Genomic DNA, 60808 nt, shown 5'->3' with positions numbered 1-60808 from the left:
CAAAGTTTCTTCACAATCTGATTAAGAATTTAGCGACGCGCAAAGACATACGCAAATTTGGATTTTTTTTTAAATAAAGTCTTGTATTCTTCCTTATCACATAATAAAATAGCGGGATTTGATAAGGGCGTGATAATCTTAAGTCCCATTAATTGACCCAGGCGCCGTGGGACCGCTCAATAAAAAGTTTACTCTCAGTTTTCAAGAGATTCAACTCTATCTATTTCACGATTAATTCCACAAATCTAGTTCACGATTAATATAAGCGATGATTGATTTCTATCGATAGAAAAAACTTAATAATAGCGTAAGCCTATGTGTCCTGCCAGACTATTATCTACATCTATGCCAAAATTTCACCGAGTTCCATTAAGATGTTCTGTACATACCTTGTAACAAACATAAGATTACTTACTGGTACAATAATTTATTTAATATTTTTTTTGCAACAATGTTACAACTACTAACGATTGGCACTGTATCTTATCAAAGAGCGGTTCTGTTGATTGTTAAAATGATATTGCTTTATTAAATATCACTTTCATTGTCATTGGTAGGAATAATTTAAATAAATATAATGCGCTTGTCGATAAATAGAACAGGCAAAGTCCGATTGACTATACGGACTTCCACGTCAAAATTGTTTTACCCGTTTAGAATACATGTAATCACACCTGAAAAAAAGTTCATATTAAACTACATAAACATGGAAACATTTTGCATTACCGCTAGTATCATTACCATAATGTTAGTAGGCAAAGGTGGGCATTAACTCGTTAATCCGTTAATCGTTAATTAACGAAGTTAACATTTTCCTTAACGGATTAACTTTTAAGTTAAATTCAAAAAGTGTTAACGCTCTTGTTAACTTCCGTTAAATTCTACTTCCGTTAATTTAGTCCGTTAATTGTTACAATAGACACTTATTGACGTGTTGTCATTTTATTTAAGTTATGCATCAGGCTACATTCGTAAGTTCGGCTATGTTCGGTGACCGTTGGCGAGTCGAATGGTGAACGAGAACGAGAACGAGCGAGTGTGATGCATGTTATACAATATACCGAGCGGCCGGGATAGACGTGATCAAAAGAGTACCACAGAATCCTTGTTAGAAAATAGTGACGATTTAAACAAACTTACCTCTATCAAATATTGCGAAGTTTAGGCGCTAGAAACCTTCAAAGTTTATTAATTATTTCACATTTATCACACAAATATCTCGAAAAGTCTTTATTACATTTTTTTCACATTAAAACTGGTTTTCATTTATTTAACATCACTTTTTTTAGAACAAGACTTTGTAATAAAATCAACATAAGGTTCGAAAACACTTTACTCTTAATACAATAATTGTTATACGTGAGACGCAAAATCTATTAAAAAAGATAAACTCTGCGTTGAATTGCAATCAAAATAATCGAGTGTGCATTACTCTTCAACGTCGTACCTAAAATACAACTAAACTTTGTTGCAGACAAAAATGTTTATTTTAATGTTGGAGTTTAAAGACAACAAAAAAAAAAAATAGTTTATGGTTCATTTGAAAAAGCGTACAAATAGGATTTTTTGTCATTGCGTAGATAAGAAACAAACAATGAAAAATAAATTTAAAAATACGAAAGACGAAATGTGCACGCAATAAACATTCCTCAAAAACAAAAGGGATTTAGGTGTTTATTACCATCGTTTGTTTTTTTGGGGCTTCTTCATAGTCAACGAAAAATAATTTTAACAACAACTAAAATATGAACAAAGGATCAAATGGACAGCCCGCACACAGAATGCGATAACGAAGTCGATGGATTTATGGCCCCAACCCTTCTAATGGTCGGGGATGCACGTGCGCTGCACAAAGACAATAGCGAAGATAATTTGTTTGTTTACAAAAAAGTATACGACAAAACGAGAAAGAATGAGGAAAAAGATAAAATAATTATGTTAGTGAAATAATGTTAAACTGTGTTATACTAAATTTAATATATGAAATGTCGCCACAAGTGACCTTTACAAAAAGACATCGATTTTTTTTACGTATATCGAAAGTTTATTTTAAAATTAATCGAATGTCGTTGAAAATAATTCAAAACATATTCTTACTAATTAACTACATATAACGATTTTATAGGTGATAAGAAAGAGAGAAGACATCACCCGCGATCGGTTGTTTTCGTTATGTCGTGTAACTTAAGCCGCATTCACATTTGCCTGACGTGTCGTGTCGTGATGCTTTCTGTCGTGATGGCTACTGTTCACATCTATGTGACGCGTTATGACGCATTTTTAATCAGTTCTGTTATAGCTCTCGGAGAGTTTACACATTCGCAATGTTTTTTCATGAATCATCCGATTCGGATTCAGATTATGAAGAAGATATGCAGTTATTGGCACTGGCAACACTTCTAATAAAACAAAAAAAGAGAAGAAGATATTGAATACATCCAGTAAATACAAAAAGATAATTTAGTTTTAATAGATTGATCCTTATATTGTTTACATTTTGTATCATAAATCGCTTTATATTGTCGTACGTACTCGATCAGCTCGTCGTCCATACCTTCTGACGCGTCACAACACGACACGTGCGCGTGCACACTAGTCCGACCCGCTGTGTCGTGTCGCTGCACCGTCCCCCGCACCTCACCCAACTGACGCGGACCGGGATCGCTACTGACGCGACACGACACAAGCCATCACGACACACTGCGTCAGAGAAGTGTGCACGCAACCATATTAATTGTATGAGACCGATACCTTTCTGACGCATCACGACACAACACGTCAGGCAAATGTGAACGCGGCTTTATGCTCTATACACTAAGAGTAATTTAACATATAACAATAGATCGGACGATAGATCATTAGATGATAGAAGTTATCGAAGGCATCTCAGTTGTATAGTTTGATGCGTTGAGATGTATCACTGGATTGGTTATGTACTTTATTTATCGATGTTATAATAAGTTTTCTCTGATGTTAGAAGTTTTATTAATAAATCTATATTAATAAATAAAAAGTACGTAAAAAATGATAAGTCTGTTCGTGGGTCCTTAGGTAAAATAAAATAAAAAATATTACCAAATTATACATAAAACGAAATGTTCAGTTGTTGGAGTATGAGCAAATGAATATCCGGGAGCAAATAGTAACAGATAAATGTAAATACTGCACAAAAGTTTTGATTGTTTTCTTTTGAATATTATCACATGTCTTACTGTTTAATAGAAAATTTGTGTTGTATAAATTTAGTTAGCTCTCTAAATTCGTGACGTCGGATTGTCGATAAAAAAATTGACTGAAAAAGTCAATTGTCCATCATTGTCAGTGTAGTATATAAGTGTGTGTAACTAGTGCATGCTATGTAATTATTATGGTACAGGCATTAGTACATCGCTCCTATTGTCTAAATTATATTTTAGTATATTATATAACTAAACTATAGATAGGATTAGCGATCGCCCGAGATTTCGTAAGCGCAGTAAAAAAATAGCCTAAGTTCTATTGAAAGTCTCGACAAAATCGGTCCATATGATTCGGAGAATATTCATATGGCCATTTCCCGCTTGCGCCTTATACTCGTAATATAAACAAAAATTAACTTTAACTGTTAACTTTAACTTGCGTTAAATTTTCCTAAATTAAACTTTTTAACGATTAACGAAGTTAAATTTTTATTTAACGAATTAACGATTAACGAAGTTAACTTTTTGATTAACTGTGCCCACCTATGTTAGTAGGTTAAAAATATATTACGAACTCATGTTTATTATTTTTGTATGTGCTGCCATCTATGTAATTACAATGATGTCAGGAAAAAAGTTGCGTTATTTTTTGTCCAATACGTTAAGAGATGGCGCTAAAGGAAATGTAAATTCCCTCAAACTATATATAATTTCTCGCTTAGAGTTCAAATTACGCACTTCATATTTTTATATATTTTACATGTACTAAGTAACAAACTACTATGGTACGCTTGGACGTATTGGAATATATGTTTTTTTATTTTATTACAGTTGAAATAAAAGAGCTTTATTCGTTCAATTTACATAGAAATCAAAAATTGAGAAATTTCCGTACATTATACACAAAATAACTTTTATATGTAAGCCTTTCATAAGTATAGATGTATGGCACATATAAACGTATGGTAAGTAAAAGCTTTCTTACAAACTTATCCTTACAAATATTGTGTTGCCAGTAGCCCCTTGAACCATTCAAAAATACCTGGTAGTGTGGTAGTGGACAGCACCCTACAAAAAATAACATAATATTGGACCTCTGATTTAGAAGCCTTTAAGGGACATTTCGAATAACTTTAGACCGACAAGGCTATTTTAACCGGCGGTCATAAGTCAAATTAAATTATGACAGCTAGCTAGCGCCCCCCGTCCTCGTCAGTGTCAAAAAGATTTTCTTTATACTGTAGCTATCACATATTTTTATCTTTTATGTAATTTTCTATGTCTAAGTTGGTTTTGTGTTTATTTGACAGAACCAAAACGCGATAGCAGCGCCTCTCTGACTGGTGCAGATATTTTTGTTTGACTAAAATTACATTTCTCTCCTGAACACAACAATAGATTACTATACATTAACAGAGTCATGGTCCATATATTTAATTCACCACATTTATTTACCTTAAAATATCATGGATTGTTTTGTTAGACGATTATAGAAGAAAGAAAAATATTGCGGCAACCATGACATGAAGATAACGCCACGGTCGGTAAAGCAGTACACGGCTACGCTTGGTGGGGGATTGTTGCCTGTTTTAGCTAGAAATTGAAGTGTCAAAAACATTAAAATCTCAATTTTGTCATAGTTTTAAAGATTTATTTAATTTTTTGAAAATAGGACTTAGATACGGCAAAGAATTATGAAACTGGTTTAAGAGTGTTTATAAAAGAGTGTGTTATTCGTCAATGTGATTGTTTATTTTAAACAAACAGGTAAGTTCGTTTTAGATTTATTTAAATTTAAATATATCCGTGTACAAAATAACTTTAACTATGTGATATTTTAATAGATATGTTACACAAATTTATAATTAATTTATTTTTTTCAATATAGTCGATTAATGTACAAAATATATAAACATTTAAAATTACTTGAAATTAATCTGCAATGTTTTTATTATTATTATTAGCATAAAAAATGCAGTTCTGGGTTTCCGCTGCAGGTGGTACACTATTTTTTTAAATAACATATTTTGTTATTATTGTTTTATAAAATGTGTGATATAGAGAATAAGAAAATAAATGAATAAATATGAATTTAATATTATAATAAAAAAATTTGAATTTCATTCAATAGCCTAATAATATATGTGTACATGACCTAAATATTTTTCTTTATTTTTATCGTAAAAAGATAGTTAATTTTCTGTATTGTCCTTTTGAGAGAAATATTAATACTCATTTGCAAATTGTTTTCATTGTTTCCTTGGTAAATTAGTCACTTGCGAAAAGTTACGAGTGGTAGAAAATACTTCGTTCGATAGTGACGCTTTCCATTTCTAAGTTTATTGTATTTTGTACTAGGAATCGAATTTGATTATGTGTATACATAGATATCTATACTTACGTATTTTATGAATCTTTTAGCCTTTTAGTGTATATTTTATTTAGGATTAGTCTGTTTTTGTTTAGTTACTCTGGATTAATATAATAAACATTATGTAATGTTCAAAATAGCAAAACGATACATCGTTTATATAAAGAGAGAAAATTGAAATATTTTAGGAATATCGAGAAAAATTAAATTTTCAACGTTTTAATGAATCGTTTAATTATACGTATCAATTTGTTTAGTTTTCACGACTCACAAAAATCATTTTTTCTTTTATAATAGATGACAATCGTTGGACTGTTTTAAGATAACTGTAATCACGACCGTATTTATTAATATAGAAAATATTAACACGCACATATACAAATGATTGTGTTAGTTATATCATAATGATAATCTGATGATAATAGTATTGTATATGTTTTATATTATATATGTATTTACAACAAGCAAGGAATAATCATAACGAGTGGTTCACACATATGTGGGTTATCGAGGTACATATTTACACGTTGCATTTTTGCAATATACTTGCATTGCTTCAATTTTGTATTAAAATTTTATGAACTTTTTTATTTTATAAAAGAAAATGTTACTTCATCCCGCACTCGACCAACGTGGTTGATTAAGGCCTAGTCACCCCTAAGTTAAGGTCGGCTCGAGCCCCTCTGTGGAGACGAAAGTGAGCTGACGAGATCTGTTCATGATAAGCAGTGTCCCAAAAATTAGTCGAGTTTTTGGTTTTGCTTTATATTTTTACTAGGCGTCAGCCGTTCAATTCACTGAGTGTTGTGTAAAACTACAGAACAAGAAACATTAAAAGAAAAGTATAAATGATAAATAAGATAAGTAAGGATGAACTGAATTCAAAAAATATTAGCCTACAATTTACGGAAGATTTTCTTTTTACGTTACGTTTTCATGTTGAGTTATTACTTTTCTTACGAGTTGTCAAAAACAAAAAATATTACATAGACTTGGAAACATAACGCGCGTCTCAAAAATTTTTAAACAGTTTTGCTTAAAATGAGGGAAAGAGTAATTTGTCTTCTCAATTTGCATGTGAAAAAATCTCCTATTTTGTTGTAAAAATGGCCAATTTTGATAACAATTTTGCTAAAACTGGTTTATAGAGTAATTTAGTGCAATAACTCTATCTATAATCTATATAAAAATACATAAATACTCTAAGTTTTTACGTAATCGGTGTAGCTGTTTACAGAACAATTCAAGTTGGCAACCGCTAAGGTAACGTGACATGAGTTACATTTCCGAAAGATTTGTAAAAAATGTTATCTTTCTTTCCTAAAATAGGAAATAATATATATGTATTAATACATATTATAGTGTATAGTGTATGTTTTATAAAAGAAGTAATGGTCGCCCGCGGCTTCGTCAGCGCAGCTACATTCCCTTTAATATCCTGTCCAAATCGAACAAGCTGTTTTTTTCCTGTTTTTATAATACAAACTCGTGTTTGACAACAAACCCATCTGGTACAAAATCCGATGGATATTCGGAGATTATTTGGAACAAAATACACTATATACGAAATATGAGTTTTTTTATTACAGTATAATTAATTTAAGAAATTAAACACATTTCTCGAATATAATCCCTTTTGATGTATTCGAAAAATATATTTTAATAACAAAGAAATTGAAGATGCGATATGTTTCTAAATGTGGGATAGTGGAATAAAGATAGTGGTATTAAATTATGCACATTTCTGACGTGAGAACGCCCTTGTAATGGCGAGTACAGTAACCGTGAAAAAATAACGTTATCCAGGAGTTTAACGCCTCGACTCATAGTTAATATATTCTGATAGCACAATAATCTCAACCCTAAAACGTTGTTAAAATAGATTTTGCTGTGGTCACCCCTCCGTCCACGCTAAAGCCCGGGGCGCGTTTCAATATTTATATCGTGGACATTGAATCCAAGGCCTTTCATTATAAAATTATTAAAGCTTTGATTGGCGTTCGATTCGATTTTCGTTCGGACAGTTGCGATATTGCGAGTTAGCTTTACAAATGTAGTTTATATTCTTTTCATCGTTGTATTATAAAAGAACAAAGCTTCTTCATAATACTTTGGAATATCCTATAAATATGTTACCCTACTTTATTGACAGTCAGGAAAATAATTTTAATTGGTTAAACATTATTGTATGCAATCAGGAGGAGAGATAAATTCCATTTAACTTATAATCGGTAACTTACTTTAACAGATGCACTCTGGTCAATTCGAACTCCTCCTGTTTCTAATAATCTAGTTTCAGTTTTAACTGTACGGGGAATTTTACATTTTTATTTAAAAGCTAGATTATGTTTGATTACTAATTTAATGTCGATGATAATAATGTTAGTGAGACAAAGCTAAATGCTACAATTAAATAAAGAATGTACATATAGTTCACGCAAATGTTAAAGACGACGAATAAAATAAATTTCATTTATCACTTTTAGCTTTTGTTATTCTTGATACAATTTTTAGTTCAATAAACCTTTTTTTTATTTACCTGCTGTCGCCCGCGACTCCGTCCGCGCTGAATTAAAAAAAATCTTTTTATCTCACTTCCCACGGATACGGGATTATGCGTCTTTATCTACCTTTTTACCAATTTTCTGCTAAATTGGTTAATCCTTTAGTGAGTTAGAAATAGTGTATCCACGACTTTCTTTAAAATATATAGATTACTAGTTGTCGCCCGCGACTCCGCGCGGAATTAAAAAAAAACGTATTAAGTAGCCTATTTGTTCTTCTAGACTGTTCTATACATCTGTGCCAAATTTCATCAAGATCCGTTCAGCCGTTCCGGAGATACCTTCAAACAAACATACATGCATCCAATCCATACACATAAACTATCGCATAATATTAGACTAAGAAGAGTAAGATTGAGACGTGATATAATAAATGTAATATTCTAGGTATTCTCAAGAGTTAGTTCTCAATTGGGTTTCGAACATTTTATTTCCCGCGAGATTTGTAAAGTAAACTCGAAAGGTTAGTTATTTACCTTTGATTTTTAGCTGTTTCGAAAATGAATGTTATTAACTAGCCGTTTTCCACGACTTCGTCCGCATAGAATTTTAAATTTCGAAATAAATTTTTTACCTCCCTTTTATTTCTTATTTTTACTAAAAAGTGTTTGTGTCATTCAAATTTCAGTTATTCTGTTTAAGAGATAACGTTGCTCCATACAAAATTTACCCACCCTTTAGGATACTTTTCCACTTTAGACCTTTAGGGTGAATTTCATCAAAACCTTTTATAGTGCTCACCTGCTAGGAACACAAACCTATATGCTAAATTTTAAGTCTCTAGGCCTCCTATCTACGTTGTGAAAAACTATTATATTCCAACTTTGTCGTCCCTCTTTTTAGCGTGAGGCTAACATGAAAAAAGCGTGAAACACGTAGATAATTATTTTAATGAAAATTGTTTAAGCCATTTTTTAATTAATTCTATTGAAGAATAAAGTCATAAAGTCTTTCATAAAGTCATTTCTTATTGCTCGCCTGGGTAGAAATAAAAACTCCTATGCAAAATTTTGTAGTGCAATAGTTTCGGCTGTGCGTTGATATATGTACATAAATAATTGCTCAAAAGCATCAACATAAGGTTGTCCGATAAGTTCGTTGCGATTTTAATAGGTAGCTTAGAATGTACTCATATATTTGACGATGTGAACGCTCCGATGCATTTGCGCAGAGTGCATGTTTCAATTAACTTGACGACTTTGATTGTACTTATATAATTGATCACTTTAGGAGTTCCTATTATATTTGGATATCTTGTCTGTCACTATATGCAGCTGACTGTACAACAGTAACAATCGACGATCATAAAAAAATAAGCACTGATATTAATTTGCCAGCGTAATGAAAGTTATAAAATCTGTACTCACCTCAGTTATTTTTCCATGAACTTTACACTTTATTTGGGAGTACATCGAGAACTACTTAGTGTTATTAAAGGTGGGAGGGTCCATCTCGTCGTTACCCCTGGATACCATTGCAACGGCAGCCATTGTACCGTTGCTGACGCGGGCACATCCCACACAACCTTCCCCCTACCCCAGGGTATATTGCGCAGGTTCCGTTCAGGACCTAACGGGAAGCAGCCTTTGTATCACTCAGAAGCAGTTTGGATCTAGTGTTGACAACACGTCATAAATAACTCTTCCATCCTTCATTTAGTGCGAATAATTTTAAAAATTTTGAGGTAAGAAGTTTTCCATATGTGTTTTAGTTAATAAATAAATAAAAAATAAATTTGTGATAATAAGTACCTCAGTGTTTTTAACATAAAATATTTGTAAAAATAATTTATAATTCAAAATAATTTAATTCGTGAATTGAAATTAACGACACTATTTTTTAATCAAATAAATTTATGTCTTTATTGCAAATAATACATTTTTTAAATGTCTATTTTAGCGGAAACAAATATGCCGCAAATTGTTTAATCGACGTTGAATTCTAATTGGGGAGAATAGAAGAGCTACTTAGACGATTAATCTCTGTGTTAATAATGCTTTGAAAAGTTTTTCCCAAGTCTTACACAAGTAAGTGGATATTTATAAATTACAATTTTTTATAGTTACTGTTCTTTAACCAATAGTTCGAAAAGTACTAGTTCTTAGTATCTATAACGTTTTATTTTATAATTTGTATAGAATCATTCTTAATTCTACATTTTTATTTATATTTATTGCCTTTTTTATGTTGCCTATATCATTATTACTCTGATTTTAAATTTAAAATAAAGATGGAAACTTTTTATTATCATTATAAAAGTGAGGAAAAAAATATACCTATGTTTTCTACGTATTTGTATCATCTCCAACGCGGCTGTTGTAATGAAAATAATAATAATTATTGTAGGCAATTAGGCATGCACATTGAGCTGGTAACTTTAAACGTTATTCGTTATTTTCTTCAGTAGTCTAACTTACGATAGAGGTTGCTACTGTTTGCTCCACGGGTGTTTTTCATAGTTCTTAAGATCTTCAATGGCTGTTTTACAATCATGGAATATACTCGTATTATATTTAGATACAGAAAGATGTTCTCTATCGCGTATGTAATTAAGTAGGCAATAATTAGGAGTTACTAAATGTAATATTTAGCACGTCCCCCTTACGCGCTATTATTTATAAGGTTTTTAAATAAATAAGTATTCAATCAATAGCAGCCGAATGTTTTGTTTAGATAAATGTTGCGAAATATTTTCTGGGGACTTAAGTTTTGCGAACGATATCTTAGGGAAAGATGAAGCCTTTTCTACAATAAACTTGGTCATCGTGTACTGATTTATCTACTAAATATGTGAATATTGGCTCAGATGTTTTTATACTATTGTGTACTTAACAAACAATAGAAGTAATTATGAAAGACAACTATGAAGGTTAAAGGATGGTTAGGAAAACAGTGTTGCCAATAATTATCAACTGTGTCGACATGACATGCCGATGGCGAATCGATTCTCTATCGACATTCTTTATTTTATGTTTTATTTCATATCATTGTTTCAAATTCAAATCCTTAAGAAAAATATGTTTATAATAAGACCTGTGGCACACTTCGCGAAAGATATGAAAAACGAAAATGGAACGCAAAATTTGCTTTGATTCGGTTTTTCACTGGGACCTATTGGTTTGCTGTAACAAATTACATCCTATTAAAATAAGGTTAGCAAGTTCAAGTTTTTCTCAGCAGTGTGCTAGAGACATCTCGAGGATTCATCAGATTCGTTTGGTGCGTGAATATATTACCTAATGCTGTTTAATATAAATGTTTTTGTACCCAAGCCATGTAATTAAATTATATTTTTCTGTACTGTGAGATACGAAGGGATTCTTAGAAAAGGCGATTGTATAAAAACTGCGCTACTAGTGTCAATAACTCTATTTTTTATTAAAAGGTAAGGTAATAGTGATCAATATTTAAATTTTAATCAACACTAGCTGTCGCCCGAGAATCCGTCCGCGCGCAGTTAAAAAAAAATCAAAAATAGATGTTGGCCGATTATCAGACCTACTGAATATGCTCACAAAATTTCATGAGAATCGGTCAAGCCGCTTCGGAGGAGTACGGTGACGAAAACTGTGACACGAGAATTTTATATATTAGATTTTGAAGAAGTATTATTCGATTTTAAAATGCCTCCATTCTAATTACAATTTTTTACGTTATTCATAAACAGAATAAATCCGAACAATGTAATATAAAAACGCATTCGGTCTCAAATATTGGTATAAAAAATAAGAATAGGTTGAAATAAATTTTCTGCTTCGCACTTTTACTGGATACTCGTATTCCATTATCTGCACTACGGATTGATTCAATAGTCACGTAAAAGCTGCTTCAACTCAATTTTCATATTTTAATCTACAGCTTGTACGTAGGTTTTATGTTGTTAGGTCGGTACTGAAATATTACGTTCCGTTTTATATTTCTTGACAACTGAGGGATATCTGTGGGCCGAGCACGAATATTTGTAACAAGCGTCATCGTATCGTCATTGCTCCGTCGGATGTAAAGAACACCGAAAATCTCAAATTAATTTTGACGTAATTAACAATGACGATACGATGGCGCTTGTCGCAAATATTCGTGCTAGGCCAAATGTAGTTGTATATATGTACCTATAGTACGAAGTTTTCAAATGATGGGTTTTTATGACGTGCCACATCTAAAATTTGTGACAATTTTACGACAGTGTAAGCCAACGATAACATAAGAAACTTGAGCTTATCACGTTTTTTACAAGAATCTGAATTTTACCTTAAAAGTTCTCCAGAATGTCGAAACCTTTACGAAACTTTTATTTTGTGTTTCGTATTGTTGGAAAGAAAAACTTTTGTAATGTTTTCGGTTCTTTTCAGTTAAAAGTAGATTTAAGGTTTCGAAATGTTTGCGATCCGCATAGCGTTTTGGTATCGCGATTGTAAATTATATCAACTAGTTTTGTTGAAATTTAACTTTTAGCGTGTGATTGGGCACATGTAAGGTGAGGAAAGAAAGTGTGCTGTACTTTGCATCTAACAGGATTACAAAAACCAACTAAATTTAACAACTAGCAATCTTATTCTATAGTTATAAAAGGTTCATTTTTTTTACAAAGTAACAAGCAAATCTTTTTTGTGGCGAAAATTTCTTAAACGTTTTAGTTAGTGGTTTAAATTTAAAAAATATAACCTTTAAGATTGTAAGAATAAGAATGAATCACCTTAGTTTTTATATGGCCGAGTTATATTTCCCCATATCGACGCTGGAAAGCGTAAACGCTGTAACCCCGAAAGTATGAACTTTACAGGAGAGCCAAAAAATCATAACTCGTGAGCTGATACGCCTACAAGCATGCGGTATTTAGCAATGTTGTGTAGTTTGTGCTAACCCATAATAAAATCATTATCGTTTGATAATGGTTGAAATTATTAACGTGTTGAAAACATATTCGCGATTTCAAGGGTTACAGCGTTTATGCTTTCCAGCGTCGATATTAACAATGAAATTATTTATTTTATTTAACACAAGACGTTTGCGATAAACATTCGACAGTTTAGCTATAAATATTCCAGTCGCAATTATAAATTCAGAGTGTAAATGGGACATTCATGTTGGACTTCTGACTGAGACAACGTATTTTCTTGCCTTGTTTGTTGAAGCATTAATTATTATTGATGTCTTAAGTGAGGGAAATAGAGCCTGACTTTGTAACAACGCTTATTAAGTTAAAATCAAAGATATTAAAATAAAAACTATTTGAATTTAGATCTAAATGATATTGAAACAATATTCTATTTTTTAATAATTCAACTTAATATTTATGATATTTTCACGAGATGCTATCTAAATTTGCTTTCATTTGAAATAATTTCGGTAACGAATTCTGTGAATTAATTTATAAACATGTACGATGATGGAGACCTTTCCATTGTAATCAAACAATTCATCATGTTACAGAAAGTACGGGTTATTATTAAATATATTATTTAAAATAAAATCTTTATTTTATTTTAAGATAAAATAAAATATTTATTTTATTTTTAGGGGGGACAATTACATTGCTATTTAGGCCCACCGGTGAATTGTGGTATACAGTTGAGAATTGGATGAAATTATCATTAATTTTGAGGTTATCAGCCATATCTAAATGTATTGGACTGAAAAGTAAATCAAGACTATTCAATTAAAATTCATTTATTATTTTTTTACTTAGTTATTGTTTATATATTTGATTTTTATACGTTACTATACGTCGTGGCCTCAAAGGACTATTTGGAGGTTTCATAAATTTGAAATGTTTTCCATAATAATTAACAAAAGGTTCGCATAGGATAGGATACGATAATAAAACGGGGGAATACAATTTAATTTCTCTTTTCACAACGTTCAACAAAATATAACATATTTTTTTATTTGAACGTAATTGTTGGCTATCGGCGGTCCATATTAACATAAATGTATTTACTTCTGTTAATCTTTGCATTTATTCCTTTAAACATAAAATATTAGTACTTTGACGTTTGGAACAATTGAGTTTTTTTTTAAATTCACTAGGGATGTCTACTTCGAGGTATTTTAATTCATCGATTAGGGTAGGGTGGTCATGTCAATTTTTTTTATCACTTAAGTTGGTTTTCTATATCCTTACGAGATTATCAAATAGGAAACAAGTTATATTATATAGGTACCACTTAACTACAAATTAAACGTCATTTATGAAGTAGTTTATTAGATTAAATGCATGTCTATGTACGCTTTAATATTTTTGTTCTGTTATTATCATTGTATGTAACAGTGAGTTTGTTATATTCTTGTAACATAACTTCGATAAGAATGTAAAATCTTTGTTGTAGGATTTATTAAAAATGCCTGAACAAAGGCGGCGCAATGGTTACTTGCCACATCGATTCTGGAGGACATTGTTTTTTGCTTTGTATATTATGATGTTGAGAACAAGATTGATGTAAGTATATAGAAGAAAGGAAGCCTTAATCACTTTATATAGAATTATTTTATTTTCCCGATTGTGTTAATTAGCGTAAAGGGGTGTAACATGCGGTAACAGGGGTGTAACAGGGGTGATTTGGTATGCGGTTGAATATGTAACGTTAAAACGGCATTTAAGTTGACATACTCGTATCATTTCAAATTTCTCAAGTATTTGAAATTTTTTAAATTTTATTATTGTGTAATTTTTAAGATTACAATTATGTATGTGATATCAATAAAATGAAATTACAGTTATTTCTTTAATTTGTTAAACAGAGTTGAATAAAATTCACTACTACTTTACATTTTAATAATTTAAATGAAAACAGTGCAAGAAAACTTACGATGGTGTAAAGTTTTATAAAGGTTACAAAACTATTACAGATCGCATTAGAAGTTTGGTGTAATCCTAAAGGTTTTAGAAGATGGTATTATCTCATACTTGTTTCTCCAGCAGAGATGATTAAGTAATAATCATTAATGTTGTTGATTTTATAGCTTACATTAAGCGCAGTTCGATAAAACAAAACAAACAAATTAAATCGAAACGTTCTTATGTACTGAATTATCTCTTCGTCGAAATGTCAGTTTTATGTTTCAAACATCAAAAATGTTGAATGCAAATTTTCCAACCTTGCGAATTTCAGAAACAATAGGGTGTTGTTAGGCAAATTCGGGTTTGCATTTAAATTTTGTGACTCGAATACGGACATGGTTTATGATTATATTCTTCTTAAATTGATTTGTTTGAAAAACTATTTTACACATGACATGAAAACTTCCGAGGGAATAAAAAAAATGCCCCTTACTGAAAGTATTTTAAACCTTATGTGACCAATTTATAACTACATTTTTTCTGTCGGAAAAAGTCTATAACGCATTTTTTAAATTTTCTGTTATAATTTAATTATTTCTCTTGGAACCTTTTAAAACTTGTTTTTTTCGACTGTTTTATAAAATTACTTTGAATCAGAGTAACTATATTATTGGTTTAATTCAGGACACAAGTAATCATAGTCCTATTCTTAGCATAATGCCATGACAACAATGACATGTCGTAGCAGGATGTCGATTACAACTCACTGACAATAAAATCAGAAGTCAAGATTTCCTTTGTTATGGTCAACGTTCATACGAAGCATTGGACTCGGTCTGTCAATAGGTGGATGTTTATTGTGTTATCATATGAAAATAGTTATGTAAATATACACCGTTGTATGCTTTACCATACAACTTACATATAGGTTTGACATTGACACAAACATGAGGTTAAATAATGAATATAAATTCATATTTAAATATCGACATGCGTGCATTTTAATTTTATAACCTGTAACATTTTAACATAAAAGGTTGTTCATTTCGTTTGAATGAATTTGTATACTGTTGTAGGTTGCAAATGTTCTTGCCGCGTCAGGCTCCTCGCAGAAACAACAACAATAACAATAATCCTAATGTTCAAAACAACAACCTCTAAGCCCCGCAGTTTTTCTCAAAACGCTTTTCGTTCTTCTCTGTCAAATATGCTCATTGAAACCAAGTCAAAATATAGAAGAGATCTGCCTTAGGTAAGGTCTAACACATGTCTAAAGCATGGTATTTGTTAGTTGTAACATTTCTTTAAGTTGAAATAGAGTGTTAGTGTATTATGCCGAAAATAACATTTCAAATTTAAAAAATAACATTAAAAAATTGTAATCAGGCTTATTGATATGATGATGGCATTTGATGATGCTCAAAAGTGTTAATTATTTGCACTAAAAGTTATATTTGCATAGATTAATTGTATTATGTTGTAGAATTCTCCTGATTTCAACGGACTATGTCGCAGTAGATTGTTAATTTTGATAAAAAAGAAACCCACGTATAAAATATTTTAGCTCACTACGAAATGAAAGTATTTAAGAAGTATGTTTAGTTGGTTACATGGGTTACGATGAATATTTCTACAAAAAATGTGAGTGAAGCTCGGATAATGTAACATTTCGTTTGTAATAATATTTTCCTTTAATAAAGAAAGAGTCTATTTGATGAAAATGAAGAAGGTATAACGCTGTTGTATTCAAATTTATTCAGAAAATGATTTTGTTGTCGGCAAATAAACTGGACAAAGACTAGTTTCATTCCTACTATTATATAGATATTGACTTCTAATAAAATTTTTAAATTGTAATTATCGTCTGTATTTGTTTACCTACAGCTTAAGAGTAACACCTTTTCCCCAAAAAATATTATAGATGAAAAAAAAAATTGAATGTTTTATTTTATTTACTCATTTATATATTACACATATACCTTGAGACAATATAATATTGTAACGTTATCTATTTTATAAAACTCATTTTAGATAAATTTCTTTGCCGACTTACCATAGGTTTCTGAGACCAGAATCTCCGCATAAAAAGTATCATTATCCTTGTAATTATCTTTGACAAAACAGAGATAACAATATGTTTTAAACGTGAATTTTCGTCTCAGAAACCTACGGTTATTGAGGGAAATCGCAGGTGTTATTTAGTTATGACAAGAAAGCATTAAGCATGCTAAATGTACATATGTTGAAAGGTCATTACATTAAGCAATTGTTCAACAGTTTTTATATAGAAACTGTATTACTTCATAAAATACTGTTAGACACTGTTTAGTTAAACACGTGTTACAAGGGTTAACCCATTGACCGCCGCTGTTTCATATTTTTGACGTCGACGTGTTATGTTTCACCATAAATATGTGTCACCATTATGCTTTCGGTATAGGTACTTCATTATTTTATTGGAAAACATCGCAATTCGCAAGCCTACGCATTATAATGTATCAATAACCAATCAAAAACCCGCACCGGGCGTTAGAGTCACGGTATAATAGGATTGACGTATGTTTAAGCTAAAATGTATTTGAAACACTGTCGAAATGTTTTATGGTAAAGCCCAAATTGTATTACATGATCCGTGTTATGCTACTCAAATCATTATCATTAGCTCTCAATCTCTATGCTACTCAAATATATCTTACTAATCTTATAAATGCGAATGTTTAGTTTAGATGGATAGATGGATGGATGTTTGTTTGAAGGTATCTCCGAAACGGCTCAACAGGTCTCGATGAAATTTTGCGTAGATGTAGAGCACAGTCTTGAAGGACACATAGGCTACTGATTAAGTTTTTTTTTATCCGCGTGGACTGAGTCGCGGGCTACAACTAGTATAATTTAAAATTTATGGAATTAAATTATGGTTCAAAGAATATGATCAAGGAGAAATCGTTTGCTTTTAATCTGATGAATTCAATAGAATTCTTCTCGAACACTCAATTTAGTTATAATTTAAATTAATTAGTTGTAATTTCTAAAGACCTTTCAGAATTATACTTTTTTTTATTGAAATGAATATTTTTTTTACTTGATTTTGTAACTACGGAGATACTATTTTTTTAGGAATAAAGATAATTAGTCATAGTCATAGTTGTATTTTATAGCTAGTTATAATAAAATGGTTTTCTCAATTTCGATCTATGCTATGAATGAACCTTTCATGTAAATCTTTACTATTTCGGGAAGTTTAAGCTTAGAATCTGGGTTCAAATCTAGATTTTCGTAACGCACCTTCTTAAAACAAGTTACTCTAGCCTAAAAAACGTCGCTTTCAGTATCTGTCAAAAACTTTACATCTACTCGTTTTAATCTTTATCCGTTTGTAAGGTGATTATTGTTATCTCGAATTTCCAAAATATTCTTATGCTCTACTGAGATTCAATCGATTTGTTTAAGAACTTAAGAACAGTTGGGTGAGTCGTGGCTTGGATCACCACAATTAAAGCATCTTTTCTTCATATTCTACGTACGTACGAGTCTGAGGTTGTGTTCCGTCTATAGTCTTCTTTTTAATTTCAGCATGCAGTTGGCATACAGCAAACAATCTTTTATTTTATTAACTACATACAAGATAGCTTTATTCATTTCTATATTCTGTTTTCTATCAACCACCTATTCGATTCATCTTCTATGTCGCCAAGCTCTTTAATGTACAGAAAATATTGTTGGTAGGTTTCGTCTGTTTCCATCTTTTTGCTGACTGGATTTTTGTGAATCTCAGCACTGTTTAATTTATATCAAAATTCTTCTTTTACATATACCTATGTAATATTGCTTCAAAGGTAGATAAAGTGCTTTCTGTAGTTTGTTGTGATGGGATTAGGTGATATGTAGCAACAGATTTTATACACCAAAATTGGTACCCTCTAAATTTGTTTTTCAACATTTTACTTCTTAATCCATTGTCTGAGTTTATTAATTTTGTATTTTGTTGAATTAAATAATGCGGTTTAATTAACATGAATTAGAATCTCCGTAATAAACGGCGAGTGCTTTTAGAAATATTGGTCAAAAACCAAATAATATTGGCGTTTTATATAATTTAGGTGAAGTCGGAATAATTGTAAGCAGCTAAAGGGCTTATATGTTTAAGAAGTGATGAAAATTACCTTGTTGTTAATAGCGTGATAAGAATTTGACCGATCGACGCCGAAACTTCTCTAATTCGGTTTAGGCTTATTGTAATTCAGTTGAGACTTCCTATATTTTTAAGAAAAAGAAAATGATTTACTTGCAAATTAATTTACATTAAGAAAACAAAAAAAGAAACTCGTGCAAAGAATACTAAAATTATCTATAACGTAGTGAATAATATGTATTTAATTTTGTTACAGTTTCACCATGACTCATGGGCCAATTATTTCGCGCGCTTTTGGGAGTTTAACGTCGAATCCTCGAAAGCGCTTCACGACCTTCTTCGTTGCGATAAGCGTAATATTCTTCATCGTTTTTATCAGCAGCGGTGACTGTAAGTATAACCTTTTTATTAAAGCTGAGTTCCAAACATTCTGTCTTTCAAATATTTTAAATGCTTAAGTCTGTACAGGTTCTTGATACCCTGTAACTACTCAACGTATGTTATAATTAGGTACCTACTCAATGAAACGAAATACTCGGTTTTACTTTTATCTACCCATACAAAGTCGTAGGCAATAGCTAGATGTAAGCGTGGAATTTTGCGTACAATGTAACATAATATATTTTTATTGAATTGTTTGAACAAGTGTAAATATCGCCTGTTGTTATCATATTTAAAGCAGCTTGAAAAATCTTTAATTGGTAATTTTATTACCTAGTTGTAGGCACGTTTCTCTAAACACGCGATCCGACGTTTGCTAGTCCCATGAAAGAGGTACATGTGCTTTAATATTAATATTTTTTTTTAAATTTATTTTAAAAGTATTTTTTTTAAATCGACGCTATATTTTTTTAAGCGAATACATGTCAAAAATTGGCAACGAGGTCTGTCATTTAATTCAGTTTCAAGACAACTTCAATACAAGAAGTAAATGGATTACTTTCATCCTTTATGATGTTTCTCAAGGGTTTTAATGACGTCTATCTAATAATACAAATGGAGTAATACATAATTTTACGCAGAGTTAATTGTATTTCGTGTTGTAAATAAAAAAAGGAATTCCCAGTTGGTATTCACCTTTGAAGTATAGAATTTAGTTGCATAGTATTTAGATGGAGCCCTTGTGCACCGTTAAGCGTGACCAATGTATGAACCGTGATGTGTCTGGAAACAGGCTACAAGTCTTATAAACTCTTTGAATAAAATATGGAATGCATGAATGACACGGTTCGAAGAATACTTCCATTTGGATTCATTTCTGAGAATCAATATTATTTCCGCTGTTCGAATACTTGTAAATTTTGAAATAGGACTGGTGCTTGAGTAGACATGTCGGGTAGACGAGTATACTTTAGTTACCGAAGTGTTACAGTTTCAGTTCAAAGGCACTAATCAAGATAGACAGACAATTACAAATGCTATTTATTAACAGCCAGTTTCCATTGCCGAAGCACCGGTAAAAAAGTAAATTTAAGTTTTTTTTAGTTGAGCGAAAATAAATTTTGCTTCAAAGAAAAGCTTCGCAGTCTTGGTCTTTAATTAATTTAACAATTAATTTAAATCAAATGCCATTCATAATTTCTCCCTAATGTTGACTTCCGAAGTTCACGTTTAAATTTTGTGGCATACTGGCAGTTGCATTCTATTAATTCTGACGAGTAACAGTCTGTTTTAGAATCTTAATGAAGATTGTAAAGATTCACCCAGAAAACCATAAATTCTTTACACTGAAAAGAAATTGCACGGAGTAATAATTGTTCTGTCTATTTCTTAAATGAGTGTTACTAAAAGTACTTATACATAAAAGAGCCATAATAAATGAAATATCCTTATTATTACTTCAAAGAATCTATAATAAGTTCTTCGCAAGAAATATATCAACAACTAGCTTTTACCCGCGACTCCGTCCGCGTGGAATAAAAAAAAAAGTAGAAAACGGGGTAAAAATTATCCTATGTCCGTTTCCTGGTTCTAAGCTACCTGCCCACCAATTTTCAGTCAAATCGATTCAGCTGTTCTTGAGTTATAAATAGTGTAACTAACACGACTTTCTTTTATATATATAGAAGATATACTTAGTCCGTAAAGAATACTAAATATAAGTATTCTCGTTATCACTATATTTTTTTAATTCAAATACAAGTTAATATTTGTTCGCATTTCTAAGAGGTCCTTGAACGGTTAATAACAGTGGTATGATAATTTGTTAATGACCTTTATCTATTCAAGTAATGACTTCACGTTGGGCTCTTTAGTAAAGCAATTTGGACTCATTAAAACCTTGTTATTAGACACGCTATGAGTCTGTCTTTAACACTACCTGTAGGATTTTATTCTTGTTATTAAAACATTGCCAGCACTTTTTAAATTAATTAGCGTGTTAAGAAGGGTAATACTTTTTATAATGTTAGTAAGTAGTTTAATGTACATACATATCAGTTTTCATATTTCGATGATAAATAAAAAGAAACCATCTGAGTTTTATAATGTTATTACGAGTATTTGAAACTGAGAGAAAGATGAGTACGCACGCAAAATTTAATTATACTAGGTTAAGTAATAACTTTAATAAAAATATAAGTCAAATATTTCAACGAAATAAATTCTTACTTCACCATCAATAATGTATTAATTAAGTAAAATTAATATTGTAAGAAGGGATACAACATTAAATAGATTAAATTTAATATAATTAGTCTTGGACAGATAGTTAATAAAACGTGATTTTGGTGCAAGTAAAGAACACAAATATTAGAAGTAACGCTGATAACCTATGAGAGTAAAATGTAATCTTAAAAAATGTTATAATCGAAGAATTATTCATTTTTTTTTCTTAATATATTTATACAATAACGAACAATATTAACACGTGTTCAAGCAGTGTTATTCACATAGAAACATATTATTATGTAGGTATTACGGCTTGCTTGGTAATGACAGATGACATCGTCAATACTGTCGTAATTTGATGCCAATAGAGATCTACACAAGACCCGCCATAATTGACATTATCAGATCGGTGATTCGGTCAAATTCATTCAGTATTTGTTTGAAATCAATTATTGTTAGTCTATCCATCCCATCATGTTAGCGTGGAAGTAAACATGCCTCGGAATGCTACCCTACCCTTTTAGTCGCTTTTGATTAAAACACACATATTTTCATTACTGCTTGTTCAATTCGCTATGAAAACATTGCCATAGCCACTATTTGCTTGCTTTGATTACATTTTTTATTAACATGTTATTGAGAGATGAAAAAATACACTACTGCTATTTCATTAGTATAGGCGATAAAAAATAGCTTCGAATAGTAATAATCAATCCAGAAAGTTGGACGATAAGTTTTACTCAGACTTAAATGCTGTTCTCCCATAACCTTAAAAGTAATAATTGTCATACTTAGTCTATAAATAATTTATATTTATTTCAATTTCACGTATCCCCACATCACCGTATCACAGCTGCTAGTTGATTGTTAAATTGTTGGAAACTGTTATAACTTCTAGGGAATTTAGGATATGAAATGCATTTTCTAGCATTATCATTATTATACATATTATATTATATTCGTGGAAGCTAACTAGATTAGTTCATATCCTTCTATAATCAATATCAGTACAATATTCACCTCAGAAAATGACATTGATGTTGATGTCCTGGTTCGCGACCTACATCTAAAATTGCAATAAAATTAAGTAATTAAAACTCTTCATCATACAAAGCGGATTGACAACCTGAACAATTTTCCTTACGTCTATAAAAACTATGCTTTATTTATCATTTGACGACAAACAATTTTCAATATAAAATTGTTGGGTAAATCATGGCAGACAGGTAGTTCTGAACTCAACTTGAAGTCGGGTGCATCGAAGCGGTCATTTGTAAAGCACATTAGCGAGTAACCGACAACAAAGGCGGCGGCGAACCTAACTTGCTGAAGTATGTATGTAGCCGTTAACTGTAATATTACAGTACACGTTACACATGTTTTGAGTAAGTAGTAGTTGAATTGAGGGTTGAATTTCCACCAATAATCATATATATTTAAACAATTACCCCCCAGCAATCAGTTTTATATATTAATAAAAAAGTTCGGTAACGTAGCTATAGTTAATGCTGTTCGATTGACCGTTAAAGTAATACGTGAAACTTATAAAATTATACGTTACAAAACAATTTACTGCTACGACCTCGTCATATTTTAAATTTTTTATGAGATGGAAATGCGACACACGTTGTAATTGATACTGAAGTTCTGGGAAATTATTTTTTTTTGTACCAAATGGCTTTTAAAACCTTCTGTTCTACTTTTATTTGTTAATTAATTTTGTAAAGACCGACCGATCATTGAATTTTTTATTGTTTTTATTGCGTTTTTAATCCAAAACCAAATGTGTGTAATGAATTCAGTTACTCAAGCTTTCAAATAATTTGATTAAAATGTTTGGTAAACACAAACATCATCAAAAAGCTCACAGTAAGCTGTGATAATATTTTTGCATGTCATATTTTATTTTTAAGTTATTTATTATTTACTTCCAAAATTACTGGAATCCAGATGCTGATGCTGATGGAATTTGCAATTACGATTTGGTGATTTCCATTTATAAATTCTCTTTCCCATCGACAAGCGCTCTCAGCTATTTTGAAACTTACCGTACCTTGTGTAAAATTGAAATTAATTATTTTAAAAATTTCATGTTGTATTACTGTGTTCAATTATTTTTTATTGCGTGTTGTTAAAGTTAACAACTCTTTTGTACTCAAGATGACGATACGAAGTACGAATTGTGTGAAAAAAGAAAAATATTGTGCCATGATTCGTACTTGACTTTCTACTATTTGATAATTTCTGTAACACCCATTAATTTCAAGTCAAAAGATAGACTAGTTCTGCTTCTTTGGTTACAGGTTGTGTTTGACCAACTTATTTTATTTTTACTAACGTATTGGTTGAACGAAGGTGCAATTCGATTCGCTGATAAGACTGTCCATAAGATTCTATTATGTGGCGAACAAAGTTAATATACTTAAGGGTGGTAGGAATACACCCTTTACTTTACTCCGACACATGTCTGTTAGGTAGATCATGCAACGAACACTATAAAGGACTTTACTTGGTTTGGTTAATTCATTAGCGAAATATCATAGAATAATAAAGTAGTGAGTAATTTTAGTAAGAGTCTTCGTGTTCCTAGACCACTGGACAATTTGTGATTAAATTTTTGTTCCGAGCATATTTATGCCTAGTAAGTCTGAAGCATGTTATAAAATGTTTTTGAATGTTAATTAAACATTTTGTTGAATATTTAATACTTTAAAATTATCTTGTTTTTGAATTTATTTACTAGCCTTTGCTTAAACCTGCACCGAATAAATTAAGTAGATTAGTTCATACCGTTTTCTTATTGCTACATGTATAGGTAGAATTTATATTTATTTCTAAGTAAATTATGTAATTTTTCCTTCAACAAGTTTGTTTCACTGGGAGTAATTATTTAAAAAAAATATCTGTAACGATGCGTAGTCTTTTGTAGTTAGGTCTTTTGCTTAGTTTTGAAGTACCATAAAAGTTTTAGTTGAGAGGTATGCATATTAAACTTGGCAGAGCTCTGAATTTCAGCTCTTTTCACCATGAACTATTACGTAAACTTAAATTGGCCTCGTGTATTACTTTAGCGTCATTATTGTGTGACGTAAAGGCATTTCATAACTTTATTTCTAAAATCAATGACGTCATAATTCTCGTACGTAATTTTTTGCCAGACAGAAAAGAGGTGACATGCGATTTTAAAGAGTGAGGGAGGTGTTATTCATCTTATATATATAAAAGAAAGTCGTGTTAGTTACACTATTTGTAACTCAAGAACAGCTGAATCGATTTAGCTGAAAATTGATGGGGAGTTAGCTTAGAACCAGGAAACGGAATCGTATGTTCTTTTCTTTCATACTTAGAACCAACAATGATATCCTAAATTCCATTTGACAGTCTTACGTTCTTTCATATCATGTGTTTCCAGTGTTTTGTACGAACAAATTTTCTTCCCTCTTATTCCTTCTCTTTGAAATCCGTACAAGTGTTTTGTTACTGGAAAGCCGCAGAAGCTGAGCAAACAATATCCACAAGTTAATCTTTTATCGTGTTGCTGCTGTTTGAATTCTATTTTCGATTTTAATTAAAGCTTTCAAATCGTCGTTCTTGTCGTTTAAAATTATCCTTGATTGTGACAATTTCATATTATATGACTGAAATTTTTATATGTCTGTAAAATTCATTAATTCAATGTATGGAGCATTTAATAACGGGCGCGGCTTTCGTTCAATTAGCATTTAATGACGTCACTAGATAAAAATAGTCCGAGTTCCGCCTGCTTAGCTTTCCATGTTCTTTCAGCTAAGTAGGTATATTAAATATCGCATAAATTGTGCTTAGTCCATTTCATTATTATCGAGTTTAAATTATCTTTCTTGTAATTTACGTATAAGACTTGATGTAAAAATTGAGGACGTTTTTTTTTATTAAATATAAACTTTATACATGTAGATATATAAAAAAATAAAAACTATGCTACAAGGACGTATCGTTTCTTTGTGGCTTTATAAATATTCAATGTAACCATTTTCTCTTCATCATTCAGTCGTCGTATTAATATGGAAATAAATCCCCAAATTCCCAGTGCAGTGTGCAAATGCAACAATGCTTTGTATACCTTGGTATACCATTATCTTATCTGTCTTTTGTCCTTTGTCTTTTTTGATATTTTACAATGGTTGTAATTTTGGGTTTCTGCTGTCGTAATGTTTTGTCATCTCTCTCATCTTCTTAGAAAAAATGAAAGATAACAGTATGTTTTATACAAGATTTTTGCCTGTAGAATTTGGGAGAAAGTATTAATAATAACTCAAGATAAATGAGCTGTGCGAGAAAATTACTTCTGCTTTTTGGGACACGATTGATCTGTGTCGAATTCACAAATGTGAAACTTTAGTAACAGGATTATGGTATAATTTGTATTAAACTAGCTGTCGCCCGCGACTCCGTCCGCGCGGAATAAAAGCAAAACTTAATAAATAGCCTATGTTTTACTCCAGACTACGTTCTACATCTGCGCTAAATTTCATTAAGAGCCGCTGATCCGTTGCGGAGGTAACTTTTAACAAACTCCCATCCATCCATTTTAACATTAGCATTTATAATATTAGTAATATTTCGTTGCTATTAGCTCTTATTTAACAACAATATTGTTGGGCTGGATCAAATTTTGTTACAGCAATGTTATACGGTTGTGGTAAATGGTGCTGGTTATTTGTGCAACGGTGCGTACAATGTAGGCTAGACGCGTTAGGTTTTTCATGGTGGTTTTAAACCTGTAGACATAGTACACTTAGCAAATCGACGCTGGAAAGCATAAACGCTGTAACCCTTGAAATCGCGAATATGTTTTTCACACGTTAATAATTTGATCCATTATCAAACGATAATGATTTTATTATAGGTTAGCACAAACTACACAACATTGCTAAATACTGCATGCTTGTAGGCGTATCAGCTCACGAGTTATCATTTTTTGGCTCTCCTGTAAAGTTCATACTTTCGGGGTTACAGCGTTTACGCTTTCCAGCGTCGAAATGCACTTTTGTCTCGTATACGCTATGGTTTGCCTAAAGCTTATGTAAGGTTAAAAAGTTAAAATCATCATGCAAAATTAACGTTTGTGGCTGGTGTAATGATGTATGCTCTGTGTACAAAATCCTGGTTTCCCATTATGTAAAACGGTAGCGGCTATGATTTTGCATCGATGATGATTTAGCGCTACTATTATCTTTAGATTGGATATAATGAACAGCAATCAAACTATTGATTATTTTTAACGACGCGACGTTGGGATCAAAAATAGAAAATTCCGAATCCCACTCTGCCGAATGTGACCTTTCATCTGAATTTAATTGCAATTCATTTATATTCGATTTTTAAAATCTATTAATTTACAGTGAAAGATCCTAATGTATAAATGTATGTATTTGCTTGCGTAAATTTTGTCCACTAATTACCATTAAAAGTGGATTATTTTTCAACATGTCCATTTTTGTACAAACGTAATTACGTTATTCAACTTCAGGATAAAAGATGATGGCTTTTCAATAGGGATAAATGAAGTATGATCTGACCTGATTTGTTTCTTGCCAAGCATGGGCGTCGCCGTGGGGGGCAGTGGCTCCTGCCCCATCCCCTCGAGAGAATCGAAAAATGTAAAATAGACGTATAAACTACTTCGAAATACTAAGGTACCTAGAATCCTATAAAGATAATTCTAAACGGCTTGTCAACTTTCTCTTTGAATTAAAAAATCTATTAGTTCCCGTTGATCATCGGATAGTCTCACTTTGATCATTGGATGGCCAGGCCCTTGTTGCCAAGTTAAAAGCCGCAGTCTCTTTAAAGAGGTTTGTAATTTATGTGATTACCATAATAACAAATCAAGTAGAATTATGTAAATATATCCATGTATTTAACATATAAAGAATGTCCTTGGTGTTCCCGCTGCTCGTTTGCCCCCTTCTCTTATAAAAAAAAATGTCCTTTTGGTATAAAATAAATTTGTAAATAAAATTTGTAAGCATGACATAGGGTAATAATGTAAAAATATAAACGGCTTGTAATAACCTTTAAATATAGTGTTAGGACTGTTGAGGGTAGCCACACAAAAAAAAGGTTTTATAAAGAAGCGTGCGCTGCTGCTCGAGGCAGTCTCTTTCCATTCGTCATTGCGGAACGTCTGACATTTTTGTTTGTTTACGTTCGGTTTGAGTTTATACTACAGCGAGGATTATTATGAAGCAGAGTTAAATTCATTATTTCGCTGTTAGTTTAATTCTTTTAAAATACTTTTGCATCAAATATCTTACATCAGAAGTGGGATAGGATCCGCGTGATTCCATCCACTTTGCTCACTCTGTGTTTGTGTTTGCATTTTCGTAAAAAATAAATGCAAAGAGAAAAATGTCAGATCGTTACCGTGATAATTGTTGTAGTCGTAGTAAGTTGAGTCGATATCAAAGTCGTACCAGTGTTCGCGAAACAAGGGTAGCGTGGACCAAGCCGTTTATTCTGCATGGGAATATGTGAGTAGTGAGGCTCACGCGCTGTCTGTGTATTTCACAGCAGACAGGATTGTCGACGCGATCTATTCAATTTGTAATGCGGTAAGATCGAACCAATATTTTTAAATTTCAAGTTTTGATGCCAAATAAGTCAACATCAGACTTTTCAATTAATTTAAAGATGTGTTCTTTACTAAAGACTGAAATTGAATACCTCGATCAGTTTATTAGTGAGGGTCAGGTAAAGCCGAGTCGTGGCAAGATTTAACACGTTACATGCAGACATGATTTTTTCATTTTAAAGTAAACTTGTAAGGCTAGTCGGTTGCGCTGAGCGTGTTAAGTCCTACCTGAGTCAGACGTATGTCATTATGTCGTAATAGTCATTGATGCCCTTTATTAGTTCAGTTTGCTTTGTCCATGTATTGTCGAGATGCTCTGCGTTGCGTAGACTGCGGGATACCCAACTGCAGAAGTGAGATTGTGAACGGAATGTGAGACGTTCTGTATCAGGAGATGCTTCTAGGGTATTTTCAGGACTGACAAACTGCGGGTTGCCATTAATATCATGTAGAGGACGAACTGCGGGACGCTTGCCCTACATGGTGCCACGGTGAGGGGAGTGGACCCCCGAGACATGCTCTGCTTTTTTTTTAACGGTGAGACATCTTATGTTCGTATGACACGCAAACGTCGTGCCTATGTTATACGAACAATTGTGTGATACTACTTGCGTATAATAAGCGAACGTCGTGCCTATGTTATACGAGTAGTTATGTATCTGACATGTGTGTAATAAGCGAACGTCGTGCCTATGTTATGCACATGTAGATGACACATGATATGCGAACGTCGTGCCTATGTCATGTGCTGAAGTCATTTGTGTAGATGAACTATGCAAACGTCGTGCCTATGGTTCACTATGTTGTTGTAAACGAACTATGCAAACGTCGTGCCTATGGTTCACTATGTTGTTGTAAACGAACTATGCAAACGTCGTGCCTATGGTTCACTATGTTGTTGTAAACGAACTATGCAAACGTCGTGCCTATGGTTCACTATGTTGTTGTAAACGAACTATGCAAACGTCGTGCCTATGGTTCACTATGTTGTTGTAAACGAACTATGCAAACGTCGTGCCTATGGTTCGCAAAGTTGCAAAGAAGTACAGGAGGACGAGGACGTCCTCCAGTCAGGAGAGGCCGTGTTAGGACTGTTGAGGGTAGCCACACAAAAAAAAGGTTTTATAAAGAAGCGTGCGCTGCTGCTCGAGGCAGTCTCTTTCCATTCGTCATTGCGGAACGTCTGACATTTTTGTTTGTTTACGTTCGGTTTGAGTTTATACTACAGCGAGGATTATTATGAAGCAGAGTTAAATTCATTATTTCGCTGTTAGTTTAATTCTTTTAAAATACTTTTGCATCAAATATCTTACAATAGATTATTGTTTAGTGTTTTTCTTTTTTTTATTTAAAACACTTTCATAATATTTCTTTATGTAGTACACAGTCGCAGCGCATAATTTAAAGAAAGGCGACCACAATTTCAATGGGTTGTGAAGTTGGTGTTCACAAAGCGCTTAGTCTGAAGAACCTTCTACTTACTTTGTTTTCTAAACTACGAGGGGAGGTCCAAAAGTTCGCGGAATGAAAGGGTTGTCAATGAAATATAACAATAAATTTATTTTTCCTTTTCAATATAATCACCCTTAAGTCTAATACATTTATTCGATCTATGAATTAATTTTTCTAAACCATCGAAAAAATATTTTTTGTCTTTGGCCTCAAAATGGGCCGAAATTGCCTCCTTCACTTCATTATCGTCGGAAAATTTCCTTCCCCTTAGCTCTTTTTTTAAATTTGGAAATAAATAAAAATCGCTAGGAGCCAGGTCTGGACTGTAGGGTGGGTGAACAAGTGGTTCGAACCCATGTGTGTGCAGAGCAGCCATGGCAACTCGGCTCTTGTGAACCGGCGCGTTGTCTTGCAAAAGCAACACACCCTTGGCCAATTTTCCTCGACGTTTTTCTTTAATTGACTCCTTTAACTTTTCTAATATGAGTGCGTAGTATTCTCCGGTTATAGTGGTACCTTTTTCTTTATAATCAATGAGTAATATTCCCTTACAATCCCAAAAAACAGTGGCCATCAACTTTCCCGCCGATTCTGACACCTTGAATTTTTTGGGAGGTGGTGTACCCTTTTTGTGCCATTGCATGGACTCCTGTTTGGACTCAGGTTCAAAGTGATGAACCCATGTTTCATTTCCAGTAACAATCCGCTCCAAAATCTGCACGGGCTCGTCTCCACACAACTCCAAAAAGTGCTTAGACGCGTCGACGCGCTGCTGTTTTTGAAGCGGCGTGAGCATTCTCGGCACCCATCTTGCACTGACTTTTGTCATGCCCAGGTGGTCGTGCAGGATACGCAAAATAGTTGTATCTGATACTCCAACAAATGCAGATAATTGTTTCTTCTTCAAACGTGTGTCTTCGAGTACAAGTTTTTCGACTTTTTCGACGATGTCTGATGTGGTGGCGTCAGCTGGCCGCCCAGAGCGAGAGTCGTCTTCAATTGAATCTCGACCATGTTTAAAAAGACCATGCCACTTATAAACCATTGTTTTACCAGGGCACTGATCTCCATAAACGGCTTCCATTTCATTTAAAATGGTTTGAACGTTTTTTCCTTGCTTGGTAAGGAATTTTATCACAGCGCGATGTTCAATTTTCTCCATATTTGCAGTTTGCTTCCGGATTGACTTGTTCAGCAGGCGAGTACTCGTAAACGAATGGCACTATAGGGTTGAAATGTTATATATATACTAATTATGAGTGCCCAATTAGTATGACACTAAGCGAGCTACCCTATCCCCACTCCATCCCCTCCATTCCGCGAACTTTTGGACCTCCCCTCGTAGGTGAAGCGGCAAATGGTTGAGTTACAACTGCTATAATTTAAAACTATTCGTAGGCATCTTATTGTAAACGAAATAATTACAAATAACCCTTCATAAACCACCAACGTAGTAATTTCTTACAATTATTTCCATCAGTCACCCTTTTTTCGTTATAGAGTATTTTTTACCTCAATATATAGTTTTACAAATATTTTTCTAGAAACCGACTATTTCACCAATATCGTGTAACTCAGGAACTTATGTGGGGAAACATAAAATGTTAAAATATACATAATTAATATTTTTTCATAATGCTAGTTAAAATTAGCAACTAAAAGAATACAATCCTAACGTTTCGACCATTGTTTTGAATAATAAAACCTACACACACACAATAGTTTCATAAGCCATTGTTACTCAGATTATAGTCTGTGTAGGAAACGTTAAAAGCGCATAAGTTACTTTTTTAATGATAACTTATAAATAAACGTTATTTTACACATCTATATCTATATATGTAAAAGAAAGTTGTGTTAGTTACACTATTTATAACTCAAGAACGGCTGAATAGATTTGACTGAAAATTGGTGGGCAGGTAGCTTAGAACCAGGAAACGGACATAGGATAATTTTTACCCTGTTTTCTATTTTTTATTCCGCGCGGACGAAGTCCCGGGTAAAAGCTAGTATTTGATAAAAGAATTTTGAATACATTCTTATTGATATACAATGCGATTAACTGTTTCTTAATTAATTATATTGCACTGATACGTTAATCTTTTCAATTTTACTCATATTATGTGAATTTTTAGATGGATGGATGAATGTTTTTTGAAGGTATATCCTCAACGGCTTAACGGATTTTCATGAAATTTGGCACAGTTGTAGAATGTAGTCTGGCAGAACACATAGGCTACTTATTAACCTTTTTTTTAAATTCCGCGCGGACGGTGTCGCGGGTGACAGCTAGTGGAATATAAGTATGAAAATACCAAGTAATAACAGAGCCCTTTAGTTTACGATTATTATGAGAAACGTACGAAATGTAGATTGTCTGATTTATTATTAAATAAGAATTATAATAATAAAATACTTTTTAAATGCCATGCATCAGTTCCCTTGATAGTATCATACAACTTTTGTATCAAATTTATTATAAAACAGATATTAAATACCTGCATTTTAATTTTAACAAGAGCGTTTTCATGCAAAATTAAACATTATTTTGGTATAGCTTTCAGGTCTATTATTATGAATATGTCAAGCACAAGAATCAATGGCAAACCGTGACCTTATTTCAATTACATATATTCTAGATTCACTGTTATTCACATATTAAATTGTAAATAGGGCAAGAATTTTTTTCGTTTTTTCTTCCTGTTAATCTGTCAAATCCATTCGAATACTACAGCAGAAAGCGGTTTCTTTATTTTAAAAATATCTTGAAACATTTTTTGTAATTAACTTTGAAATATAAATAATTGAAAACAACAGTGTAAGGAGTGTTTGTTTTTAGCTTTTTTAATGAAGGTTTCAATTAAGTATTCATGATTGTTTAAATAACAGAGCATTTTGTGCCGCTAATTAATACCATTGAGTTAAATTTAATAAATAGCGACTATGTTTACTTTTGATTTCGTTTGTCTCAGCTTATTTTTCCTTTCGTTTGTGATTCATAATTTAATTTTTGAATTGTTTAAGATATTGTTAATTAACTGTGTCATGGATCTACGTTGAATTTCGATGTAGCGATACTAGGAAATGAGGGTAAGAAATTTGTGTCTACTTTGCTTCTAAGCCTCTTACAAACTACTACTATAACTATGTCAGATATTTCAGAACTCTTCAAGCTTTGAGAACTATTTAAATGAAGCCATGATGTAATAACAAACATAGCCACTTACCATCAAGTGGGTTTGTGGTCAGGCACTAGTTTATTCAATATAAAAAATAACAGTATAGCTAAAATAACGAGGCAGGTTTTTTTTGACACTGTAAGAAGAAAATGTTTCTCGACATTCTAGATTGAAATGAATGTAATATTCGAAAGAAAAGTAGAACTGAATTCACACTTATCACCTTTATTTAGAAATTGAAATGAAAAATAAACCTAGTAAAAATTATGTTTAAAAACAAAAATATGTTCTTTCAGTGCTATTTGCGTAATAAGTAAGTAATACGTTATAAGTAATACCTAACAATTTTAATCTAAGATCTTCTCAATATAAGATAACTTCGTTAGTAAGAAGTACGCATATTGTTATTAAAAAAGTTACTGTGTGAATCTCTACTATTATTTAATAAGCTCTTTTAATGTTTTGTGTAGGAATTTATACATTAAATAAAGTGCTAAATCTTATTATTTATGTAAGCCGCAAGTTTTGAATCATGTTGATTTTATTACGAACGACCAATTTTTTATTTTATTAACTGCTTCAAATTATACTTAAAGAAAAACCATATTTTGGACGCTAGAAACGATATGTTAAATCTTTTCGTTATTGTGCAATATGTATATATTTTTGTAATTAATTTCTCTCAGTTGTTATAGTTTTCATATCACAGGAAAGGAATGCTCTCATCTAATAATATTCCTAACATTAAAGCTTCAAATAAATGAATAGTTTGGTATGCTTATAACAAGGAACGGAAAGGTAGCACAAAATAAAACAAAAAAACATTTTCCGGAAATTCATTTTCACGGCTGTAAATGCTGCCATTTCCACAAGTTTCCATTTTATTCCGCGGCATTTCAATTAAAAATTCGTTAGTTTGGTTTGTGTATATACATGTAGATTTGTGATCGCTATTGTTTCTCGTTTGTGAACTGAATTGTATTTCGAATTTCCTCTTGCAAATCTTCAAAATAGATTTTTTGCAAATCGAATTGAACGGTAACACCATTGTAATAGCAATCAATTTGCAAAACATGTCACTCGACTTCGTACAGTTTGGACAGTCGAGAGCACTAAACGTCCGCTTTTGGACTCATACTTTCCTAGTTCAGTTGCCATGTTTGATTACAAGCTCCCGAATCGTTACTGTATCGATTATTATTTTACTCAACATACTATTTTGCGAGGTGGAAAAACTCATAAGCAATAAAGTTCTGTTTATCAATTTTTTGGTAAATTTCAATGTTATAATTACAATGTAAGGATTATCATTATATATTTACTAGTTAAGGTGGACATTTGGTATTTCGAATTACGATGAATTGAAATCATGGGAAATATTATGTTAACTACCAAGTCTGCAGGGCACAATTACTATTTTGCTATAAATCTGTTCTGGTATATTAATTATAACATACTAAAGGTTAAATTAATAAGTCTAAAATAAAAATGTTGATTTATATTGTTAGACCTTTCTCGATTCCTTTTTCGATTAAATAAGGTTGTATATAATGATTTAGTAAGTGAAAAAATATTTCATTTTGAAATATGTTTTCTAAGAATTGAATCAGCTGTATCACGTATTCACTTACAATTGAATATATTACAGTGGGCCTAGCACGAAAATTTGTGAATATCGCCATCGTATCGTGACCGTCAAAATTTTTATTAAAATTTGTGCAGCGCCACCTATCGGGCGTAAAGTATACACCAAAAATGTCATAAATTTCACCGAAATAAATACGCAAAAAAGTTCTCGATTGTATACATATAGGTACTTATGTTGTTACTTGAAAGCTTCGCATTTCCTTGCTCTTGTAGATTTTCAACATTTATGAGACACTGTATGACAGCCATAATTTTTCCAACGTAGACTAGGGCAGACTGGGGCAATTTAACTCGGACAGCCGCCAGTCCCGTCTTTTACATGTCATATCTAGTCTATCATCATTTAAAATGTGTTTCATAAAATGTTTACACAAAATATTCCTTTATAGAAATAATTGACTGGAAATAAATCATCGTTTATTTTTTTTTAAAAGTCGATTTTGATATTTGTTTAAGATGCCACACGCTCAGGTATATTTATATATGTTCAAATTTGATTAGCCTCATAGTTTAGACAGATAGATTTTCAACATTAAATTATCTTGTCAAATTGTGTTTTTAGACCTATTAAGTAAGATCAGATAAAACACAAAAATATCAAATCATCCAAAGTTTTAAATTATGTTACAAATTATTTTTGTTTATCATTTTATAGCCTTTGTCTATGTTCAACATAATAATCGGCGCGTATAACGCTTTTGTATTAAACGCCGTCGGGACACTTCAGTTAGCACGCAATCAACTATTCACGCATCGAATCCATTACAACGTACACTTTTGCACGTAATCATCTAAAGGTAAAAATGTAGCCAGTAGCAGTTATTCATTGATTATTATTTATAGATAAAAGTAAATTCACATATCTATCTAAACAGTTTTTGTAAGAGAAATACTCTCTAACCCTCTCAGAACACACTACCAAACTTTCATAACAATCTAATTATTTGTTTAAAATCACATCGGGGACAAACTGTGTCAATATTCCTTCCAGGAACCAGTATATTAACCCGTCAGCATACCGAGTGGGTCCACTACCTATAAGTTATTAGTAAATGACAGAAATTACTAGCCATTTCGTTTCCAACAATTATCGTAATTCTAAGGCGTTAGAAATACAGAGAGTGCAAGGACCTATTTGACGTTTAGACTGTAATAAAACTACAATAGTTTTGTGTGTTGGTTTTTTGTTCTTGTTTCTGACAAACTGACGTAAATAATTAAATTCGACGAGCGCAACAGTTTGTGTCTTTAATTTATTGATAAAATTAGTGTAAAATATTAAAACATTTCCCAACCTAATAAACAACACTAAGTTTCGCAAAGCTTTATTAAAATATAATTAATGCAGTAAAAGGCGGCAGTGCTTGAGAATTGTTCTTCGTACGGCGTACGCGTGTTTTTAATTATCTTCTAAAAGTAATAGTAGTTTTAAGTAGTTAGGTAGTTTTCAAGCTTGACTTTTTTATAAGAGAAGAGGGCAAACGAGCAAGTTATCACAACAACTTAAAGTGAAACAAAGGCTTTTGGCTAAATTACTAGTTTTCCTTCAACATTGATGCTGCAATATAGATGTAAAATAAATGAAATAAAATATAATTAACACGTAGTCTCCAGTTTAAGTCTATAAACGTTTGTAAACATAAGAATCGTATTAACTAAAATTAGAAAAAATTGAATGTAGTTAAATGCATCAAAATAATATGTACTGACGTATCGCTCTAGATGGCGACAAACGTACTAAGAAAAGGCGCTCGTTGTTTCGATTAAAGGTATTTTGTTGATGGAAAGTGCGTCGCGCCCGTGCGACATGTCTCAACGGCGTCGGCGGACGGGCGCCAGTCTGTCGAAGTCGCTTTTTACTCCACTATCATATTATAAACTGCCACATAACGTCGTCATGTTTAACCAAAAAATAGCTTATTTAGTATTTTACAGTATTTTATTACAATAAATATAATGTATTATTCATTAAGTAGCTGTAAGGAATATTGTACCAGTACATTGGATCTTAACTAAATAAAGACAGATAAAGTCTTTGGCCAAAGCACGCCAGGGCAGAACGAGAGGGCGGCAAAAAAAACAGAAAATAGCACGTATTAAAAAGAAGTTCTAGAAATCAATGTTAATTATAAGTGACGTGATATTAATTTTTATCACTAACAAGGGATTATAATAATTAATTTGCAAAAAGCTGCATCGAATGTAATGAAATCCATTACCGAAGATGAATCTGAAACGGACATTTCAATTAGTTGACAGTAGATATATGGAGTATGTGTGGGCAATCGTCTTTACCTTATTAGTTATTTTTATTAATAACAACGTTAAAAGTTACGCAGTTTTTTTATTATTTAAAACTAGAAACTTCTTATATTAACCAAGAAGAGGCAAAATACACCTGTATCGATCATCATCATCATAATCTCACTATACGTCTCCACCGAGCTGGTAGGAGCCTACCCTAAGTTAGGGGTGACTAGGCCATAGTCAACCATGTAGGCCCAGTGCGGGTTGGTACGTATCACAAGTCTTAATTATTGTTTTGTTAACAATGTATAGGTAGTTTTAAGTTTTATTATATTATATTATCAAGCATTTCCGCTGTCCTAACATAATTTTGACGTATAGACCGAGAGGGATGTCTATTACGGTATGCATCAGTCTAACTAAATTATAATAGCTCATGTGTCTCAAATTACTTTTCGTACTGTAGATGTAATGTGATGTTTTGATACCATTTTTGATGCCCATGTAGGTTTTACATATTTTGTAACAGAACCAACCGCGATAGCAGCTTCTCTCTCGTCTGGCTCATCCTTGACTGTAGTATGCAAACGGCCGTTGTCAAGATTAAAATTTCTGTCAAACGTACAAAGTCAGGTCATAAGTATTGTCACACAGTAAAAACTTTTCTTTTAGAATGCTGGCCACAAAAAAGTTTATTGAATTCGAATTTCGAATTGTTCATGGAAATAAAACTGTATCCTTTTTAGAATTTTACTCAGTTTTAAATATGGAGTGGAGTTCATCAGTTATTGCGTTGCATCATTGCGGTTACGCGCCAATTCAAATTTTTAACACACTGAAAAATTTGAATATATCCAAAAGATTCGTTTATCGTACCATCAAATGATACAATGAAGACTCTAATGTAGATGACAGGTCAAGAAGTGGTCGCCCTCGGTCTGTTAGGACTCCAGCAGTGATAAAAGCTGTGAAGGCGCGAATTCAAAGAAATCCCAAACGTAAGCAGAAACTGTTGAACTTCAGGTGCGGTTAAGCAGAACCACGGTGAAAAGGGTGTTAAATGAAGACTTGGGGCTTCGTGCATATCGAAGAAAAACAGGACATCGTTTGAATGCTCGTCTAATGGACCTGAGACTGAAGAGATGCCGCGCTCTGTTGAAGCGGTACGCGGGAAAAAATATCGGGAAATTATTTTTTCGGATGAAAAATTTTTTACCGTAGAAGAGAGCTACAACAAACAAAATGATAAGGTGTACGCACACAGTAGTGAATAAGCGAGCAACCGCATTCCGCGTGTCAAATGAGGTCATTTTCCATCCTCGCTCATGGTGTGGTTGGGAGTTTCTTATTGGGGCTTAACAGAGGTACGTTTTCGTGAGAAAGGTGTAAAAACGAATGCAGTTGTGTATCAAAATACAGTCCTGACGAACCTTGTGGAACCTGTTTCTCATACCATGTTCAATAACAGGCACTGGGTTATTCCAACAAGATTCGGCGCCAGCTCATAGAGCGAAGAGCACACAAGACCGGCTGGCGGCGCGTGAAATCGACTTCATTCGGCACGAAGACTGGCCCTCCTCCAGTCCAGATTTGGATCCGTTAAATTACAAGATATGGCAACACTTGGAGGAAAAGGCGTGCTCAAAGCCTCATCCCAATTTGGATTCACTCAAGACATCCTTGATTAAGGCAACCGCCGATATTGACATGGACCTCGTTCGGGCTGCGATAGACGTTCGCCGCGCAGATTGAAGGCCTGCATTCAAAATCACGGAGGTCATTATGAATAAACTTTAGTGTCATAAGAATCTATGTTTTGTTAAGATCATTTTTGCATATAATGGTCACATCATGAATAAACTTGTTTCCATTATTTTATATTAAAAATGTGACAGAATTTATGACCTGACTAGGTATATACGTTTGACAGAAATTCCTCTTTTAAATTTGCCTACAAATAGTTTTACTTTAGCTGTAGTAAACTACAACAACTGCTCTACAATTGTTTTGTGTTTCACAGTAATTAAACTGCGCTTAAAGTTTCAAATAACCGCAAAATTTTGAAATTGTGTGATTTGAGAGTGAAAGAAATATAATTTTATGTTTGCACCTGTTTATTTACTTGCCTTTTGTCTTTAATCAACTCTACTAAAAATGATTAACTGGTAATATCACCTACAAAATGGCTTACATGCTATTTTATGTAAGCATTTTTCAAAATGTTCAATATACCAAAAAATTCTCTAAAGTGATAAAGAGTGACAGTATCACTGAATCGAGTATATATGCTGATCGTTAGAAAGCAATAATAGAAAACTTGTGCGCTGACGTCACGTGAGTGGGATAAGGCCAGGGAGAGGATTATGATGAATTTTATCCCGAAAATCTCGTCAAATATTTATCTTTAGATAATACTACTTAATTAAAATAACTTGGGCGTTTCATAAGTAAAATATACAACAAATTTAAGAGTGTAATAAAATTGAGGTATCTTCAAAGCGTAGAGAAATTTTGCCGTAGTCTTGTCTTGTCTGGGAAGATGTTGAATTTTTGACGTAGCGGCTTTGAAGCGCTCAATCAATTTTTGGTCTGTATTTTTGCTTCCAGCTTTAATATTCCATTATTTATTTGAAAAGTTAAAAGAATTCGTCCTTCCTTCCTGACCTACGTTTATTTAAAAGAAAATAAATTATCTATATATATAATTGGTAGCGGACACGACGCAACCAACGATATTTGATGATACATTTTGATATTACTCCACATGCCAGCGTCGTAATAACGTTACCGCTTTTTATGTTAAATGCGGTTTCCGGAAACTGATGTTCGCTTTTTTGTCCGTGGAATTATTCGTTTTTCATAAAATAGTATATACCTTTTCCAGGTAAGCGCCAAAAAGCTTCCGCTTTAATTAAAATGTTTCACAGTATTTTCCTGCAATATTATTAGAAATGTTAAACCTTAAAATTTAATCTTTTCCTTATCTCTGCGTTCCGTCAACGTATTCTTTTCTTCGACTTTAATAAAATTCGTGTTATAATCATACTAATATTATAAATGCGAAAGTTTAGATGGATGGATGGATATTTGTTTGAAGGTATATCCGGAACGGCTGAACGGATCTTGCTGAAATCTGGCACAGATCTAGAACACATTCCGGGAGGACACATAGACTACTCATTAATAATGCCGCGCGGACGGACTCGCGGGTGACAGCTAGTGCAATATAAATTGCATTAAAATGTGCTTTGCATATGTCTTAACTATAGCCCTTGAGGTTATGAGGTAAACATGCCGCGTCTCTCATGCACTCGAGGGTTATAAGCCTTGTCAATGCCATTAATATTAATTGTTATGATTTAGGTTTAGCTATAGTTTGTCAGCAGCTAATATGTGCTTTAATGTAACAAAACTTAAGCTAGCTTGAAATAATTACCGTGAGTTTGTATTGTAAGAAAGGATTAAATTTTGTTTGCTTCAATAACTTGTTAAATCCTTTTCTATAAGTTAAAACAATAATATATAAGTTATAAACAATGATAACAGACGCCACGAGTGTAAAATCATAATGAATAACTTGGCAGCAGTAGTATGCAAGGAGTAGGCTACGTCTTGTACTACAGCATGCCCCCTGGCTAATTAATCTATTTTCTGTTAATGAGAACTGGAATGGGACAACCTTCCGTCTACGAGAAACTTGTAAATTAATTGGATTCTGGAACCCGTAATAAAATGTTGTCTAGCAGGTTAAGTTTAGTTATATTTTAGTTTATAACATGTTTCTTATATTTAATATTACATCAACTTAGATTAAATCTAGATTAGCTAAGGGAATCGGGAAAAAGAGAGTTTATACAGAACTAGTCGAACAGTTCATGATATTTGCAACTAGAATTGATTAGTTGCTTTAGCCAAAATAACCGCAAGATAAGAACAAGTGTCATGTAAATGGGAATTATGATTGATTTATTCTATTATTATTTTTATCTTATTTATATTATAATTACTTCAATATTTATTTTACATTATACGTTTTTTAAAGGAGCCTGTTTATTCAAAAGCTTCTGCAGTTGACTTGGTAACTGTTTCAGCAATTTGCCTATTATGTTGTCCGCAAGTCGGTCGAGTCGAGAGGCTTTTTACAGTTTGTGCTTTTTTATTATTAAAACTCATTACGAAATTATATCAAAAGTGGATCTTAGAGTATGCAAAATAAATTGGTTTATTGCTGAGTAATTAATTAAAATGTATGCTTAATATTTTTTTATGTACGTTTGAATTCTAATGGACTTAATAACATAATCATGGAAAATACAAATTAGATGATAGTTGATGCTTAATGAAGTAGTGATAATGCAACGTAAACGAATATTGCTTTATCTACGCTGATATTTTAGTAAACAGGCTAGACTATTGACTATATCCCACGAACGTTTCACTTGGGGGAATTCTAAATTGGTTTTATATATCCTGGTTCAATAGCCAGATATAACTAACATGCACCTGTCTACAACAATACAGATATGTAATAGAGTTCTCTATTCCACTTTACAATTTACAGTAGCATTTTTATTTACTTACCGTTTGTGTGAAGAAAAATATGTCGTTTTCTGTTTAAATATTTTAAGGCTTACGTAAAAAACGGACGGTGCAAAATAAACTAGCATATAAAATGAAGTCATGCATTCATATTTTATAAATAGTTCGTACATCTGAATAAATTAAATGCTCTGAAAGTTACATCTAAAAATTCAGTTGTATTTTTATTTAATTGATAATAATATTAAAATTTAGAAAACCTAAATATTAAAACTGTCTGAAAAAAATGTAATCTTTATCTTATATATATAAAAGAAAGTCGTGTTAGTTACACTATTTATAACTCAAGAACTGAACCCCAACGTATGCATCCCAATTAAATTTTACAGATAAAATTACTTTTTGAAAATGAAGCTAAATTGCATTTACTACTAGACTAAAAATATTTATATGACGTGTTAACTGTAAAATATAAAAATCTCCTGCAACAAAAGCGAACGTTTAAAACTATTCAAACAATAGTAATATCTGACTGAGTTGTAAAGCGTTTTTATCACAATCACAACGTAGAACAAAGCAACGTGATATAGCAAAATTAGACCGTTTATGTTTTTAATGGGATCTTCTTATGATTTTCATGATTATTTCTTCTAGTATTTTAGACATACTTTTTTATTTCTAGTTACAAAAAGATTGAGACGGATGTGGTAGGTATATAATAACTTGAGATTATCTTCCGAAAAAAAGATTTTAAACCAAAATCTATGGTCGTGACATTTGATAAGCTATCTTAGCTAGTGTTCGCTTTTTACTAAGGGTAAAGACGTATTAGATAATGTAACGACCTCGGATTTGCATCCAGCCTTTTTGTACATTTTGAGAAACATTTTTAAAATTCATATCTTCTTTTTGACATCTTTTCATTTTGACGTTTTGTTTAAGAAAGTCTGTATTAAAAAAAGTCTTGTCATCGTAAGCATTTTCATCACAATAAAAACAGTTTTCTATTTTTAATATAGGTAAATCTTTATATTTAACATCAAAGGTATCAAAGACTCAGCACGTCAGCTCGTCAACAATAGAACGCCGAATTTCCTTGCAGCTATTACAACACAAGATATATTTGTCTTGTACAAATAAAATCCACGGCAGTGATTAAACGCCTGTTTATTCCATGAGGTATTAAAAAACCTACTTATCTCGGTTGTCATGGCCCTTGGCAAAAATAAGCCTATACCCACCATATACTTTTATATGTTAGAACCAATTAACATTCTATGTTACGGCAGACCTAATCAGGCGTATGCCAAAAAAAAACTTCATCTTGTCGAATGCAGATATCTATACAACTCCAATAAAACGATGATTACGTCAATTATTACTACAATATGTACTGTATTCTCAATAGGTATCTTGTTTCCGTCTGGCGAGGTATTTGATTAAAAATTTCAAATGAAATACTCTCTTTTCAGAGAGTAAGTTTGTATCGATTTTATTCGTACAGCCATCACACTTGTGTTAAAAAAATCACTCACCTATTTCAATCAGTGAAGCTAAACAAAGGTTACGTTGTGTTGTCTATTGTCATGCACTCTACTCGATTTATTCGATAAAAAATATCGAATATTAACACCATGACTTGAGTAGAATAGGTATATTTCCAAGTAAAACGCGTTTTAGTTGTATTGATTCTATAAAACCCATAAGCACTGTAGAGATAATTTGTTAATTACCGTTTCAAACAAAAAATGCGGCCACCAACGTTGAGAGACTTTGGTTGTACAGTCAGCTTCATAAATATAGTGGCAGTCAAGATATCCAAATATATAGGAACACCTAAAGTGATCAATTATATAAGTACAACCAAAGTCATCAAATTAATTGAAGCATCCACTCTGCTCAAAAAGATCGAAGCGTTCACATCGTCATATATATGAGTACATTCAAAGTGCCCATAATTATAGTAACAGACAGAGCGTCAATAGTAACGAAGCATCGAAAGTATGCAAAAATATCGTAACATTAGACAAAATTGAACTCTATCTCTATATACTTAAAATACACTTTGAAATATACTACTTCTGTTAAATTCATTTGACATTTTATAATCAAAACATTTTTTTGCTATTTACTACAAGTTTACGTCCCGCATGACAGATAGGTACGAGATAGATAAGCAATATCAAATTTTAATTTGTCACCATACATGCCAGTTTGGCCTTACGGCTTAACTGTTCGCTGTAATACGCAGTTTTGGCGATTCGAATCCCAAACTTTTTTTACTGTTTTTAATTTTATTATCAAAGCGTTATATAAAATTGAACATTATCGCAACAATTATTGGTTACAATAGTAGTCGAATACGACATCTTTAAAAATTAAGGAACCACAATATTCCTTGTCCCTTTTTTTAACCGAGTCGTCATTAGCATGTTTTTTCATTGTTCACGTTTGTTCTTGTAAGTTTCGTCATTTAATTCCGCGCGGACTATGTCACTGGCGACATCGAATACGTGTAATAAATCTATGCTTGGAAAATTCTACTGCAACCGGACTGAAGATACCTAACAGTAAGAGAAAAATAATTTGATACAAATTGTCAATTAATTTAACAGAATTTGTATACTTTCAAAGTGTATTTCAAGGATATGGATATACGAGTAGAATTCAATTTCAATGACCGCAATGACAAGTGAAAACACTCTCCGCCCACTCGCTTTATTCCGAGATGGCCGAACCTAATCGTTATTAATTTTATATAAATATTTAATACCCCAAAAATTAAAATTTAAAATTGTTTTTGTTAAGTAAAAAACATATTCTAAGTACATTACCAGATTTTTCCTTTTCATTAAAAAAAAACAAGCTCTATATGTGATTGATAATATTGAAAAATAAAAACCTTGTAAGCTTGGGATTCGAACCATTAAACTTACGTACTGCGGCGAAAATAGTAAAACACTGAAACTAGCACATATTGTGACAGAGTAAAATTTGATATTACTTACTAGCTTTTACCCGCGACTTTGTCCGCGCGGAATAAAAAAAATGCTCACAGGATAAAAAGTTCCTATGTCCGTCTCCTAGTTCTAAGCTATCTCCCCATCAATTTTCAGCTAAATCAGTTTGACCGATCTTGAGTTATAAACAGTGTAACTAACACGACTTTCTTTTATATATATAGATAGATTAGGTATCTGTCATGTATCGTCAATTTATAAATTTTAAACTTTATAATAATAAGAAGAAAAATGTTGGGTTGTCCGATAAGTTCGTGCCCATTTTTAAGGGAAGTTTTAAGGGCCCTTAAGTTTTGGCATACGTCTTTTAAATTATATTTGTTCGATTTTATTGCAAAACGTCTTATGTATTTCGGCAAAAATTAAGTGAATCAGTTTTTATAAAACTGATAGAAAAGAACGAATCGTGTCCTACCATTTGTCAAAATATGGCTGAAGTTATCCTCGTTTAGTATGTACTAGCTTTTACCCGCGACTCCGTCCGCGCGGAATAAAAAATAGAAAACGGGGTACAAAATTATCCTATGTCCGTTTCCTCGTTCTAAGCTACCTGCCCACCAATTTTCAGTCAAATCGATTCAGCCGTTCTTGAGTTATAAATAGTGTAACTAACACGACTTTCTTTTATGTATATACTAGCTTTTACCCGCGACTCCGTCCGCGCGGAAAAAGAAATAGATAACGGGGTAAAATTATCCTATGTCCTTTTCCTGGTTCTAAGCTACCTGCCCACCAATTTTCAGTCAAATCGATTCAGCCGTTCTTGAGTTATAAATGGTGTAACTAACACAACTTTCTTTTATATGTATAGATAGATGTGTTATCTAAACATGTCATATGTTTTCAATAATTGTAATATATTCGGGTCTATTCTAAGCTACCTATTAAAAATCGGAACGAACTTATTAGACAACCTATTATGTTGATACAAAGCGTCAAATGAATTTAACAGATGTAGTATATTTCAAAGTGTATCTTAAGTGAATAGAGATAGAGTTCAATTTTGTCTAATGTTACGATATTTTTGCATACTTTCGATGCTTCGTTACTATTGACGCTCTGTCTGTTACTATAATTATGGGCACTTTGAATGTACTCATATATATGACGATGTGAACGCTTCGATCTTTTTGAGCAGAGTGGATGCTTCAATTAATTTGATGACTTTGGTTGTACTTATATAATTGATCACTTTAGGTGTTCCTATATATTTGGATATCTTGACTGCCACTATATTTATGAAGCTGACTGTACTTATATAATTGTTCACTTTAGGTGTTCCTATATATTTGGATATCTTGACTGCCACTATATTTATGCAGCTGACTGTACGAAAGGTTTAAGGGGCCTCGCCTCGTTGGCGTCCTTATTCCATAAACAGGAGGAAGTTAATATTTTTTCCAAATGAAAATAAGATTTTGGGTTTTTTTTCTCCGGCTTACTATATAATTGTCCTTGACTTTACATGTATATGATTGTATTTTTATGAATCAGTTTGGACTTAACGTTAAGTTCGTAATATTTTGACTTTATTAAAATAAATACATCAAACCAATCCGGAGCTTCAATTTTTCACTCGAATCAATCAAGTATTCTTTTGTTTGTTCACTATTTGTATTTCATATTGGTGAATACTGGAATACGAATTTTATGTGAAAGAAAAAAAAAATTTGTAACAATGTTCCAACTGAATGTCGGAAAAATTAAATACGTTGTGCATTTTGTCTATGTTATTTGAACTTTAATTGAATACAATTTTATTGCTGTTCACGATGTTGCTGTACAAAATGAATTACTATTATATTGTCACTCCGTACATTGTCTTTGGCAAAACAAAGACAACAAAATGCATTAATATCATGGTCAGTCGTATTACACAGTAAAGTTGATAAAAAAACAATTGGTGACGTAATAAACATTGTTACTTAAAGAAGAGATTAGGAAAATATAATCCATTTGAAAAGATAAAAATTGCATCTGTAAGAGAATTCCGTCTAAATCAACATTTAAAATCGTCACTGGCTTTGCGCAATGTAATACTCACAGAGAGACTAATGCAACAGCAATAAGCGAGGAATTAGGTTTGCTCACCGCTTCAGTAGCTACCATCGATTTTTGTACAAATAAAAGCTTTCCGTTTCGCAGGAAAAACTTTTTCCTTTTTACGCTTTGAAAGTTTAACGTATTTTGTAATTAATCTTACTACGAGTATCTTTCCTACTATACATATCCGTTTAATCCCGGAAATAGTTCGGTTCCCGTGTGATACGTTTACTTTATTTCTCCATGTTTACTCGATAATTCTGCAACAATTCAAAAGATCTTGTTGAAATTTAAAATATAAAACAAAGTCAACAAGATATTTTTAATTCTTGGAAAATATCATCATACTTCTTACTAATGTTATAAATGCGAATGTTTACATGGATATATGGATGGATGGATGTTTATTTGAAGGCATCTACGAATATGTACGAACGGCTGCATAGATCTCAATGAAATTTGGTGTAGATGTAGAACGTATGATCCCGGAAATGCATACGGTTCCCGTGGAATACATTTGATTTACATATTTACTTGACAACTCTGCAGTGGTTCGACATGTCTTATTGAAATTTGGCACAGATATATAACATAGTATCAAATAACACATAGTACTGATATTCATCTTATTTTATAATAAAAATGATATCAATCGCATTTCTAAAAGATGCAATAAAATAAATCCCGATTCTTATTCTTTTCGTAGAAAAATAAATCTCATTGTGCGGACTACCGATTCGATGTTTAAAAGTATATTTAAAGTAGAAATCTTGTCGCAAGGAGTTTACGTGGTATATGTGGATTCTAAGGTTTTATTCAGAGACGGAGTTCAGATTTGCTTTTCAAGTACAGCTTGTGTCTTCGGAGTACCGAAATACAAGATTTCGAAGAGAAATGTACCGAGTTTATTACATAAGTGAGGATTTAAATTGATCACCATTTCGTCTTTTGTGTGTCGCGTGATCATTTAATTTTTATTCAATGACAGCTATTCTATTTCATTACTACAATTTATCCCAATTTGACGTTATTGCATCTATAGTAAATATAACATCTCTGAGCTTTAGTTAGTTACAAACACCAAAAAGTATAGGCAAAGGGTTGTTGATAGGTGAAGTTCAAATATAAAAATATCACTTCATTGACTGTTATTTTGTTTGCAGCCAATAAACTGGCGTGCGCTGATGACTGTGATAGTTGCACCATCAGGTAGCGCTGCAGTGAAATGTCACTTTTACGAATTGCAGAAATATTGTATGACATTTTATAAATGAACTAACCGTCGCCCGCGGTCTCGTCAGTGCGGAATTAAAAAAAAACTTAATAAGTAGCCTATATGTCCTTGCAGACTATGTTCTACACCTGTGTCAAATTTCTTCGAGATCCGTTGAGCCGTTCCGGATATACCTTCAAAGAAACATCCATCCATCCATGTAAACATTCGCAGATATAATACGAGTATTAGTAAGATTTGTTCGATATGCAATTTGCCGAGTCCTTACTATTTGCCGGGACAAACTACCAACAGGCGGCGTACACAATTTGCTGGTTACACGTTGTACAAGTGCATATACGAATATGATGTATTCAGCCAAAGCGAGACGGGTCATGTTTGATATTACTTCATGCGAGCAATTACTTCCAAAATCTGTCTCCTGTTTTTAATCTGCTTTTGCTTTTATGTTGTGTATCAATCAACGAAACATTGTAAAGTGGCAGTAATTATTAAAGGGCCATGAATACAAATTTGATATACGAATACATATTATAATTACTATACTTAGATGGTTATTTATAATGTGCCAATAATATAACCTGCTTCGAACACAACATTCGATTAGCGATGTTAGTAGAAACGACAAAATTTTGACATATTTTAGATCACGTGTGTGTTGTGTGGATGAATAAATACGTGCCATATCAAAAATTACTTTTGATCATCGATATCGCTGATTTAACTAACTTTCGATATGTCACATAATTATTCCATTTTGACAAACATATATTCTATAATACTAGCGATACCTGTCTCTCTATATTGTAAGAACGGCTGAATCGATTTGACTGAAAATTGGTGGGCAGGTAGCTTAGAACCAGGAAAAGGACATAGGATAATTTTTACTCCGTTTTCTATTTTTTATTCCGCGCGGACGGAGTCGCGGGTAAAAGCTAGTTTAATATAATTTCTACCAACTCCCTTGACCATGAAACTCAAGAACATTGATAACTATGTTATATTTTCATTAATACATAATTGAAGGATAATTGAATTGTTAAAGTCATAACTGCTTTTATGAATTAAATCTACTTCAACGAAATGTTAATACTTGTCAGGGCGTACAAAGTGCAGCACGATTGAAGGTATGGCGAAATCGCAACAATACGGAATCAAGTATAATTTGATTACAAACATGCATGTCGAGTGGATTGCCTTAGCGTTTCATTAGTTATATTCGTGACGTCTGTATTTGTCAATACAATTTGTGCATATTGAAGAGCCGGGTGAGATTTTAATAAGAAACATTATAACTCATGTAATTGAAGTGAAATTAAGCATGTTTTAAAAAATTCTCTGCATTGGCAGTTTTCAACTGTAGAGTTATAAAATCTTAATAATTGTCATGGTAAAACGATAAATGGACATATAGTTATTAAGTTAATCTGTTTATAAGAACGTTTAATAGATTAGCTAAAATCTTTTTGTTGTATATATTTTTATTAATAATATTTGGTTTTCTTTGTTTAGTCTCTATGCCAAGAGAGGACAAAATGGAGCAAAGCATAGCGGAGATGCAAACCCACCTGCAATTCCTCGATTCGCTTTACCGTGCTCGTCTAGAGGACCTCCTTACCTTGCAGGTAATTTATTTAATTTATATTTACTTTAATATCTGCCTTATTCTCGAACAGGAATTAAATAATCTTGTTTGCAAAAAAACAATAGTTTGATTACAATAAATGTTTTTTTTTTAATAACGGTTGTAGATGAAAAAAAATGGCGCTTTGTGGTTTATAGGGGGATATATTGTTTTATTGATAAAAAAAGGATTTCCCTACCTCCTCCTATTTGGAATGGAATGGAAATTTGAGTGAACGGTGCAATAAGTTGAGTTTAATGTTTGATTGTTCTACAGAATAAGGTCCTTGCAAGTCGCTGTTTCAACGAAAGTCACCATCATCAGCCGACATCGTACGGCGACACGGTTACGGTGACCATTACTCCGGAGCTTATGACATCATTGAAAAATCTTAGCGGTATGACTATTATTGAAAAACCTTAAATTTTATCACGATTTAACCCGCTCAAAGCTGCAGAATTACGGAGAGTACATTTTTATACATAAATCGTAGTCGCACTGACAACGGTCTTTTTAATTTGTGCACAAATTAAAAAGATATCAACGCTTTCATGCCAACATTTTATTTCTTGCCGTTTTATAATTTCTTCACAGAAATAAACAGATAACTTATCCTTCTATGTTTACTTAAATTGTAAACTAATCTTACCCGATTACGTCATGGGTCAATTAGCACACCATTAGTATTCACTATATTTATAAAAGCATAAACTTGAACAACAGTCCGCTCGCGAATCTCTCACGAATTTTAGTACCAGACTGTCACATATAATTTATTTTACACACTCGGTACACAAGTTCTGCATCACGAATGCAGATTGTATTGTTGAATAACGTACATTCTTCGAAAAATAACTTACATTTCACATCTCTGATCAATTATGTAACAGGCTCCTTTGCCACACTACGTGTAACATTTTCCCTACATTCTTGACATCATTTAAAGCTATAACTTCAAAGGAATATTACATGTGTACAACAATTTGCACTCCTTGTGGAGTAATACATGCTGTGAACGCTTCACGGCGTCCTTGATGTAACGTGCCACAAAATATGAGATTAGCATGTTCAGTGGTTGTTAATTAAATCACTTCTACATGCCGTGAAGTAAAACTATATCTAACTGTGAATTTCAAGTGACACTTGTATACCAACAATATTGCTATCTCAGTTTTATACAAAAAGAAAGAAAGGGATGGCTATATTGTTATTCAGTTATTATAACAGCAGTGATACACAGAACATGTACGTAGTCTTCGTGTATACTCGTCAATTATGTTGACACGCTTTCGATGTTTTTCATTTATTTCTCAATATTTTACGCTGTGCGAGTTCTTCCCTGTTTTTAATTTACTTTAGAGTTTCCGACCTTTCAATAAGTGTATAGCAAATTGATTTTTAATGGCAATTACTTAAAATATATTGCACTGCAAATGAATGCAAAAGATATTTAATTAATATGTTTGTATGTGATTTTGTCGCGTTTTAAATGTATTACACATTTCAATTATCAGAATTGTTAATATTTTAATCTGTTTTCATTGTAGTGATTAGTCAATTAATCATTATCAAATATAAGTTTATCTTCATAGGAACGAAGACGGCGCAAGGAGTTCAGCCCAAAAATCTCCAACTTTTTCGCACTCCTTTTGTTTTTCAACTACTCCCACACCTGATGAATGACCCAAACAGCCTCCGCCCCTCTTATCACATGAAGTCCGGCCGAGTGTTTGTCGACGTTGTTATCGGTATACCGACAGTTAAAAGAGATAAGGAGAGCTATCTCTTGATTACACTTACGGTACGTTGCCACATATTTTTCTTCATCAAACAATATTGTAGACTGCAATTTATTTAAAAGTTAAGCAAACTAAAGTATTGCATTTTTCAATTTGAAAATCAAAATTGTGTTATAAAATTTCTATAGGAAAAGCTCCACCTAATTTCTATCACTACTCATCAGCTTCATTTTGTATAACGCAGCACCTGGTGAATGGCTTGGCTGAGGACGACGTTAATTCGACTCTCATCGTCGTGTTTGTCGGCGAAACTGATTTGGAGTACGTTGTGAACACCGCTCGCCAGATTGAAATTACGTGAGTCTATTAACTCTTACTTTTGATTAAATAAAACATGTGGGCACAGTTAATCCAACAGTTAAGCTGACTTATTTTATTTAAAAGTGATATGGAAAACATTAATCATCTATAGGTTGTAAAAAAATCTATAAATTATTGTTTTTTGTACCTAAAATATTTCCATTAGGAATTTTCCCGCTGAAAACTACAAAAGCTCGGAGATGCGACGTTCCCATTTGTTTACCGCTCCGTAATCTGCATTAGCAAAACCACTAGAGATTAACTCATTTTTTTATTTCAAATAAAAAATGCTTCGGAAAAAATTTAAGCGCCTTACATATTTTTAAAAAAAGGCGAATAAAATAATTGCTATTTAAAAATACCAAAACTTTATTATCAATTTATTCCTTACAAGCTGATATTTGATTTTGGTAACTTTAATATACTACTCGGAAACATTTTCTATTGTTCAAACAATCTACGATCGGTCATTTGCCTGTATATAGATCTAACACTGAGCTTATCACACGCCACAACATAGGTCTGCTGGTGCATTCAGGCCCGAAATTGGCGCGATTATCTGTAAGCCAATTGAATCAATTCCCTCCTAGTTTCGCTTTGTTTTCACATGACTGACGACAGATTGCATTAAGCTAATGGACACAAATCAAAATCAATATCGGTACGAAAACCTTTTGAGTTTTGGAATTTTTTATCGTTAAATGGGGCTCAATGTAAAGGCTGCAATTTCAGGTTTCCGAAGCAAGTGGAAAACGGTCTCATCGAAGTTTTGTCACCATCGTCATCTTATTATCCCGATTTCAACACATTAGAAAAAACTCTCGGCGATTCGATGAAGCGCGTTAAATGGCGTACTAAGCAGAACCTGGATGCCATCTATCTGATGTCTTACGCTCAAACCAAAGGCACCTTCTATCTGATGCTGGAAGACGACGTTATCGCCAAGAAGAACTACATGCAGGTAATAAATTTATAATTCAAAATTATATTGTATCCATTATTATGCAACCCTTAAAAATTGGTTTGTTGTTTACATTTTTAAGTAATGGCATCGAATATCGATGTTAGCATTTAGGTATATCATAGTTTTAAAGTGACGCAGTTCTGCAATTACCATTTATCTGTTTATAATAAATATTTTTAGGATGTAAACTCTAATAAGAAACGCATTCGCGAAAGACGTATTTGATTTTGAGCACTATAATTGTATTACCTGCTTGGTGCGAATATTATTTCAAAACAAATGTTGTATTGGTTGTTATGTGCTTTGCGCTCATTTTTACATTTTGTTGCACTTTAACTTATAATGATACCGAGAACCTTATAAGATAAAATCGTAGCACACTTCATCTCTAATCACTTTGTAAAGTTTTATATTTTCATGAGATATTTCCTTTTATATGTGTGCATATCAAACATAGTACTCATATTTGCTTACGAGTAACTTAAATTCCGTAACGTCATCAATGTAGGTATTTGTATTTTACAGTAAATACGAAATAAAATAAAATTGACACGGACTATTCTACATCTCAACATAGGTACAGTGTACCCCACGAAATACCCTTTCGCTATCTCACCAGATTACCTAGAATAACCATAAATTGTGATTTTATGTAACATCAATTTTAATTTTTCCTTGTGTATAATCTTTAGTTAGTATAAGGTTATTGTTATTGATTTAAATATTTTAATTTTTATCCTACTTTGACAATGACACAGTGTAAAATAATTTTAATTGTACCAGTCAATAATGTTTACCTTAAACTAAGTGTGTAACGGCGCAAGTACCTAACGTCAAAAGAACAGCGTTCAACAAAGTAAAAAAGTTACCGATAACTCGTTGGTTATTTCAGACATTCGTTACGTTACTGCTATTACCGCTGACACTTTACTCTGTACTATTTTAAAAACATAATCGAAGTTATTAAGAAGTAATAAGTTTAATGCTCGAAATTTTTTGTAACATATTTCGTCATATTTCATAGCTTTGTGTTATCAGGTTATCACTAATAAGAGGTAAAGATTATTTAAATATTTAATTCAAAGCTAAGATAAATATTTATTTAACGAGATGGTGTTAGGAGTTCTGTAAAAGTCAAGTAAATACCTATCTTTCTAAAGGAATAGGTTTCGTTCGATATCGGAAGCGCAACAAGAAATTTAATTAGGATTCTATTTTAAATTGAAGTCGTCGACGACTACGAATCGAATTATTTGCGACGCTGCTTGCCGTATCAAATTGTATTAGCAAGAAATACTCTTGAAGTTTTATTTGAACCCTAATTACAATATCAATCGTTTCCAATTGCTGGAAAAAGGTAATTTAAATTTATAACTAGATTCAGTCCTCTTGGAATCTGCACTGGGATGCTTTTCAAATACTTGCTTCCGTTTTTTTACCATCTATCCTGGGAAATTTCTTTGCTGTTTTAATAGGACTTGCAATCGAAAGACCGATTTTTCAAACGTCTTTTGATGCTTTGAAAGAACCTTTTCAAGTGGATGATTAATTTTTCCTTTAAAAATCGCCTGATACTGGCTGTTTTCATGCCTCAATTTTTTATGATAAAAATCTATAATTATCTATTTCAGGAAATCAAGCAGTTTACAGCAGCGACAACTGTTGCCACACCTAACTGGTTCTTCATTGAGTACTGTCAAGTGGGTGGCATTGGCAAACTCTTTCGTTCATCCGATCTGATACACTTCGTTACCTACGTGCAGCTTTTCTACAATAACATGCCCATCGACTGGCTGCTGGAAAGTTACCTCGCTGATCGTGTCTGTTCCATTGATAAGAATGCGGTATGTTGATGTTCAATGAGAAAATTAAATTGAACTCTTAAAATAAGTATTAATGTAAGAGTAATGAAATGCAAAACTTTAATTTATTGCTTTATTATTCGTTAAGAACAATTTTGGATTTCAAAAATGTACTTAGTTATAACGAGAAATATTGTTGCTTATTCTAAACGTAGGAAATACTATTTTTCTAAATAATATATAGTAATTGGTTAAACATGACTTTGAAACTGATTTCTTGATAAAGAGATTTCTGAGTTTTACGTTATACAACTTTTTATTTTAAAATGGTATCAGGACTAGAAATCGCAGTCACGCGCAAGAGTATTCTACAATATTATCAATTTCTTCTAGACTTATAACAAGAGAAAAGGTTGTTGATGTGTATATTAATATTTTTTCAAAGATAATGTAACTTTTATGTGGATAGCAAAGTATTCTGTGGGATTAACTCGTAGTTTTTATTCGTATATTATAGAAAGCCTGCTCTAAAAGCAAAACCTCAATTCGACCGAAGTATAAAACATCGCTATTCCAACACATCGGTCTCTACTCTTCACTAAAGGGAAAGATTCAGAAAGTCAAGGTAATTAATGTGTAATTCTATATATTTTCTACTATTAGGTAACTTTACAGAATTTATTATTAATATACTCGTAATAAGATATTATTTTAATGTGATAAATAAAAATCAAATAAAATGACATTACAGGAAGCTCAATTTGGTTCGGTACCTACTTATTATCCGCACACCAACCCCCCTCTGGAATACATGAGAACAGATATCGTAGAACAAGGTGATCACACACTCAAACGGGCGTATGAAGGTCAAACTTATTTCTGGGGCATCAAACCAAAGAAAGGCGATATGGTTGAATTTTGGTTTGAAAAACCAACGGCTATTAAAAGGTAACTTTTTATATTTCATGATTTATATTTTTTTAGATATTTCTAGGGATATATTAATACCTCTTAGTTTATATATTTCGTTTAGTGCTGTACAAAGTGATGCTTGTACTAAAGTTTGTTACGGATACAGTTCGCATCAGGTTTTAATTAAAATAATATATATATATATATATATATATATATATATATATATATATATATATATATATATATATATATATATATGTGTGTGTGTGTGTGTGTTGTGTGTGTTTTTTAAATGGAAAAGATGTCACACACATTAAGTTGTTTTAGACTATAAGTGTTTGTTTTGATTTCTAGCTTCACTTTCCGTAGTAGCAACGTCGACCACGTGACTGACAAATTCTACGACACCGTTGTGGAAGTGTTGCCAGCTGGCACCAACAATTATACTGTTGTTGGAACATTCGATGAATTTGGTCTCGCTGACGGTGAACTAAAAAAAGACGCTGGACCCTTCTCTGCCATTCGTCTCCGCGTACAGAGCGACAGCTTCTACTGGGTCATCCTCAGCGAAGTAAGCTTTAAGATTGTAGCGCTATATATTTAGACAAGGTGGTGACGTATGGGTGCGCAGTCAATGTAGTATGCTTTATCCTTTGCTTCCCTATTTTACCTTTCCCTGTGAGACTCTAAGAAAAATACAAATCTAATGACACTTCACTCTACTAAATCGGAAGCCGATTGGTCTACAACTTACTACGGTACGGATAATATGCCTTATGTTTACGCGTTCAAGTAGATATTACTGTTTTAAACCTTTGGAAATAATCTCACTAATATTATAAATGCTTATGTTTAGATGTATGGATGTATGGATGGATGTTTGTTTGAAGGTATCTCCGGAACGGTTCAACAGATCTTGATGAAATTTGGCACAGATGTAAAACATAGTCGCGGGCGACAGCTAGTGTTAAATACTATTCAAATTTATAAGGCTCCAGATATCCCTTTTATTTAAAAAAAAAACTGCCTGCTAATTAGTCGCTATTAACTTCATAGTTAAAATATGAATTTGCGTTTTCAGATTGAAATAATGACCCACGATGGCCATAAAGATACGAGGTGACATGATACACGAACACCCTGGGAGAGATTCGACAAACAGATGAAGCCACCGCATATGAAGAGACACCACACGAGGCCCAAGACTTCTAGACATCTTCACTAAACATTATAACTTGCAATTTCAGATTTTTCACGACGACTTTTGGCTTTTGGCTTTACACCTGGACAAAACATTTTACCTGTAAGAGCGTAAAAAAATCTTTAAAAATTGACCAAATAATATCTTTGAGCGTGTATGTGTATTGTGTACGTGCAAAAGTTTTTTTTTGGTATGTATTTTTTACATCATCTAGTCATTTTTTAATTTTTAATATTTTACATCAAGTTTACATGTACATTAAAGCTGTTGTTAAGATATAAAAAGTATGTCATTGTGTTTTATAAATTCATATTTATTTTTCTATATTTTAACACTTTTACAGTATTGTTTCTACTATTGTTTGAACATTCATAATATTTATTTAAAATAGCATTAAACATATTAAAGTAAATGCATAATCTAATTCGCTTTTGATGTAAGTAGATTAAAAAAACGTAAAAAAAAACAAAAATATTAGAAATATTAATAGAATAGAGTACAATTGAGATGAAATGCATGTTTAGATATATTAGATAAATGTTTAAAAATATTTAATAGTAGCTTTCAATTTTGACTAAAAACTTATATACCTATAATACAACAACTTTATAACTACCAAAGGCATATACTTTTATAGGCATCAGTATCGAATTTCATAGAACTCGGATATAACAAATATATAGAAAATATATATAAGTATTATTGAATGACAAATTACTTTTAACTAATTAATATTTTTGAATATAATGTATATCACATTGTGCAATATATCACATTGAACAAAACATCACAATTTGCAATATATCACATTGAACAAAATATCACAATGTGCAATATATCACATTGAACAAAACATCACAATTTGCAATATATCACATTGAACAAAATATCACAATGTGCAATATATCACATTGAACAAAACATCACAATTTGCAATATATTACGCTGGAATAACGAGCTATTTGATATAATTTAGTTACCAAAAGTTGTAATACCAGTTAGTTAAAACTATAGAAAGTACAGTTCTTCGACGTATACCCATTAGGAGTAACTTTTTGCGATAATTTTCACCCTCAATATGTACTATGCAAAAGTAAACCATTTTTGAGATTTCATGTTTTTTTAGCTTTTTTAAAAATGTCATAAAGCGACCTTAAAAATATTTTAAAATAAAGGATTAATTTAAACCTATTTTTTTTTCTTCTTATTTATAAAAACGATTAAACACTGGTTATTCATTAAAAATAAAACAACAATTATCGGTCTAAATTTAAAATTGTGACATCAAGAACTATAATATTTCAATATTTATTTGAGATTTTATTCCACTGAAATGCCTCACAAAAACGGTATGAAACTTGGCTGGCAGAATTAAAAAAAAAAAAACAAGCGCTTTCTTAGTTTTCCAACAATGAATAACAAATGTTTTTTTTTATCAAAACTGAAAATAATTGTCATCAACAAAGGAAGCAGGAGAAAAAATCCTATTCGATTTTAAAGTCGTGCTTTAAAATTTCCAGTGAATTAATTAAAAATACCTAATGTAAATAAATCAAATTAAAAAAAAATGACAACGTAACACTTTATTAGTTATAACAATAAACAATTAAATAAGTAAACGTTAACAAATTTTGCAAATTAGTCTAAGACCCTTCGTACACAAGGCAATGTAAATCTCAGAAACCCGGCGAATTTAGTCGTTAAGCGACTAACGCAAGTCATTGTTAAAGACAGTCACTGCAATTTTCAAGATGGCAGAGAAAATCTATACAGTTGACATGGAATCACTATGTCTGTCGACCAAATGACGCCATGTGTCGATGATTCAACGTTGTGTATACGGAGCTCACGCAACGCGATTCTCGCAACGCAAAACCATACAATATTAGCTTAGACGTTTTACGTTGCCTTGTGTAAGAAAGACATTATAGTGGGTGTCGACTGCCAAGAAACATTATCATTCATTTCTTTGACAAAATGTCTATAAAGTGTATAGATAGAAGTTTCACAGCAGTAGAAACTTACTATTAGAAAATAACATCACGATGCCGTACCTCACATATTGCATCTCTCTTATTTAATTGTTTATATATGTATGTCATACACAGTCTACTTGTATGTAAATTGAATAAAGCTCAAAGTATAAGATTGCCAAAGTAAAGAAATTTATTCACTATTTTTATTATTAGATCAAATTTTTATAGAGCAAATATGTCGTAGCTTGTCAACCATATACCTCTACTTATATCCAAATAATACGAGTATATTACATGTCTATTCTATTTAAATATTATATAATATAGTTATATCAATGTTTGTGTGTAAAGTTTAAGGTTTTAGAAGTAGTTTTCGGAATTATCTGCTATTTATCTTCTAAACTCCACCATAATTAGGAATTGTTGTAAAACATATTTGTGTTAATATTTTATATAAACTATGGTCAACTAAAATTATTTTTCTAAATATTTTACATATACTTTTTTCTTTTAAAATAATATAATATGAAATCATTAAAATTAATCTTAAATGCTTGTGCTTCATTCAATTTAAAAGATCTAAGTGTTGATGTATATTTTCGGTTGCAATCTAGAGTTTACTAGAAGCTTTGAACAATGTTTAAGATGTTATTTATTAAGCTCTCAGTTCCTAATATGTTCCTTTAAAATTACTTTTGATGCATAATGTATACATTTTTTTTCACAATAGTACAAGTTTAGTAAGTTTATTGTTCATTGTTACAAAAATATGCTTTACTGTGCTCTACCTTTATAATGTAAATCTTGCATATTTATTTGGAAGTCCATCTATTTTTGATAAAAACTTAAATTTTTTTCACAGTTTCACAATTTACATCTTTTTTGGTTTATCATATTTTTATGTTTATTTTTCCTTTAACACATCTAATACTTATTATATCTATCGGATTTCTGAGACCGAAATCCCTGTTTAAAACATATTGTTATATTTGTTTAGTCAAAGATAATGACAGATTTCGGTCTCAGAAACCAAAGGTTAATAATCGCCTGTTGTTCTGACTTAAGTCTCTTAGAAACATAAGTTTTTAAAATTTTAAGTAGTCGTAATCGATGTAATTATTGATGTATTTTAGCACTAAACATTTTTCTTAGTTTTTCGTGTATAAATTTATATAAAAAATTATGTCAGGGTACACACGTGGTCTATGCCTTTAATTTTTTTTTATTGTGTTTAATTTGGGATTGTACATGTTTGACTGGAGATAGAAGTCGAGAAGTCTACAGGGATAGTGAGAAAGTGAGAATTGACTTTATACACGGTTATTAATTAATTACGAAAAAAAATAAATTAAGTAATATATAATACATACAAAATATTAAATACTTAGTCATTATTTTTTTACTCAACGATAATAAAGTTAAAAACAAAATATAATTTAATAAAATCCTGTTAAAACATGGACACAATACTTTTTACAAACAAAATACTACGACTCAAGTGAGTGTGCGAACAAATAGGTACATAAATGCCATTAGCCGCGTACCCACCTAGCGCACAGGCTCACGCGGCAGCCTCGGTGTCCGGATCGCGAGCGATGGCTCCTGCGGCAGCCTCAGTAGTTTTGTTCCGCGTGGCCGTGGCCGCCTCGCGAGCCAGCCTGAGCCATCATAAGTCCGCGAGTATTCGTAATGGACAGTCGTGTATTTTCAGCTGCAGCTATTTTCCTAGCTGCTTATTGTTTAAAGAAACGAAAACAGTCACGTATCAAAAAAACCTACTGGACTCCTCCTGACTGCCCGTGATATGAAAATTACAGAAGACAAACACGGCAAGAGACAAAACTTGAAGTAGCTTCGCTCACGAGCCAAAACATAACCGTCCCCACCTAACGCACAGCGCTCACTGAGGCACCTTTGAGCGCGTCAAGTTTACCGACAACAGATGGCTCGGGGCCGAGCCGTGCTCGATCGAGCAAACGCGCGCCCGAGGCAGGCCGAGGCACGTCCAAACCAGCCGAGGCATTGGCTCGCGAGGCTGCCGCGCGAGCTTGTGCGCTAGGTGGGTACGTGGCTATTACGGCATTTATGAATAGAACGCGCGGAAACGATTATTACAAGCGTGATCTTTGTGTGTGCGCGTACGCACACTGATAAATTGCAATTGAACAATAATTAGTTTGTTTTTAGGATAAATTTTCGATTTTGATTCGCATATTTTTAATTTTTTAAATATGATCGTAATAACAAAACAACCGTGTATAAAGGATCGTTAGAAAAAAGGTAATTGGGTGTGGAATTAAAAATCGTTACATTTATGCCATATTTAATATTTAGGTAAATAATAAATAATACTAAAATGGATAATGTTACAATGAATTGATACGATGGTAAAAAAATAAAAATTATATAAATAAGGTAAATGAATAAAATATTATCAAACAACAACTTTGTTGCACAAATGTCGGATTATATTAACTTGTAAATAAACTATGTATAATTAAAAATATTCAAAGTTGTAGCAAAAATGGAAAAATCCATACGATCCATGAATATCAACTGTAATTACATCACTACAAATTAATACATTTTTGACAACGTAATTTCAATGTTTGTTAT

The 60808-nt window shown here is 32.2% G+C and overlaps 1 protein-coding gene across 1 annotated transcript; it reads left to right on the top strand.

The window, feature by feature from the left end:
- The first annotated feature begins 19365 nt into the window (after nucleotides 1–19365).
- On the top strand, nucleotides 19366–56295 carry LOC106716983 (alpha-1,3-mannosyl-glycoprotein 4-beta-N-acetylglucosaminyltransferase A). Its single transcript, XM_045686135.1, has 11 exons — nucleotides 19366–19414; nucleotides 49124–49236; nucleotides 49512–49632; nucleotides 50828–51036; nucleotides 51219–51331; nucleotides 52067–52295; nucleotides 53930–54142; nucleotides 54618–54725; nucleotides 54852–55048; nucleotides 55370–55586; nucleotides 56097–56295. The coding sequence occupies exons 2-11, from the start codon at nucleotides 49129–49131 to the stop codon at nucleotides 56136–56138; spliced, it is 1557 nt and encodes a 518-aa protein (XP_045542091.1). The 5' UTR covers nucleotides 19366–19414; nucleotides 49124–49128; the 3' UTR covers nucleotides 56139–56295.
- Nucleotides 56296–60808: the final 4513 nt, after the last annotated feature.

Source organism: Papilio machaon, chromosome Z (assembly GCF_912999745.1).
Source record: "Papilio machaon chromosome Z, ilPapMach1.1, whole genome shotgun sequence".
Lineage (NCBI taxonomy): Eukaryota > Metazoa > Arthropoda > Insecta > Lepidoptera > Papilionidae > Papilio > Papilio machaon.
This window is presented reverse-complemented; position numbering and strand designations above follow the sequence as displayed.

Bases quoted from the DNA above. Each gene is read 5' to 3' on its own strand.
- LOC106716983 (XM_045686135.1), top strand. From the start codon at position 49,129: ATGCCAAGAGAGGACAAAATGGAGCAAAGCATAGCGGAGATGCAAACC. The intron at 49,237-49,511 runs GTAATTTATTTA...ATTGTTCTACAG, and splicing joins AGGACCTCCTTACCTTGCAG to AATAAGGTCCTTGCAAGTCG. The intron at 51,037-51,218 runs GTACGTTGCCAC...TGTATAACGCAG, and splicing joins ATCTCTTGATTACACTTACG to CACCTGGTGAATGGCTTGGC.